The sequence below is a fragment of the Mus caroli genome, unplaced genomic scaffold (genome assembly GCF_978045245.1).
Source record: "Mus caroli unplaced genomic scaffold, Mus_caroli_1 scaffold_7, whole genome shotgun sequence".
Classification (NCBI taxonomy): domain Eukaryota; kingdom Metazoa; phylum Chordata; class Mammalia; order Rodentia; family Muridae; genus Mus; species Mus caroli.
Window position 1 is genome coordinate 129,315,781 of NW_028227262.1, and position 72,089 is coordinate 129,387,869.

The window sequence follows — 72,089 nt, forward strand, 5'->3', positions numbered from 1 at the left end:
GTGCTCTTTTCTTGGTGGGTCAATATTTGGGACCCTCCAATGGTCCAGTTAGTTGATTCTGTTGATGGTCTTGTGGTGTCCCTAGCTCTTGTGGCATCTCTATCCCTTCAGGTCCCTCAATCTTCCCCCAACTCTTTTGCAAGACCCCAAAGCTCAGTCCAATTTCAGCTATGATTCTGCATCTGTTCATCAGCTGCTAGGTGGAGCTCTTAGAGGACAGTTATGCTAGGCTCCTGTCTGCAAGCATAACAGAGGATCATTAATACTGTCACATATTCACTCTTACGTATTTAATGGGTCTCAAATTTGGCCATTTCAGGATCCATATCCCCCACTGCTAGGAATTTCAGCTAGAGTCATCTGTAAACTCCCTGGACCCTCCCTCACCCCAGTTCTCTGACAAGTCACAGGAATACCCAACTCCACACCCTACAGAGCTCACAGCCAATTTTCATTATCTCTCCCTACAGCATTTCATTTTAGAGAATGTTGAGCGAGGAGAGAACATAACTGAACATGTTATAAAGTAACTGTCAATTGTGTGTTCAGCTTCTGTCATTAAGTAAGCATCAGATTCATATATTGAAGCTTCAAAACACTAATAAACTTTGATAAAGACATAATGTTTTACTTTTTAAATTAATAACTTCAGAATTGCATACTGTTGACATTTGAGTTCAATAGTGAAGACATCACAACAACTAAGTCTTTTGCTTTGACCTAGTGAAATGTACATAACCTTAGAATCTTATGGTGAAGATAAAATGAGTTATTTCACTGAAAACATATGGCTCAACATATGTGTTTACTCAAAACACATGGCTCAACATATGCATGGATATATGCTGAAGCTTTTATTTAAACAAATCAATAAAAACATGGAACCTTTTAAAGGTCTGTTTTCTTGGAAATAAAAATAACTTGTTTTCCATTATGTAGTTTTAAAGAAAAAAACTTAGTTCTAAAGTCATTGCTTACATCCTAACAGTACTTCAAATTAAGTATTGGATTGTTACAAATTTTTTTTTGTTTTTTGTTTTTCGAAACAGGGTTTCTCTGTATAGCCTTGGCTGTCCTGGAACTCACTTTTGTAGACCAGGGTGGCCTCAAACTCAGAAATCCGCCTGCTTCTGCCTCCCAAGTGCTGGGATTAAAGGCATGTGCCACCACGCCCGGCCACATTGTCACAATTTTTAAATTTCATGATTATATTTTGATGTGTGTGTGTGTGTGTGTGTGTGTGTGTGTGTGTGTGTGGAATGGCTTGAATGCTCTTGTCTCAAGGATTCCTTTTGGAGACTTTTTATATATTCTATCATATGTTTTTACCCATTTGTCGGTTTGAGTTTATGATTTTTCTGAATATGTGTATATGATTAATTATTTCCTTAATTCCATTAGTATGGTATATAAAATTCTTGGATTTTCATGTGTGGGGCAGTCCTTTCCGTTATTGGCATTAATCTCATGCCCATACCTAATTTTCAATGTCCTCTGGGAATTGTTTTATTAATATTTGACTTTTTTTTCAATTATGGTCATCAGAGATATGGAGCCTTACAATGGAATCTTACAATGTCTTTCATCAACTTTGAAAATATATTCATACTTTTGGTTACTAACATCAATTTTCATCTATTTATTCACAGTAAAAACCTTCTTCCCACCCTACGTCCAAAAAGTTGAAAACTGGACTGAGGCTCTTACCCGTGCTAGATTTTCATTCTCTTTGAACTCTATCACGTATCTTCATATTGGATCATCTATACATGTTTTCCAAAATCATTTATAAATCTATGCAGTCTCTGGTTTTCCTCTGGTAGGAAACTTTTTATTAAAGATTCAGTCTTTCACACTTTTGAGCAAAAGTGATTCAGCAATTTCCCTTAATCCTAGTTGAGAGAGGATACTTTGTCACCTTTCCTTAGAAAATCATTGTGTATATGCTTTTTTTGAGATACTATTAATGTGAATTTTTCTAGAGTAGCATTTAACATAATTACACTATTTATCTAATAAATAACACACATGAATATTTCAAGTGTTTTGAAGATATCTTATACTGAGTAGCAGGACCATGTTTGAGTTAGCCAATAATAAATGATGAGAATGACTTTGTGGGAAAGGTGATTACCATAGTTGGATGTCATTATTAGTTTCTGATTGCATATAGTTCACCAAAATGAGTTTCAATTGATAAATATAGTTTTATTGCTATTAACAGGATGATTGTTAATGTTTTGAATTCTGTATTATATGCATATATATGCATGTATATATTTAAATCATTGAATACATATGTATATATTCATATATATTCAAAATATTGTTCCTCTTGAAATGAAATTATGATATACTATAATATTTCTAAACACAAAAAATTTTGTATCAGATTAAACTTTGATGGTGTCTCACCATTAAAAAAATCATTTGCTCTAATAGATCATAGTCTATCACATCCAATTCAAGTATTGATGCTAACTTATTAATTTTAAACATATTTTATTAGCTTTTAAAAAGCTGTTGAATTTCTAATGAGAGATAGAGTATAGGTAAATCTAGATGGAAGAGAGTATAAGAATGAAATAGGAGTATTGAGGGGAGGATACATTGTATGAGAGAATAAAGGTACATTCAACAAAAGAAAATAAATAGAAAATTTAAACTTTTCACTGAGTAATTAGTATTTATGTTATCTTCAAAAAAATCTTCAACTATAAAGTCATGTTTAAGGATACTTCAAAGTGTGTAAGTTAGTTAGAATGTAAAATAGTAGATCACTATAGATTTCCTTTCTGTGAGAAAGTAAAGCAGTATTCATGGCTAAATTTATATTTCTCAGGCTTTTCTGTTGGTTTGCTTTTTTGAGACAGACTTTTGGCACTGATTTTGTCTGATTTGTCATTTGCCATATAACCCAACTGAGAATTGAAATCGTGGGAATCCTCTGGCTCATCCACTGAACGCTGCAGTTACAGGATTGTACTACCAGACCTGACAACATTTATAGCAGTACTGTAGATAACCCTTTCTTAACCCAATACTACTAGGAAGCTTTGTGAGATTCACAGAGGGTTCTGCATTAAAGATCCATCAGTTATGCAATAATGAATTGGTTATTTATATTAGCACATAATATTTCAACTAGAAGATAAAAAGTTGTAAAAATGTGCGAAATTTTAACCCAAAATACTTGGATATGACATAACCAAGCATGATAAAAGAAAATGTAATGGAATACAGTGCTTCTCCAGGCCCTGTGCTTTCTAGCTTACATTCATATATCACAGAACTCAGCGCTGGATTAAGTGAAGCTACAGCCTGTGTACTTTTTAAGTTCTGACTCAACAGCTAAATTTTAACATGGTTTCAACTGTAACATAAAATAAAATTAAATAAAATTAAATTAAATATGAATTTCTCCTTACATATACCCTATCTTGAATACTACAAGAATAAAAAAATTTTTAAAGTTATTCCATTTGAACCATGGGACCAAGGATTAAAAAAAAAGACTGCATGCCATTTTTAAAATCTTTATGTTCCCCATAAATGTACCAAATATTTTCAAACCTATCGTTATATAGGTTTGAATCTTTAAATACAGTTACTCTTAGAATAAATTTATTATATTAATTAAAAATTGAACTAAAATGAGAAGGAATGTGAATTTGAATGTTATGTAATAGATTAAGAAGCTAAAAGTCTGTCATGTATTTGGATAAAAGGCTGTTCTTGTGTCACATAGTGGCAGCACTACCAGGACTAAGTGGGTTAAAAAAATAAAACAAAACAAACAAACAAACAACCCCCCCACATTCAGTTGGTGGGAGGAATGAGAAGTATATAGCCAAAATACACTCGACCTTGAAGTCTTTTTTTTTTTTTTATATTTTTATTACATATTTTCCTCAATTACATTTCCAATACTATCCCCAAAGTCCCCCATAGCGCCCCCCACTTCCCTACCCACCCATTCCCATTCTTTTGGCCCTGGCATTCCCCTATATTGGGGCATATAAAGTTTGCAAGTCCAATGGGCCTCTCTTTCCATTGATGGCCGACTAGGCCATCTTTCGATACATATGCAGCTAGAGACAAGAGCTCCAGGGTTCTGGTTAGTACATCATGTTGTTCCAACAATAGGGTTGCAGATCCCTTTAGCTCCTTGGGTACTTTCTCTAGCTTCTCCATTGGGAGCCCTGTGATACATCCAATAGCTGACTGTGAACATCCACTCCTGTGTTTGCTAGGCCCCGGCATCGTCTCACAAGAGACAGCTATATTTGGGTCCTTTCAGCAAGATCTTACTAGTGTATGCAATGGTGTCAGCGTTTAGAAGCTGATTATGGGACGAATCCCTGGATACAGCAGTCTCTAAATCGTCCATCCTTTCATCACAGCTACGAACTTTGTCTCTGTAACTCCTTCCCTGGGTGTTTTGTTCCCAATTCTAAGAAGGTGCACAATGTCCACACTTTGGTCTTCATTCTTCTTGAGTTTCATGCGTTTATCAAATTGTATCTATTCAACATTGTACTTGAAGTCCTAGCCAGAGCAATTCGACAACAAAAGGAGATCAAAGGGATACAAATTGGAAAAGATGAAGTCAAAATATCACTTTTTGCAGATGATATGATAGTATATATAAGTGACCCTAAAAATTCCACCAGAGAACTCCTAAGCCTGATAAACAGCTTCGGTGAAGTAGCTGGATATAAAATTAACTCAAACAAATCAATGGCCTTTCTCTACACAAAGAATAAACAGGCTGAGAAAGAAATTAGGGAAACAACACCCTTCTCAATAGTCACAAATAATATTAAATATCTTGGCGTGACTCTAACTAAGGAAGTGAAAGATCTGTATAATAAAAACTTCAAGTCTCTGAAGAAAGAAATTATAGAAGATCTCAGAAGATGGAAAGATCTCCCATGCTCATGGATTGGCAGGATCAACATTGTAAAAATGGCTATCTTGCCAAAAGCAATCTACAGATTCAATGCAATCCCCATCAAAATTCCAAATCAATTCTTCAACGAATTAGAAAGTGCAATCTGCAAATTCATCTGGAATAACAAAAAACCTAGGATAGCAAAAACTCTCCTCAAGGATAAAAGAACCTCTGGTGGAATCACCATGCCAGACCTAAAGCTCTACTACAGAGCAATTGTGATAAAAACTGCATGGTACTGGTATAGTGACAGACAAATAGACCAATGGAATAGAATTGAAGACCCAGAAATGAATCCACAGACCTTGAAGTCTTTATGCAACTGTTGCTCAATATCACTGCTCAAACAAGCACAACACTACTATTGGACTCTAAAGGTAAAGAGCCCAATAGAATTCAATTCAAGCAAGCCCATGATTTGATATAGTAGAGTAAAAGAAACATTTTACATAGTTATGGGATTTCAACAAGTAATATCAAGGTTCTCAGCATTCTGTTAGGAAACAGGCTGGGAAAAATTACTGAAAGTACTAAGACAGCATTTTCTAAGGTTCATACTGAGTATATATTTTTATTTCTATCAAGTAGTGGCCTTTATTTTAAATAGTTGCTTGGCAACATTGTATGTTCTCATGAAAATGTGTGTATTTACAAAGTAATGACAGCTATAACAATATCTCTTGGGTTCTTAAATGGTTTCTCATTTCAAGCTTGTGTTTACAATCCAATGTAATAGTAATTTATCTGACATTTAAAAGAAAAGACGTTTGAGGAATTCATAGCTTTGGGAAGTGATGCATTTCATAAGCTTCAGTCTAACATTTAAACTTGTAAAAATTGAGTACAATGGTAATTTTAGGGTGCCATTGACTTTGCAATGATATAGTCTTTGTTGATCACTCATGTGTTTGTGTGCCTGTGCGTGTATGTGTGCGTGTACATGTGTGTGTGTGTGTGTGTGTGTGTGTGTGTGTGTGTGTGTAAACATAGAGACAAAGATATCAAAAAAAAGTATAATGTCCTGATGAGGGCATAGACTTTGAAGTTTTTTAGTCTCAGCCTTTGACATTGACACATATTAGTCTTACTTCTGATAGATCTGATAAATTACTCTTGGAGAGCTTTTTGTTTGTTTGTTTCTTTGTTGTTTGGTTTTGTTTTTTTTTTTTTTTTTTTTTTTTTGAGACAGGGTTTCTCTGTATATTCCTGGCTGTACTGGAACTCACTCTGTAGACCAGGCTGGCCTCAAACTCAAAAATCCACCTGCCTCTGCTTCCCAAGTGCTGGGATTAAAGGCATTCACCATCACTGCCCAGCTTGGAGATCTTTCAATGCCAGAACTTAATCAAAGCCAACTGCAAAATAAATAACATAATTCTTGGTATAGGAGATGTTTCATTTTTGTATTTGAATTATGCAATTAGGTAACATTGAATATATATTTATAAAAATGGGAAACATTCAGAGTATACAATGCTACACAGTCTATAAAATAACCTACCATAAAATTCATCTTAAAAACAGTGATATATATTTCTTTTTTATTTCAAATGTGACCTGTAATATTACTTGTTGACGGCAATCATCCTTTTTTTTTTTTTTTTTTCTTTTTTGGTTTTTTGAGATAGGGTTTCTCTGTATAGCCCTGGCTGTCCTGGAACTCACTCTGTAGACCAGGCTGTCCTCGAACTCAGAAATCCACCTGTCCCTGCCTCCCAAGTGCTGGGATTAAGGCATGAGCCCCCACTGCCCAGCGACAGCAATCATTCTTACTAGGTTTTTATTCACTGGCTATTACAGTTTACCTTGCCTAATATCAATTTTCAACCCTGAAAGGATAGACATACAGGCAGAATTTTGGGGATTGAGAAGGTTGTATTTACATATTTAGAAATGTATACTTGGATCTATAGACACAGATATGCATGTAACAACAATTGAAAAAAACAAAGCATTAAATTTTAAAGACAGAAAGCACTGGGAAATTAGATTGAAGTGTTTAGAGAGAGGAAAGGGTGTGTGTGTGTGTGTGTGTGTGTGTGTGTGTGTGTGCATTTGGAAATAGATTCTTCTCTCATACAATAAGCACCAAACAGAATTACTCCATCTCTCTTCTCCCACAGTTGCAATCCCAATTGATATATCCTTTCACAAAGATCAAGCCTCTAAGAATTAACACCTAAAAAAGCGTTCATATCAAGGCTGGACAATCATCCCAAGAGAAGCAAAATAGTCCCATGAGCAGGCAAAGATGCAGAGATACAGAGCTCCCACTCTTAGGAGTCTCATAAATACATAAAAGTAAAGATATAACCTGGTGTAGACCCATGCAGGCAGTGTGCTTGTCATTTCAGTCTCTCTGGGACAATGTATGCTCTGCTTATTTGATTCAATGGGCCATGTTCTCCTGATTTCCTCCATCACCTTTGACTCTTCTTAATCCTCTGACTCCTCTGAATTGTTCCTCCCACTCTTCCATGGTGGTCTCCAATCCCCAAAAGGAGGGACTTGATGGAGACCTTTAATTTAGATGGTCTGCATAATATTTGTCTGTGAGTCTCAGTACCTGCTTCCACCTGCTGTTGGAGAAAGTCTCTCTGAAGACTATTGGAAAAGGCAAGGATCTATGAGTATAGCAGAATATCATTAGAAATCACTTTGATATCTATTAATATACCACAACATCATTGGGAATCATTATGTTTAATTTTAGGAGTGATATTTGTTTCTTGGTAATAATCTATGAAGTTAGCATTGTAACATACTGGTTACACAAGGGATCTAAGCCAGAGTTATGGACAGGAATTCTGGCTGGCTGTGTGGGCTCTGACCCAGCAAGAATTCTCTACCTGAGTTGGATGCTGGAGTACTGGTGGCCATTGTGGCCTCAGGTCCAGCACGGAGTGTCCACCTGAGTTTAGGATTGGGATATGGTAAAATGGAGGGAGAACTATTGGGGATAGAGTGCGTGACTTGCATGATCTCGGAAGGCACAGCCTGTGCTTGGAAAAATGTGGTTTCAGGAGTAGGGAATGCTCTAGTCTTCTATCAGGTGTGGCATTTGGTTGGGGAGATGGTGTTTCAGGAGTAGGGAATGCTCTAGTCTTCTATCAGGTGTGGCATTTGGTTGGGGAGAGGAAAAGAATGTGTGTATATGGGGCATCCACAGGTGATGTGGCTACCAGTTCTTCTTGCGGTCATGTCCAGTAGTTGTATATTTGTTTTTGCTGGAGAAAACCTAGTGAATGATCAATGTCCACAAGCAGACAGCCTGCCTGTATTTTAGCAGGCATCACATTCTTTTTTTTTTAATTAGGTATTTTCTTCATTTACATTTCCAGTACTATCCCAAAAGACCCCCATACCCTCCTCCCACCCACTGCCCTACTCGCCCCCACTCCAACTTCTTGGCCCTGGCATTCCCCTGTACTGGGGCATATAAAGTTTGCACAACCAATGGGCCTCTCTTTCCACTGATGGCCGACTAGGCCAGCTTCTGATACATATGCATCTAGAGACATGAGCTCCGCGGGGACTGGTTAGTTCATATTATAGTTCCACCTATAGGGTTGCAGATCCCTTTAGCTCCTTGGGTACTTTCTCTAGCTCCTCCATTGGGGGCCCTCTATCCATCCAATAACTAACTGTGAGCATCCACTCTGTGTTTGCTAGGCCCCGGCATAGTATCACAAGGGACAGCTATATCAGGGTCCTTTCAGCAAAATCTTGCTAGTATATGCAATGGAGTCAGTGTTTGGAGACTGATTATGGGATGGATCCCCGGATATGGCAGTCTCTAGATGGTCCATCCTTTCATCTCAGCTCCAAACTTTGTCTCTGTAACTCCTTCCATGGGTGTTTTGTACCCAATCCTAAAATGGGGCAAAGTGTTCACACTTTGGTCTTCATTCTTCTTGAGTTTAATGAGTTTCACAAATTATATCTTATATCTTGGGTATTCTAAGTATATGGGCTAATATCCACTCATCAGTGAGTATATATTGTGTGGGTTCTTTTGTGATTGGGTTACCTCACTCAAGATGATGCCCTCCAGGTCCATCCATTTGCCTAGGAATTTCATAAATTCATTCTTTTTAATAGCTGAGTAGTACTCCATTGTGTAAATGTACCACATTTTTTGTATCCATTCCTCTGCTGAGGGACATCTGGGTTCTTTCCAGCTTCTGGCTATTATAAATAAGGCTGCTATGAACATAGTGGAGCATGTGTCCTTCTTACCGGTTGGAACGTCTTCTGGATATAAGCCCAGGAGAGGTATTGTGGAATCCTCCTGTAGTACTATGTCCAATTTTCTGAGGAACCACCAGACTGATTTCCAGCATTGTACAAGCTTGCAATCCCACCAACAATGGAGGAGTGTTCTTCTTTCTCCACATACTTGCCAGCATCTGCTGTCACCTGAATTTTTGATCTTAGCCATTTTGACTGGTGTGAGGTGGAATCTCAGGGTTGTTTTGATTTGCCTTTCCCTGATGATTAAGGATGTTGAACATTTTTTCAGGTGCTTCTCAGCCATTCGGTATTCCTCAGGTGAGAATTCTTTGTTTAGCTCTGCACCCCATTTTTAATGGGTTTATTTGATTTTTTGGAGTCCACCTTCTTGAGTTCTTTATATATTGGATATTATTCCCCTATCTGATTTAGGATAGGTAAAGATCCTTTCCCAATTTTTTGGTGGACTTTTTGTCTTATTGACAGTGTCTTTTACCTTACAGAAGCTTTGCAATTTTATGAGGTCCCATTTGTCGATTCTCGATCTTACAGCAGAAGCCATTGCTGTTCTATTCAGGAATTTTTCCCCTGTGCCCATATCTTTGAGGCTTTTCCCTACTCTCTCCTCTATAAGTTTCACTATCTCTGGTTTTATGTGGAGTTCCTTGATCCACTTAGATTTCACTTTAGTACAAGGAGATAGGATTGGATCAATTCTTATTCTTCTACATGATAACTGCCAGCTGTGCTGTCACCATTTGTTGAAAATGCTGTCTTTTTTCCACTGGATGGTTTTAGCTCCCTTGTCAAAGATCAAGTGACCATAGGTGTGTGGTTTCATTTCTGGGTGTTCTGTTCCAGGTGTCACATTCTTATTTTCTAAATTTAATAATGCATCTGGATTATAGATATTAGATTTCAGGACTACATGTTTTCAGGATGTATGTATATCAAATAATAGCTGTAGTGTTTTTATCTGAAGCAATTCACAAATCTTAGTGACATGGTGAGTATTGAATTGCATCATCCTCCAAACCAGAGAATTACTGCAGTGCAGGATCTCAGTACAGAAGAACTCAGGCCTTGATGTACAGCAGAGGAGAAAACTTTGTTCTTTCTTGCAAAGCTTCCTGGAACATTAATAGAAAAGATCATGAGTTACTACTCTAAAACTTTAGAAAACAAATAAATTTTCTCACATAATAAACTAGGTTTATTCCTTCAGTTTCAAAACCTAGGAAAGTCCCTATGGTCACTGGCTTCATTCCCTCTTAGGACATACACATGAAAGAGTCATTTAGTGAACCAAGAGAGGAGCCTCTGGGGTTTCCCAGTATAAAACCAGTCATAAATAACTCTCCAAGGCAGCTTATATCCCAGGTCTCAGTAGAATAGTTAAATCTCAATAGAATTGTTAAGAAAGCCTAACTGTATAGAAATACAGAATTTCTTTAAAAATTTGCTTTGTAGTATATTCTTTGTGAAATATTAATAGTTTTAGCACTTTATTTGTTTCTATTATTGAATTGTAGTAACAAAACTTGCACATACTTTTTCTACTTTATATTTGTAGATGCCATGATTTGCAAAGTATTTCAAGCTTATTTATAAAGTAAGGCATAGAAAATTTAACTATTTTCTTATATGAATCATGATTTTTTGTACTATATTTGTGATTTTTTAATGTGGGCCTTAAAGAATTATTGCTAAAGTTCTCCTATTTTTTGTTTTCAATAGTTCATGTACACCAATGAAATAATTTAACTTTTCTCTATGATGTGACATAATATTGCGTAATATTCTTGTTTGTGGACCCATAATTGTTTCAATTTTATATAACAGAAGACAATCCTTTTTTATGTTTTTTTTTTTACTTTTTTTTAGTAGATATTTTCTTCATTTACATTTCAAATCCTATCCCGAAAGTCCTCTATGCCACTCCCCTGTCCTACTCCCCAACCCACTCACTCTAGCTTCCTGGTCCTGACATTCCCCTGTAGTGGGGCATATGATCTTTGCAAGACCAAGGGCCTCTCCCACCATTGATGGCCAACTAGGCCATTCTCTGCTACATATGCAATTAGAGACACAGCTCTGCGGATATTATTAGTTCATATTGTTGATCCTCTTATAGGGTTGAGTCTTTTCTACTTTGTATGTTGAACACTTCTAGTTTTCTGACGTACAAATTATATGTATTATGACCTTATGTATTATGATTTCTTTAAATGTTTTTTTTTCTGTCTATCTTCTAGAAAACTACATTATGTTGGTTAATGTAGCTTTGTAACAAGATTTAAAAAGGAAAATTTTATGACTCTTTTTTGATGTTTTCTATAGTGTTGCGGGCTGTTTGCTTTTTGCATATGCACCATAACCTGTTAGCAAGTGAGATTAGGTGTGGATTGTGCTAACTCTGTAAATCAATTAGAAGAAATTTGTCACTGCAATGTTTGGTATTCTAAACCCCACACAAGTAGGACATTGTTTCTGCCAATATTGTTTTGCTGTTTTCAGTCTATAGTTCTTTTAGTTCCAATGTTAAGTTTATCCATGTACTCTTGTTTGTTTGGTGCTATTGTGAATTAATTACATTTTCAAATGGTCCACTGTTGCTAAAAAGAAATGTAATTGTTTTATGTTTATATTTCAATCTTTCATAATGTAAACACAATGAAGCCAGCTTATTAGCTCTAGGAGCTGTGTGCGTGTTTGTGTCTTTCTTAGCAATATTTATGTATGAAATCATATCCACTGTGCGCTTAATCAGGTTTTTCTTTCTTTTCCTTTGAATGTAATTTGTTTTTCTCTTTTTTTCATTAACTTGAACATTCAGTGCATAATAAGGGTATCATGCATTTAGTGGACACATGTTTTTAATCATGGAAAACATAGTGCTTTTTACTTTTGTAAATATTCTCATGCTTTTCTTAAATGTGTTTTTTTTAAACATTTGATTTGATTTTGTACTTTCTAGTTTTCTTTTCAGGTTATTTTGCCACTACTGTACCCTGTAATCTGTTTGCATTTTAAAAGTTACATTGTGTTTTATCTTTCATCTGATCTAGAAATAATAAATATGGAATTATCTTACATTGTAACACAGTATTTCCATAGTATAATTTCTTCTGGTACATGATATAAATTCTTTCTTCATGTATCATTTTATTTTGTTAGTTCATATTTTCTAGAAAGGTATTTTATCACAAGTAGAAACGTATACCAATATCTGTTACTGAGCAATAAAGTTTTTTTGTTTTTGTTTTTGTTTCTTTTTTTTGTCTGTTTGTTTGTTTTTTACACTATCTTACTAATGATGTACACTTTAGGTCCTGGAATATTGGAGGAATGTGTGCTAATTTAGAGCTATGTGTTGTAGAGGTACTAGTGATATAATCAAAGTTTAATGAACAAATCTGCAGAGTGTATGGAAGACCAGAGGATGGTAGAAATGTGGTCAGTAAAAACTATGCTCAGAATGAAACCTTTGGAAAGCAATTAGGGATTCTTGTAACTGAATGCCAGGCCATTTCTATCTTCAATGGAATTTGCTGCATTCTGTTTGTATCCTGAAAATTTGAAAAAGGCCAAATTCAAATGTAATATTTATAAACATTTTTGTGATATAAATCTCAGTGTAAGACACAATACTGTCTGTGGTCTGCTTATTGAACATTGATTTCAGGGAAGCTTATAGGGAGAACACAAACAAGAAAGAAGAGCACAATAAATGGAAACAGCAGATTTGTGAGGAAAACAGTGAATGAATTAGAGAAGAAAAGAAGGGAAAGGCTGGCTTGCATACAATATGAACTAACCAGTACTCCCCCACCCCCAGAGTTTGTGTTTCTAGTTGCATGTGTAGCAGAGGATGGCCTAGTTGGCCATCAATAGGCGGAGAGGCCCTTGGTATTTTGAAGATTATATGTCCCACTACAGGGGAATGCCAGGGCCAGAAAGCAGGAGTGGGTGGGTTGGGGAGCAGGGTAAAAGAAAAAAAAAGTAACTATATAATTCCTATTGGTATTCTCTATAATCATAAATTGAGTCAACATAAGAGAGGCTTCCTCTGGAAACAAATGGGGCAACTGCACAGACCCACAGCCAGACATTTTATGGAGAGAAGGTCTAAATTAGATGACTCTATCAGGGAAGGAGGACTGGAGAAGTCAGAGGGGATAGATGGAGAGGAGAACATGGCTCACTTAATCAACTGCAATGGGCTCATAGAGATTCACATGGCAAGCACAGGGCCTGAATGTGTCTGCACCACCATGTCCTCTGCACATATATTATGACCTTAGCTTGTTTTTTGTGGCCCTTCTAAGAATGGGAGCAGGTGTGTCTCAGACACTTTTGCCTGCTCTTGGGACACATTTTCTTCTCTCTAGTAGCCTTGTCCAGCCTCAACATGACAGATTTTTGTCTGGTCTTTTTGTTTCTTGTTTTGTTGCATTGTATCTTAGAAGACTACTCTTTTCTGACAGGGAATGTAGGGCAGTAAATCTCAGGGTAAGGGAAGGTGGGGAGTGCTGAGAAGATTAGAAGGAGGAGAGGCTGTGCATGGGGTGGATTGTGTGAGAGAAGAATCGATTTTCAATTAAAAGAAAGAAGAAACTGGATTTTCTCTCACATATCTCAATTATAGTTTCTTCTATCCAAATTCCTAACAGTTTCTTCCTCACTTCCCATTTATCCAGATCCACCCCTTACTGTTTCTCATTAGAAAATAGTCTTCTCAAGGGTAATAGGAAAATAAGTTTAAACCACTAAACTGGAATCCATAATACATAATGAAAAGGCTGGTGGAGAATAAAGAAATAAAAAAAACAGATAAATAAAAGTACAAATGAAAATAAAAATAAAAGTAGATAAAATTCAAAATGAGAAAAATATATGAATAAAAAGGAAAATACCTATTACAGCATTATGAGACAAAGGACCTCAAAAGCTGCCATTGAACTTATTTTTCTATTGGCATCTACTGCAGTCTAAACTGCATGGAGTTTGTTCCCCCTAGTAAGACTCCTTTGAGTGAACTAAACTTTCATTTTCAATTGGCTTTCAATTAGAGATTGAATCTTTGTTAGGTATGGGGGCATGCATCTATTTCTTTCATCTCCAGGATTCTAACTATTAAAGGTATGTGCAAGCACTATGCATGCACTATACAGTCTCTGCACCATACTTTGTGTCCATATGTCCTCCCATGAGTATTGTGTTCCCCTTCCTAAGAAGTACCAAAGGACCCAAACTTTGGTCTTCCTTCTTCTTACGCTTCATGTAGTCTGTGGGTTGTATTTTTGGTATTCCAAGCTTTTGGGCCAAGGCATTTTATATTATTTGTGACTATTTAGAAGGGTGTTGTTTCCCTATTTCTTTCTCAGCCTGTTTATCCTTTGTGTAGAGTAAGGCCATTGACCTGTTTAAGTTAATTTTATATCCAGGTACTTCACTGAAGCTGTTTATCAGGTTTAGGAGTTCTCTGCTAGAATTTTTAGGGGCACTTATATATACTATCTTATCATCTGCAAAAAGTGATATTTTGACTTCTTCTTTTCTAATTTGTAACACCTTGATTTCCTTTTGTTGTCAAAGTGCCCTTTCTAGGACTTCAAGTACAATGTTGAATAGGTAAGGAGAAAGTGGGCAGCCTTTTCTAGTCCCTGACTTTAGTGGGATTGTTTCCGGCTTCTCACCATTTATTTGATGTTGGCTACTAGTTTGCTGTAGATTCTTTTTATCATGTTTAGGTATGGGCCTTGAATTCTTGATCTTTCCAAGACTTTTATCATGAATGGGTGTTAGATTTTGTCAAATGCTTTCTCTGCTTCTAACGAGATGATCATGTGTTTTTTTTTTTTTGTCTTTGAGTTTGTTTATATAATGGATTACATTGATAGATTATCATATATTAAACCATTCCTGCATCCCTGGAATGAAACCTACTTGGTCAGGATGGATGATTGTTTTGATGTGTTCTTGGATTCGGTTAGCGAGAATTTTATTGAGTATTTCTGCACTGATATTCATAAGTGAAATTTGTCTGAATTTCTCCATCTTTGTAGTGTCTTTCTGTGCTTTAGGTATCAGAGTAATTGTGGCTTTATAGAATGAATTGGGTAGGGTACCTTCTGTTTCTATTTCGTGGAATAGTTTGTGAAGAACTGGAATTAGATCGTCTTTGAAGGTCTGATAGAACTCTGCACTAAACTCATCTGGTCCTGGGCTTTTTTTGGTTGGGAGACTATTAATGACTGCTTCTATTTCTTTAGGGGATATAGGCCTGTTTAGATCATTAACCTGATACTGATTTAACTTTGGTACCTGTTATCTGTGTAGAAATTTGTCCATTTCATCCAGGTTCTCCAGTTTTGTTGAGTATAGCCTTTTATAGAAGGATCTGATGGTGTTTTGGATTTCTTCAGGTTCTGTTGTTATGTCTCCCTTTTCTTTTCTGATTTTGTTCATTAGGATGCTGTCCCTGTGCCCTCTAGTGAGTCTGGCTAAGGGTTTATCTATCTTGCTGATTTTCTCAAAGAACTGGCTCCTCCTTTGGTTGATTCTTTGAATAGCTCTTCTTGTTTCCACTTGGTTGATTTCGCCCCTGAGTTTCATTACTTCCTGCTGTGTACTCCTTTTGGGTGAATTTGCTTCTTTTTGTTCTAGAGCTTTTATGTGTATTGTCAAGCTGCCAGTGTGTGCTCTCTCTAGTTCCTTTTGGAGGCACTCAGAGCTATGAGTTTTCCTCTTAGAAATGCTTTCATTGTGTCCCTTAAGTTTGTGTATGTTGTGCTGTCATTTTCATTAAACTCTAAAAAGACTTTAATTTCTTTCTTTATTCCTTCCTTGACCAAAGTATCTTTTTTATCCTAGCCATTCTGACTGGTGTGAGGTGGAATCTCAGTGTTGTTTTGATTTGCATTTCCCTGATGACTAAAGATATTGAACATTTATTTAGGTGCTTCTTTGCCATTTAGTATTCCTCAGTTGTGAATTCTTTGTTTAGGTCTGTACTCCGATTTAATAGGGTTATTTGATTCTCTGGAATCTAACTTGTTGAGTTCTTTGTATAAGAATTGAAACCCAGAAATTAACTTAAGCACCTAAGGTCGTTTGATCTTTGACAATGGAGCTAAAACCATCCAGTGGAAAAAAAGACATTATTTTCAAGAAATGGTTGTAAATCAACCCATTTTTATCTCATAGTACAAAGCTCAAATCCAAGTGGATTAAGGATCTCCACATAAAACCAGATACACTGAAACTAATAAAGGAGATAGTGGGGAAGAGCCTCAAACATATGGGCACAGGGATAATTTTACTGAACAGAACACCTAATGGCTTATGTTCTGAGTTCAAGAATCGACAAATGGTACCTCAAAAAAATGCAAACTTTCTGTAAGATAAAGGACATTGTTATCCAGTATATATGAAGAGTATTTCTTATATCAACAACCATAGCACACAGAATGAAGACTCTATCTAGGCACCGATTCTACTTCCTTTCAATGGGTTCTTTTCAATGAGTTCTGTAGGCCTTTTTCTCCAGCAATGAGTTCTTACTGTCAGTTCATAGACATCAATCTATAGATGTGGCACAGCCTGTGTTGTTTCAGGATTCACATGTGAATCCTTTGGCCAAAAGCTCCATTAGATTTAACCCATTCCTTGAACTGGAAGTTCCATTGGGTGTCAAGAGATGGTCAGTTGTATCTTTGTCTCCCCTATGTTTGATGATTTTATTTAGATCAACTTCATATATGTATGCATTTTAGAAAGCTTCTCTTATATTAAGTTTCCATACAACCTCTCAAATGGCCCTTGATTTTAGGTATGGTTCTCTGTATTCTTCCTCTCATTCCGATTTTCCATCCCCTTGTCTACTTGATCCTCCCATTTTAGTCTCTCATTTATCTAAGCATAACTATAATTTCTTTTTAAAGAAAAGTTTTAAGGAAATCAGGTCAATACTTACAGACTCTTCCATTCGACAACATGACATATAAAACTCTAAGAAGACTCCAGTTTTAAGCCATGTCCTTTCAGTTTTAGAGTGTTTCTCTCTGTGACAGGGTCTATTCTTTCCACAGAGTTCTACGTTTCAGTACTGCCACTTCTGCCCATCTTCTCCTTAGCTTGTCAGGTTCTCTTTTGCTAAATTTAAAACTGAATAATGAGGTCATCCATGGGCCCCGTTGCTATTGGAGCTTTTGATAGCTGTGTCTTTTTAAAATGTTCCAGCTGTGCCTCAAACTCAATTCTTATAAAGACACTGACACTAAATAAAAAATTAGATTTTTTTTCTGCAATTTCTTATTGAGTATTAAAATGTATATTTCATTATATTTTTACCTGTGATTGATAAAATTGCTATTAAATAGGAAGTATTATTTTTCTTCTTTAATGATATTCCTGAGTATGTCTCTTTGAATAGACAACAGAATATATCACAGAAAACTGGATTTTTATATTTGTTTTCATGTTCACATAACATGAATAATTACACCAATCTCTAAATGATGGATGCCTCTTTCTTAGAATTTTCTTTGAAATGTCCCATGCTTGGAAAATGTTGTGATTTTACATTAAAGCAAATCTTACAGTGCTTTCTGGTACTATTTCAAGTTTTTTTTCTCTGTAATGAAATGACAAGTTTTTAATTGGTGACTTTGCCTGAACGTTTGAGGCTAGTTAAACCAATTCAAGGCAAAGCTTTTTTTTTTTTCCCCAACATACATAGACATAACACCTGATTTTTTTTTCAGAATTAATTATATGTGTCTTAGTTTTATTGCTGTGATTAAAGACCATGAACAACAACAACAACAGCAATAACATCAACAAAAAAAAAACAAGTTGGAGAAGAAAGTGTTTATTTGGCTTACAATTACAGACTGCAATCCATCATTGGAAGAAGATTTAAAGAATTCAAACAAGACTGGAACCTGGAGGCAGGAGCCAGGTCATGGAGGATGCTGTTTACTGTCTTGTTTTTCATGGTTTTCTCAGACTTCTTTCTTATAGAACCCAAGACCAACAGCTTAGGAATGGCACCACCCATCACTGCCTGGACCCTCCTCCATTGATTACTGATTGAAAAAAGCTTTATAGCTGGATTGCATGGAGGTATTTTCTTAATGCAGTTTCTTTTGTGATTACTCTAACTTTTTTCAAGTTCATACATAAAACCAGCTAGTACAATACATTAAAATTATCTTTTGCTTGGTTCTATTTTATAACCATCTTACATAATCTTAATGTTTCATAAACACTAGAAGAGAACTCTAATAGAATTTTGCTTTAAACTTTGTGCATGACTTCAAGAAAATAAAACTTCAAGTCCTGTTGAGGTTTAGTTTTATGAAATACTGCTTTATGCAAGGAATAACATTTGGCACAGAAAGGGTAAGATAGATATATTTTATTCTGTACTCCTTTGAATGCCTTCTACATCACCCCAACTTTCAAGTTGATGTACCATGTTGTATAAAAGGACTGATAAGATCTAATATAGCTAAGAGTATGTCAGAAGCAAGAAAGCAGTCTTCTCATAGAAGAACAGGTCAAATTTCCCCATGTTTTCTGAATAAATAAGTGACCTTCTAGACTTAAGAGTGGTAAACTACATTCAATCTCCTGTGCTCAATTTTCCTGCTTAGGAATCTGCCTATTTATCCAGAGGCTCACTAGCACCGAGGACATCAGGTAAGAACCTGTCCCAAGTCCATGACCTCCAAACTCCCTTAAAGCAAAATATCAGGTGTTATGGCTATGTATGTTGGAAAAAAAAAAAAAAAAGCTTTGCCTTGAATTGGTTTAACTAGCTTCAAACATTCAGGCAAAGTCACCAATTAAAAACTTGTCATTTCAAACAGTCATAAGATATGACTCATCCCCTTGACCCCATTTTCTAACAGAGAACACCATATGCTTTCCTAGAGGCAATGCAAGTACAAGGGACTAGAGACCACACTGATACTTGGCACTCAAGAGGCAATGATAGTTCCCAAAACCCCAGAGGCCTCATAAATCACAAAACAAACAAACAAAAAAGAACAACAAGCACAACAAAACAACCATCAAAACAAAACAAAACAAACAAACAAACAAACAAAAAACCCTACTTGATTTCCTACTTGACCTGAAGACTCACAGGTCATTCCCCATCCACTCAGTTGAGAAGACTAAGAACATACCAAATCAAAAGGGAAAAACATCCACAAAATGCCCATCTAACAAATATAAATTCAGAAATCCACACTTAAACCTATAATATAAACAAAGCCAAGATGGCCAGCATAAGAACAAAATCAACAACATTCAAAGGAATAGGGAACCACCAGACTCTAGCTATCCTATTACAGTAACATCTGGATATCCTAACACAGGTGAAGAACAATAAATAAATAAATAAATAAATAAATAAATAAATCCTATCATATTAGGATGATAGAAGCCTTTAAAGAGAAAGTGAATAAATCCATTGATGAAATGAAGAAATACCATCAAACAAATGATGGATATGAGTAAAAGTGTTCAAAGCCTGAAAATGGAATAGAAGCAATAAAGAAAACACAAACTTAGGAAATACTGTAGATGGGAAACCTAGGTAACAGAACAAAATTATAAATGCATGTATCACCACTTGAATACAAGAGATGGAAGATAGACTCTCAGGTGTAGAAGATACAATAGAAGAAATTGATACATTGATCAAAGAAAATTTTACATCTAAAATGTTGCTGACACAAAGCATCCAACAAATCTGAGACACTATGAAAAGACCATTTGTAGGAATAATAGGAATAGAAAGAGAAGATTTTCAACTTCTAGAATTGTTTTCAAAAATATTAGAGGAAAACTTTCATAACGTAGAAAGATACCTATAAACATTCAAAAAAAAATACAAAATGCTAAATATATTGTACCAGAAAAAAATCTTTCTCCCACTTAATAATGAAAATACTAACTGTACAGAACAAAGAAAGAATAATAAAGTTCCATTTAAAAACAAAGTAACATATAAAGGCAGACCTATTATAATCATACTTGAAATCTTAACACAGGTTATAACAGCCAGAAGGACCTTGGAAGATGCCTCGCAGTCTGTAAGAGATAACAGGTACTAGCACAGACTACTATACCCAGTATAATGTTCTATCACCATAGATGGAGAAAACAAAATATACTATAAAAAATCAAATATTATCTATCTACATCCTCCTCCCTGCAGATAATCAAATACTAGAAAAACTCCAACGAAAAGAATATGTGCACATAAGAAACCCTGTGAACAAATTATTTCATAGCATCAAAACCAAAGGAAGAGAAAAATGTACACACACACACACACATACACACACACACACACACACACACACACACTACTATAGCCTATATCAAAATAACAGGAGTTCACAGTAACTGGTAAGATCAACTCATACCTAGAAAATCCAAAGAATCACTAAGTCTTAATTTAAAAACCTGTGCTACACAGTTTTGGAAATTCTACATAAGATGGTGAATATTCTCAATAGATTACATTTATCAAATTTAAATAAAGATCATGTAAACAATCTAAACAGTACTGTATCACCCAAGAAAATAGAAGTACTCATAAAAGACTCTTAACAACAACAAAAAGTATGAGTGTCAGATTGTTTCATTGGAGAATTTTACCAGATTTTCAAATATGAGATAATACAAATACTACTCAAATTATTCCCTCAAATAGAAACAAAAATAGCATTGACATATTTATTTTATGAGGACACATTTACCTTGTTACCTAAACCACAACAAGACTAAACAGAAAAATTGAATTTCAGAACAACTTCCCTTGAACATCAATGTAAAAATAATCAGTGAAATTCTCTGAAACAAAGACATTAAAAACATCACCCACCATGATCAAGTAGGCTTCATCCCAGGAATAAAGGATGGTTCAACACATGAGAATTCATTAATGTAATCTATCAAATAAACAAACAGAAAGAAAAAAACATATAACCATCTCATTAAAAGCTTTAAAATAGTTTGACAAAATCCAACACTTCCTTATGACAAAAGTCTTGCCAATATCAGGCATATGAGAGACATACCTAAACACAGTACAGGAAATTTATAGCAAGCTGATAGTAAACATCATTTTAAATAGAGAGAAATTTAAAGAAAGTTCAGTAAAATCAGGGACAAGACAAAGATGTCTACTCTTTCCATATGTATTCAATATAACATGTAAAGTTTTATCTTGAGAAATAAAACAAGTAAAGGTTCTCAAAGAAATACAAATGAGAACGAAAGAGTCAAGGAATAGCGGTACAAAGATGATATGATGTTATATATAAGTGACTCCAAACATGCTACCTGGGAACTCCTACAACTGTTAAACACCTTCAGCGAAATAAATGAACCCAAGTTTAACTAAAAAGTTAGTAGTCCTCCTATGTACAAGCAAAAACTGGCTAAAATAGAAATTAGGGCAACGACATCCTTCTCAATAGTAAAAATTAATGTAAAAATTCTTGGTGTGCCAAGCAAAAGAAAGATCTATAGGACAAGAACTTCAAGTCCCTGAAGAAATAAATTGAAGGAGATATTGGAAGACTGAAAGATCTTTCCTGCTCTTGGATCAGTAGGATTAACATAGCAAAAGTGATCATATTACCAAAAGCAATCAACAGATTCAATGAAATTCATATCCTGTATCAAAATTCCTATACAGTACTTACAGACCTTGAGGAAAAAATCTCTAACATCCTATGGCAAAAACAAAACAAAACAAAACATACAAAACAAAACAAAAACTAAACTAAAACCAGAAACAAACAAACAAGGATGTTTAAACCATTTCTGTATAATAAAAACACTTCTGGAGGTATCAGCTTCCCTGACTTCATGCTGAACTCCAGAACAATATTTATTAAAATGACAAATCACATAGTATTGGCATAAACAAAGACAAGTTGATATAACTGGAATAGAATCAAACACCCAGATGTGAACCTACAAATGTATGGACACTAAATTTTTGACAAAGGAGCCAGAACTATACAGTGAAAAAAATGAAAGCATATTCAACAAGTGCTGCTGATAATCCTGCATGTAGAAGAATGCACATACATCTATATCTACCACCCTGCACAAACCTCAAGTCCAAGTGGATCAAGACCTCAGGGTAAATCTAGATCCACTAAACCTGATAAAAGAGAAAGTGAGAAATAGCCATGAATACATTGGCAGAGGAGATGACTTACTGAACAAAAAATCAAATAGCTCAGACACTATGATAAACAATTAATAAATGGGACCTCATGAAACTAAAATTTTTCTGCAGGGAAGGGAAACTTTCAAAAGGACAAACTGGTCATCTCTACAAAGGGAAAAAATCTTCACCAACCCTATATCTGACAGAAGGCTGGTATCCAAAATATATAAATAATACAAGAAACTAGACATCAATAAATCAAATATCCCAGTTTAATATCAAGTACATATCTAAACAGAGAATTCTCAACAGAGGAATATTTAATTTCCGAGAAACACTTGAAGACATGTTCAACATCTTTAGTCAAGAGGGAAATACAAATCAAAAAAGGTTCTGAGATTTCATCTGTCAGAATATCCAAGATCAAAATTTCAAGATACAAGCAGATGCTGGAATGGATGGGGAGTAATGTGAAGACTCTTCCATTGTGAGTGTGAATGCAAACTTGTACAACTATTTTTTGCCAAGGTACTCCGGTGGAGCCAGCTTGAGGCAGTAATGCCAAAAAAGCTGCTCATGAGAAATGAATTCCTAGAACTTTGTGCTGGAGGTCTGATGAAAGTCTAACCCTCCAGCTTGGATCAGTTTGGCAGGTGTAAAGCCTGGAAGCTGTTCTTGACGATCAGAGTTCCATGGTGATTCTTCTCCCAGAGGTTGGCATTCTCTCCTGAACCCAAAAAATTATCAAATTCCCACCGCATTAGTTTAATGCATAGATTCACGTGCACTCTATTAAGCATTACCTTATAGTAAATGCCTTTTAAGATTGAATTCTAACATAGCTAAAGCCTTTCCCAGTGTTCTAAGATCCCAGATAACAGCAAGGAGCTTAACCTATTCAGTAACTAATTTAGCTCTACCATAAAACAATAAAACACTAGTCATTAGCTCAGTTATCTGCAAATAGAGACTAAAAGTCTCACTGAGATAGAAATATTTACTACAAACTACATTCCACATCAGAGAAAGTTGATATACTATCCTGATAATGGAAATTCTCCAAATTAGATAAAATTTAACAAGGCCTAGAGAATTTCGGGGTCAGTGACACTACATTACTTTTGAAGCCTGTCAAGAGTTAAACCCCCTGGAGCAATTAACAAAGTGTAAAACTTTTGCCTGGTCAGGGTTAAAGCAGGCGTTTATCTCTAAGTAAACATAGTCTTTTTAAAGTCACTCTTCTTGCACCTGGGAAACTTCAATGTACCGTATCTGTTATGTTTTACAATTTATGATATTCGCTGTAATATAATAGTCTCATGTTTTACCAAGAGATTACATTCAGATTCGACACCTCTCTTGTGTGTGTCTCTGTCTGTCCCATCCGACTCTTTGCCCATCTGCTCAAGAGAACTCTTTCCTACGCAGGTACGGGACCCAGAGGGTCTGCGGCAAGAATATCCAAGATCAAAATTTCAAGATACAAGCAGATGCTGGAATGGATGGGGAGTAATGTGAAGACTCTTCCATTGTGAGTGTGAATGCAAACTTGTACAACTATTTTTGAAATTGATTTGGCAGTTTTTCAGAAAATTGGGAATAGCTTTACCTCAAGATCTAGCTATACCATATCATCAGGTCACATGCTCAAATATATTCATGGAAGATTTATTCTTAATAGCCAGAAACTGGAAAAAAACCTAGATATCTCTCAACTGAATAATGAATAAAGTAAATTTGGTATATTGACACAATAGAATATTATTCAGCTATTAAAAACAATGGCATCATGAAATTTTCAGGACAAATAGACAGAACTCAAAAAGAGTAAGTTATTGTAGACTAAGAAAGACAAATGGCTTAATATCCACTTATAAGTAGATATTAGCCATAAAATACTCTTTTATAATTCAGAGACTCATAGGAGCTAAGTTACAAGAATTACCCCAGAAGTTATGCCATATCTCAATGAAAAGGCTAATTAGAATAGACACATGGGGTCAACTGGAGGAGGTTACTGACTGGAGTTGAGGGTGGAGATGAGAAGAGATGTGATCAAGTTTTGGAGAGGGCAGAGTGAAAGAGTAATGGGACAGACAACTGGACTGTTGGAGGGCATCTCACGGATAAGCTAGAAACTAGGGCAATTAAAACCCCAATGAATCTATGATAATTACTCTAGGTAAGACCTGAACAAAAGGAGATATTACCACCTCCTGTAAACCAGGCAATATTTCCAATGGAGTGATAGCGACAGGAACCCATCCACAAAACCACAATTTTTACTCCCTTACAAGATGTGCAGTTCTAAAGATGGAGCAGAAATTGAGGAAATGACCAACCAGTGACTGCCCCAGCTTGAATCCATCAAAGTTATCTCACCCATGAATTTGTTAATGATATTCTACTATACTTGAAGTAAGGAGACTAGCAGAACTGTCTTCACAGGGGTGTATCCAGTATCTGATGGAAATAAATGCAGAGAGCCGTAGCAAAATGTTAGACAGAGATTTGGGAATCCTGTAGGAGAGTGGAAGGAAGGATTATAGGAGCCAGAGCAGCCAATCACACTCATCAGAAAAATCTTCAGAAACAAATAATCTGGGTCTATAAGGGCTCACAGAGACTGAACATCCAGCCAGAGAGTCAGCACGATTACAGACTTAGGTCCTTGCATGTTGGAAACAGCTGTGCTGTTTCACGTGGGTTTGCTAACATCGTGAGCAGGAGATTTCTTTAACTGCATTGCCAGGCTTTAGATCCCTTTCTCCCAACTAGGCTCAGGAGACTGGAGGGTTCCATGAAGGGAGTGAGAAGGATGGACTGAAAGACGATGATGCAGTGAAAGCTGGGATTGGGATGCAAAGTAAAGAAACTATTTAACAATAATAATGTTTAAAAGGGGACTCTAATTATCTGCCATAAATATAAAAGTTTACTTTATGTTCAAGCATTTCCTCATTTTTCATGCTGTTTTGTTTATTTGTTCTTGGTTTCTCTAGGGGCTGCTATTTAGGATAGTGGATATGTTTCTTGGATTAGGATAATGTGCTGCTTTGTGTATTGAATCTCTTGTCTTTTATACAGAGACCATTTTATGTCCCCATTGAACTTCTGCATATCCTGCATATTATACAGGAACATGAGGATTCTTATGACAATGGGTACTCAAATAGTCACATTTGTCTCCCTGGACAATTAAAAAAAAAACTGTTCTGAGAGACTAAAAGTGAAAATTAAACAGATCAGAAACATATTTCAATTAAGGGACTGAAAGTTTATAAAACTGAAACAAAACAAAACCCCTGAAAGTTTGAAAGCCAAAATGTTTTCAAAGTAAACAAACAAAATGGATATTTTGAAAAAGGTTTTTTGAAAGCTAACCCTAAAAAGTATCAAATAAGCATTATAGCCACAATTAACAAAATGGATGACAAACCAAAATAAAGAGAGGAGGCAGCTGAAAAGACTTACAAACTCACCAATGTCATCTCTGAATTCAACACCAGATAGCTAGAATACAAAGACCTATGATACTAAGTCTTGTTTCTAATCCAAGGGGAAGTTGGATAATTATTATGGTTTACACTTGGGTTCACCATGAAAAGGAGATACATTATTCTTAAGCCAAATATCAGTAGACATGCCCCAAGATTGTTGTGGGATATAATAAAAATTATATATTCTTATCCTGTTCTTATCTTGTGGTGACTCTGACTCAGAACTCCACAATCTCTACACCCAACTTGCTAGGATTCTACTGGCAGGTTGCTACCATGCTCCAAATCCCCCATGGCCTTTGTGGTACACCTCAGGCAAACCCACACTTTGCCATTGTACCTTTCTCTCTTGAACCCAGGGTAGCCTCCAAGTGAAGGAAAACACAACACACTTATTTCAGAAATTGATGGTAACTCAATCGTTGGGCACAGCAACTAAAATCCTAATCTTGTAAGCCTTATTAAATCTAAATCTTCTGGTGGCAAATATTGATGGATCTGCCATTGAAACCAGGAGACACTCATAGCTACATCTTGTCCTCTTGCTATCCCTTTCCTAAAGAACCTAACTCTCTCCTGCTTCCTCTCTTCCTTTTTCCAACCTGGAAGTCCCTCCTACTCACCCAGTGATTGGTTCCTTTATTCATTAGGGTATTGGTTCACAAGTATTCACCTGAGTACGAGATTCAATCCTTGTTTGAAACCCCTTCCAGAAGAATGGAATTAGCATCAATATACAAACAGCACCAGGCCCATCCACAACAAAAGATCAGTGATTTACTTGGTAAGTTTAATGAAGTTTTTATAGAAACACTAATTGTGCTATTTATCAAGACAGTTCTCATGTACTTCTGTGCAAATATCGGGTTGACTGATCACAACAACATAAGAAGCACTCTGTGATAAGATATCTATACTCTTTGTTGACATTGCTATATTTTTGGTTGGTGAAATGTAATTGTTTATTCATACTTTATAGAGGATCATTTTTAGTAGCCTCAAGGATGCCAGACCATGTACACAGGAGGCTAATAAATGTCTGTTAAGAAGGCAAAATTCTTACCAAAATCACTTCCCACTGGACTAGTGGCATTCCAACTTATCCACATCATGCAATCTGGTTTGTATTGAACATGGATATTAGAAACAATTTTAAAAGGACTTTAATAGATAAATGTAGCCTAACTCTTGCATTATTAATACTGTTACTGTTATTTTGGTGTCTTGGCTCTTACAATAATATTTAACGATAAAGATAACATCTCAAATAATAACATTCAGGTTTAAAATAAAACATGTCACCATTAGTGTCAATTTTCAATGTTCATAAATATAGATTCTTTATGTCCAAGAAAGCAAGCTCTAAAATATTCTTAATTAATATGGTCAGAATTTCCTAGACACATAGAAGCTTTAATGCTTATTAATTATTAGCATTATCTTCAACTAGAGTATGATGAATGCTAATATGAAGCATTGATAGTTTTTAAATATATTTATAACTTGTTAAACACAACACATGTTTTAATTTTCACAGGATTTTAATTATAAGCTATTACAAATGGAGGAGACATCAAAGTTTACCATATCCTTCATATGTTATATGTGTATATTTATAACTAAAAACACAGAGATAGGTGGATATTTAATTTAGTTTAGTTAAATTAGTAAGTGCCAGTTTCAAAACTATAAACAGAGTATATAATTGTAATTTTTAATCACTTTTTGTTTCTAGGATTTTATCATTTTAGATTCTAGTGCCAAAAATATCATTACTGAATCTTTACATAGAAAATAACATGAATTGGACATTTACGTTAATTATGGGATTAATTAAAACTTTTGGGTTTCCTAACAATAATTTGCTGTTCATATTTACATGGTATTTGAAGAAAGATACCCAAATTGATTAAACATATATCATTATATCTATTCCTTATTAGATTAAGTTACAGTCCTAATGAGAGTCTCATAAATAATTTTCAAGAATAGAAATGGTAATTCTTACATTTTAGTGTCTACTTCTGTTTAGTAATATGGCATAAAGGTAACAAATGGAGAGCCTATGATCAGTACTTCTTAAGTATATGATTCATTCATTTCACACATATGCTTGCCAAGCCTCTGAAATGGTTATATTGGCTGAAGTTGCTACTTGAACATAGCTAAAAGGATTATTGATATAACCAGCTCATAGCACTTATCTTGTAATTTTGGGAATTTTGAGTGTCTGCCTTTCTCTTGCAGATGGGATTTAAAATAAAAGCAACACACATTGGTCAATAGTGTAGTGATGATTATTAGATTTTAACTGAAGTATGTCATGTGCATATCAAGACATACAGTGGGCAGGTTGGGGATTAGCAGAAGGACTGAGTCAGTGAAGAAAGATAAATTCACAGAAAATGTGGAACGCCATTCTCATGCATTGTATAAAAAAAATCATAGAAATCTGAAGAAAATTTTCACCTAAGAAATAATATTTTCATTTTTTCCATCTTATTCTCTCCCTTCATACTGATCCTTGATAAAACAGGATGTTTGAAGAACAGAAGTTACTATTAAGGGTACTGAGATAAACAAGGAGGTAAAGGGTCAGGAAATTTGCTGCTCTTGGGAATGACTAGAGTGAGTCTCCTAGCACCTACATGAGATGTCATGAAAACACCAATAGCTCCATCGACCTGGGACCTGACATCCTCCCTGGTCTCTGGAAACACCCAAAAACAACACTTATATTCACAAAAATACATACACATAAATAAAAAAATAAATCGTAAAGAATTAGGATGAAAAAACAAAATTTTCTTTCCTCTCTGAGTATTTGAAGGCAAAAGAAAATTACAAGAGCAATTGCTTCTTTTATAACACTCTCTCTAGACAGAAAAAAATGAAATCTACTGGCACCAATTTTCAACTTTGTTGAACACTGTTTGAAATGACTTGAACTTCCCAGTTACTCTGACAAAGGAAACTATTAACCTCCCACATAAAAACAAAAGCATGAAACCCATACACATATCTGTGCCTCTGAAAATGGACACAATTTAAATCCCATATAAAACAAGAATGGGGAATATTGTCTAGGAATTCTATAAAGTTTAAAATAGGATCACCATTTGTTTCATTTTCACAGGGAATGAGTGGAGTTTGCTCTGGAGGAAGCAAATGAAGAACAGAGTTAACCCCATGCATCCTTTTCTTGTCTTGTCTACAGAATGGACTAGTGTGGAATTTAAATAAGTATGGAATAGTATACACTGTTTTTAACAAATGTACTATTTGAAATGAATCTTTTTTCTGCTAAGACAAGGTACTGAATTGATGTAAAACAAAAATAGATATGTTTAATTGATGTCCAATTGGACCTAAGTGACTTTTTTCCTGTTTTATTCTATAAAGGCAGTTTTTTCTTCCAGAAATTGTACACACACACACACACACACACACACACAATCCTAGGATATTAATGTAATAGTTATGTATCATTGAGAAAGGATAAAAATATTAAATAGTTACTTTAATAAGTTGATAAATGTTTTTATAAGTATAGTAAATCTAAATATTTTAGTGTGATATTTATAATAAAATAAAAAGGATAAACTAAGGAAGAAAAGAGAAAATAAGGAATATCATGTACTCATTTTACAGGAAGTATAGTTTAAATAAATTTAAAATGTGAACATTATATACAAGTATTCTAAATTGTTTTCAGTATTTGATCTTGTGACCAAAATGTTAATGAACTAAATATCCAACTTGCTTTAAACAAATTGTTTGCAATCATTCAGCATAGTTACCTTATGGTTGCTCTTTAGACATCATGGACAGTGAGTCATCTCTGCTATCTGACGACAGACAAATTAGTATAGACACCAAATGCCTCTCTCTCTCTCTGTATGAGAGAGAGAGAGAGGCAAAAGTGAGATATATATATATATGTGTGTGTGTGTGTGTGTACATGATATATGTATTGATGTTTATGTATATGATGTATACGTATATGCATATGTTGTATATGATGTATATGTATATTTTGCTTCCATTATATATTTGTGGCAGTTTTCTTCATTATATCATCCTTTATTTTGCACTGAATTTTGTGTGTGTGTGTGTGTGTGTGTGTGTGTGTGTGTGTGTGTGTGTGTGTGAATTTTACCTTATGGTCCAATGTGAAATTTTAAGTGACTTAATCATTCCATTTGTGCTATGTATACAAAGTTCAAGTTTGCTTTTCATTAAGTAGTTCTACTTCCAGGATTCCTCTTGTATCAGTAATCCATTGGAATATGTAAGGAATGTAAGATGCAGAATGTTTTTACTATTTGTTTATCAACTTGTTCATTCAGATATGTAAGCCAAATAAATCATCCCTTTGTAAGTTGCTACACATCATGGTTTTTACCACAGCAAAAGGAAACAAACAAGAAATGATATGATCAACATTAAAATTTACCGTTCAAATTCTGGTAGGGAAACAAGTTCATTGGCAACAACATGTATTCTTTTTGTACCAAAATTTCCCAAGGGGCAAATTATTTCTGGGCCTGGACTTTTTAATTTGTTAGTCCATAGCTGTCAATCTGGCTGTTATAAGGTGACGTTTTCATATACATTCACACATATATGAGACAACCCAGAGCCAAAAAGTCAAATACATTTTATTTCATTTCTAAATTGGGCTTTATTTCTTCAGATATGTGTTTCATTTGACATACTGTTCTCATTCCGGTCAAGATCTTAGTTAATAATACCTAACTGATATTTTAAGAGACATCTACAGTATTAAGTTTCTACATGCCCATTTTTGAAAATTCTTTAGTGTTAGTTGTCGATTGCTGTATTACCACTTACTCGATTCAGATTCTTTCTTTGATAGAGACCCAGACCCACATAGAGCACAGTGACTGATGAAAACTGCAGGAATGAGTCTAGGAGGAATAAGCTTTGGAAAAAATTACCCAGAGACAAGAGACGTATAGCAGGAAGAGCTCAGATAAAGGATTGAAGAGAACTGTTTGCCAGGAAGTGCTAAATGAAAGATTCAGACAATAGATTAAAGCCAATGTTTGATCAAACTCCTCTTGCAGTTCGATTTCTAGAAGCTAGGGAAACAATATACAAGGAACTTTGGGGAAATTAATGTATTTATTCTTGAAGTGAATCCAGAGTTTTGTTTCTTTTTCTTTATTCTTCTCTGCAACAATACATCCCTATCATAGCTCAGCACACTAAACCTCTTCCCAGTGCCCCCCTTCTCTGCCAAAATCACTGCTCTCCTCAATTTCCATTAAGAAAGTCATAGACTTGTTGTCCAATGATGCCAAAAGAACATGGCACAACACGATGTAATAAGCCCTCAAATCAAGGTTGGATGAGACAAACCCATAGGGGAAAAACAGCCTCAAGAGGAGGCAAAAGAGCCATAAACACCCCTACACTCACTATTAGTAGTCCCACTAAAAGAATCCATTGCTGTGAAGAGACACTATGACCAGGGCAACTTTTTCTTTTTTTTTTTTTTGATTTTTAATATTTTTATTACATATTTTCCTCAATTACATTTCCAATGCTATCCCAAAAGTCCCCCATAGCGCCCCCCACTTCCCTACCCACCCATTCCCATTCTTTTGGCCCTGGCATTCCCCTATATTGGGGCATATAAAGTTTGCAAGTCCAATGGGCCTCTCTTTCCATTGATGGCCGACTAGGCCATCTTTCGATACATATGAAGCTAGAGACAAGAGCTCCTGGGTTCTGGTTAGTACATCATGTTGTTCCAACAATAGGGTTGCAGATCCCTTTAGCTCCTTGGGTACTTTCTCTAGCTTCTCCATTGGGAGCCCTGTGATACATCCAATAGCTGACTGTGAACATCCACTCCTGTGTTTGCTAGGCCCCGGCATCTTCTCACAAGAGACAGCGATATTTGGGTCCTTTCAGCAAAATCTTGCTAGTGTATGCAATGGTGTCAGTGTTTAGAAGCTGATTATGGGATGGATCCCTGGATACGGCAGTCTCTAAATGGTCCATCCTTTCATCACAGCTACGAACTTTGTCTCTGTAACTCCTTCCCTGTGTGTTTTGTTCCCAATTCTAAGAAGGTGCACAGTGTCCACACTTTGGTCTTCATTCTTCTTGAGTTTCATGCGTTTATCAAATTGTATCTTATATCTTGGGTATCCTAAGTTTTGGGCTAATATCCACTTATCAGTGAATACATATTGTGTGAGTTCTTTTGTGATTGTGTTACTTCACTCAAGATGATGCCCTCCAGGTCCATCCATTTGGCTAGGAATTTCATAAATTCATTCTTTTTAATAGCTGAGTAGTACTCCATTGTGTAAATGTACCATAATTTCTGTATCCATTCCTCTGTTGAGGGACATCTGGGTTCTTTCCAGCTTCTGGCTATTATAAATAGGGCTGCTATGAACATAGTGGAGCATGTGTCCTTTTTACCGGTTGGGACATCTTCTGGATATATGCCCAGGAGAGGTATTGCTGGATCCTCCGGTAGTACTATGTCCAATTTTCTGAGGAACCGCCAGACTGATTTCCAGAGTGGTTGTACAAGCTTGCAATCCCACCAACAATGGAGGAGTGTTCCACTTTCTCCACATCCTCGCCAGCATCTGCTGTCACCTGAATTTTTGATCTTAGCCATTCTGACTGGTGTGAGGTGGAATCTCAGGGTTGTTTTGATTTGCATTTCCCTGATGATTAAGGATGTTGAACATTTTTTCAGGTGTTTCTCTGCCATTCGGTATTCCTCAGGTGAGAATTCTTTGTTCAGTTCTGAGCCCCATTTTTTAATGGGGTTATTTGACTTTCTGGAGTCCACCTTCTTGAGTTCTTTATATATATTGGATATTAGTCCCTTATCTGATTTAGGATAGGTAAAGATCCTTTCCCAATCTGTTGGTGGTTTTTTTGTCTTATTGATGGTGTCTTTTGCCTTGCAGAAGCTTTGTAGTTTCATGAGGTCCCACTTGTCAATTCTCGATCTTACAGCACAAGCCATTACTGTTCTATTCAGGAATTTTTCCCCTGTGCCCATATCTTCAAGGCTTTTCCCCACTTTCTCCTCTATATCTTTCAGTGTCTCTGGTTTTATGTGAAGTTCCTTGATCCACTTAGACTTGACCTTAGTACAAGGAGATAGGAATGGATCGATTCGCATTCTTCTACATGTTAACAACCAGTTGTGCCAGCACCATTTGTTGAAAATGCTGTCTTTCTTCCACTGGTTGTTTTTAGCTCCCTTGTCGAAGATCAAGTGACCATAGGTGTGTGGGTTCATTTCTGGGTCTTCAATTCTATTCCATTGGTCTATTTGTCTGTCACTATACCAGTACCATGCAGTTTTTATCACAATTGCTCTGTAGTAGAGCTTTAGGTCCGGCATGGTGATTCCACCAGAGGTTCTTTTATCCTTGAGAAGAGTTTTTGCTATCCTAGGTTTTTTGTTATTCCAGATGAATTTGCAGATTGCACTTTCTAATTCGTTGAAGAATTGTGTTGGAATTTTGATGGGGATTGCATTGAATCTGTAGATTGCTTTTGGCAAGATAGCCATTTTTACAATGTTGATCCTGCCAATCCATGAGCATGGGAGATCTTTCCATCTTCTGAGATCTTCTAGAATTTCTTTCTTCAGAGACTTGAAGTTTTTATTGTACAGATCTTTCACTTCCTTAGTTAGAGTCACACCAAGATATTTTATATTATTTGTGACTATTGAGAAGGGTGTTGTTTCCCTAATTTCTTTCTCAGCCTGTTTATTCTTTGTGTAGAGAAAGGCCATTGATTTGTTTGAGTTAATTTTATATCCAGCTACTTCACCGAAGCTGTTTATCAGGCTTAGGAGTTCTCTGGTGGAATTTTTAGGGTCACTTATATATACTATCATATCATCTGCAAAGAGTGATATTTTGACTTCATCTTTTCCAATTTGTATCCCTTTGATCTCCTTTTGTTGTTGAATTGCTCTGGCTAGGACTTCAAGTACAATGTTGAATAGGTATGGAGAAAGTGGACAGTCCCTGATTTTAGAGGGATTGCTTCAAGCTTCTCACCATTTACTTTGATGTTGGCTACTGGTTTGCTGTAGATTGCTTTTATCATGTTTAGGTATGGGCCTTGAATTCCTGATCTTTCCAAGACTTTTATCATGAATGGGTGTTGGATCTTGTCAAATGCTTTTTCCGCATCTAACGAGATGACCATGTGGTTTTTGTCTTTGAGTTTGTTTATATACTGGATTACGTTGATGGATTTCCGTATATTGAACCATCCCTGCATCCCTGGGATGAAACCTACTTGGTCAGGATGGATGATTGTTTTGATGTGTTCTTGGATTCGGTTAGCAAGAACTTTATTGAGGATTTTTGCATCAATATTCATAAGGGATATTGGTCTGAAGTTTTCTATCTTTGTTGGGTCTTTTTGTGGTTTAGGTATCAGAGTAATTGTGGCTTCATAGAATGAGTTGGGTAGAGTACCTTCAGTTTCTATTTTGTGGAATAGTTTGTGAAGAACTGGGATTAGATCTTCTTTGAAGGTCTGATAGAACTCTGCACTAAACCCATCTGGTCCTGGGCTTTTTTTAGTTGGGAGACTATTAATGACTGCTTCTATTTCTTTGGGGGATATAGGGCTGTTTAGATCATTAACCTGATCTTGATTCAACTTTGGTACCTGGTATCTGTCTAGGAACTTCTCCATTTCATCCAGGTTCTCCAGTTTTGTTGAGTATAGCCTTTGGTAGAAGGATCTGATGGTGTTTTGGATGTCTTCAGGATCTGTTGTTATGTCTCCTTTTTCATTTCTGATTTTGTTAATTAGGATGCTTTCCCTGTGCCCTCTAGTGAGTCTGGCTAAGGGTTTATCTATCTTGTTGATTTTCTCAAAGAACCAGCTCCTTGATTGGTTGATTCTTTGAATAGTTTTTCTTGTTTCCACTTGGTTGATTTCACCCCTGAGTTTGATTATTTCCTGCTGTCTACTCCTCTTGGGTGAATTTGCTTCCTTTTGTTCTAGTGCTTTTAGGTGTGTTGTCAAGCTGCTAATGTGTGCTCTCTCTAGTTTCCTTTTGGAGGCACTCAGAGCTATGAGTTTTCCTCTTAGAAATGCTTTCATTGCGTCCCATAAGTTTGGGTATGTTGTGGCTTCATTTTCATTGAACTCTAAAAAGTCCTTAATTTCTTTCTTTATTCCTTCCTTGACCAAGGTATCATTGAGAAGAGTGTTGTTCAGTTTCCACGTGAAGGTTGGCTTTCTATTATTTATTTTGTTATTGAAGATCAGCCTTAGTCCATGGTGATCTGATAGGATGCATGGGACAATTTCAATATTTTTGTATCTGTTGAGGCCTGCTTTGTGACCAATTATGTGATCAATTTTGGAGAAGGTACCATGAGGTGCTGAGAAGAAGGTATATCCTTTTGTTTTAGGATAGAATGTTCTGTAGATATCTGCCAGATCCATTTGATTCATAATTTCTGTTAGTTTCACTGTGTCCCTGTTTAGTTTCTGTTTCCATGATCTGTCCATTGGTGAAAGTGGTGTGTTGAAGTCCCCCACTATTATTGTATGAGGTGCAATGTGTGCCATGAGATTTACTAAAGTTTCTTTAATGAATGTGGCTGCCTTTGTATTTGGAGCATAGATATTCAGGATTGATAGTTCCTCTTGGAGGATTTTACCTTTGATGAGTATGAAGTGTCCCTCCGTGTCTTCTTTAATGACTTTGGGTTGGTAGTCAATCTTATCAGATATTAGAATGGCTACTCCAGCTTGTTTCTTCATGCCATTTGCTTGGAAAATTGTTTTCCAGCCTTTCATTCTGAGGTAGTGTCTATCCTTTTCTCTGAGATGAGTTTCCTGTAAGCAGCAAAATGTTGGGTCTTGTTTGTGTAGCCAGTTTGTTAGTCTATGTCTTTTTATCGGGGAGTTGAGTCCATTGATATTAAGAGATATTAAGGAAAAGTAATTGTTGTTTCCTGTTATTATTGTTGTTAAAGTTGGCATTTTGTTCTTGTGGCTGTCTTCTTTTAGGTTTGTTGAGGGATTACCTTCTTGTTGTTTCTAGGGCGTGGTTCCTGTCCTTGTATTGGTTTTTTTCTGTTATTATCCTTTGAAGGGCTGGATTCATGGAGAGATAATGTGTGAATTTGCTTTTGTCGTGGAATACTTTGGTTTCTCCATCTATGTTAATTGAGAGTTTGGCTGGGTATAGTAGCCTGGGCTGGAATTTGTGTTCTTTTAGTGTCTGTATAACATCCGTCCAGGATCTTCTGGCCTTCATAGTCTCTGGTGAAAAATCTGGTGTAATTCTGATAGGCTTGCCTTTATATGTTACTTGGCCTTTTTCTCTTACTGCTTTTAGTATTCTATCTTTATTTAGAGCATTTGTTGTTCTGATTATAATGTGTCGGGAGGTATTTCTTTTCTGGTCCAGTCTATTTGGAGTTCTGTAGGCTTCTTGTGTGTTCATGGGCATCTCTTTCTTTAGATTTGGGAAGTTTTCTTCTATAATTTTGTTGAAGATGTTTGCTGGTCCTTTGAGTTGAAAATCTTCATTCTCATCCACTCCTATTATCCGTAGGTTTGGTCTTCTCATTGCGTCCTGTATTTCTTGGATGTTTTAAGTTAGGATCTTTTTGCATTTTACATTTTCCTTGATTGTTGTGCTGATGTTCTCTATGGAATCTTCTGCACCTGAGATTCTCTCTTCCATCTCTTGTATTCTGTTGCTGATGCTCGTATCTATGGTTCCAGATTTCTTTCCTAGGGTTTCTATCTCCAGTGTTGCCTCATTTTGGGTTTTCTTTATTGTGTCTACTTCCCTTTTTAGGTCTAGTATGGTTTTGTTCATTTCCATCATCTGTTTGGATGTGTTTTCCTGTTTTTCTGTAAGGACTTCTACCTGTTTGATTATGTTATCCTGTTTTTCTTTAAGGATTTGTAACTCTTTAGCAGTGTTCTCCTGCAATTCTTTAAGGGATTTTTGTGCTTCCTCTTTATTGTCTTCTGCCTGTTTAGCAGTGTTCTCCTGCATTTCTTTAAGTGTGTTATTAAAGTCCTTCTTGAAGTCCTCTATCATCATCAGGAGATATGCTTTTAAATCCGTGTCTAGCTTTTCCGGTGTGTTGGGGTGCCCTGGACTGGGCGAAGTGGGGGTGCTGGGTTCTGATGATGGTGAGTGGTCTTGGTTTCTGTTAGTAAGATTATTACGTTTACCTTTCGCCATCTGGTAATCTCTGGGGTTAGTTGTTATCGTTGTCACTGTTTAAAGATTGGAGCAGAAGCTGTGTTCCACTCACCAGCAGTCCCAAAATCCTGCGGCGGGGGTCGTGGGTAGCTGGCGGGTGTCAGGCAACCCTGCGCTCCTGCTACCCCGGCGCTGATCCGGCAGGATGAGGCCTGTGGCCCTACTCAGGCTGGTTTCTGCTTCCCTAACTAATGCAGTCTCAGGTCCCGAGCACTTGGATTGGAGCAGAAGCTGTGCTCCACTCACCAGAAGTCTTAAGCTCCTGTGGTGGGTGTTGTGGGTAGCTGGTGAGTGTCAGCGGACCCTGCGCCCCAGCTGCCCAGGTGCTTTTCTGACCGGAAGAGGGTTGTGGCCCTATGTAGGCCGGATTTCTCTCTCCCCAACCAGAGCAGTCTCAGGTCCTGCGTGATTGGACTGGAGCAGAAGCTGTGTTCCACTCACCAGCAGTCCCAAAATCCTGCGGCGGGGGTCATGGGTAGCTGGCGGGTGTCAGGCAATCCTGCGCTCCGCTACCCCGGAGCTGATCTGGCCGGATGAGGCCTGTGGCCCTACTCAGGCCGGTTTCTGCTTCCCTAACTAATGCAGTCTCAGGTCCCGTGCAATTGGATTGGAGCAGAAGCTGTGCTCCACTCACCAGAAGTCTTAAGATCCTGTGGCGGGTGTTGTGGGTAGCTGGCGAGTGTCAGCGGACCCTGCGCCCCAGCTGCCCTGGTGCTTTTCTGACCGGAAGAGCCAGGGCAACTTTTTCAAGGACAATATTTAATTTGTATTAGCTTACAGGTTCTGATGTTCAGAGTTTCAGCCCATCATCATCAAGGGAGGAACATGTCAGCATTGAGGGAGGCATGGCACTGAAGTAGGAGATGAGAATTCTTCAACTTGTTTAGAAGATGTGGTGGTTTGAATATGCTTGGCCCACAGAGTGATTATTTGGAGGCATGGCCTTGTTGGAATAGATGTGGTCTTGTTGGATGATATGTATTACTGTGGGCATGGGTTTTAAGACCCTTATCCTAGCTGCCTAGAAGCCAGTATTCTCCTATAGGCCTTCAGATTAATATATAGAATGCTGCATATACCATGCCTGCTTTGATGCTAATGTACTCTTGCCTTGATGATGATGGACTGAACCTCTGAACTAGTAATTCAGCCCCAATTACATGTATTCCTTTATAAGAGTTGCCTTGGTCATGGTATCTTTTCACTGCAATGAAAATGTAAGTAAGACAGAGAGGAACCAGGAGAAGACTGAATTTTTTTCCACCATTGGGCAGAGCTTGAGTTCAGGAGCCTCAAAGCTCACCCTCACCATAACACACTTACTCTAACAAGGCTTCAGTTACTCCATTAAGGTTACCCTTCTAATAGTGCCACTTCTCATAGATAAAGCATATTCAAATCACTACACACGCCAAACTAAACAACCTCAGATTTGGTACAGATATCTACCATGGATCCATACATGCTCCCCGATTGTCTGTTTAGTCTCTGTGAGACCCTGTGAGCTCTACTCAGTTATTTCTATAAAATGTGTTATGGTGTCCATGTTTCTTCTTTCCTACAATCCTTCCTCACACTTTTTTGCCAGTACCCAAGGTCCACTTAATATTTGGCTGCTAGAGGAAGCCTTTTTGAGGATGAGTACACAAGGAAACCAATCTATGAGTTTAACAGAATATCTTTATGAATTATTTTATAGATTTTTTTGTTTTAAAGTTTTTCATGTTTGGTCCTATCTTACATCTCTGAGCCATCCAGCTTCCAGATCCTGGTCATGAAGGAGTGAGTATATATTGTTTATATACTGTCATCCTAAGGAGTGAGTATATATTGTTTATATACTGTCATTCAAAGGAGTGAGTATATTGTTTATATACTGTCATCCTTGTGTCCACATCCCTGCGATGTCCCTAGCTGTGTAGCCCAGGTACTGTACCCAACCCCACCTCCCCTGTCCCAATTTAACTCTTCTTGTTTGTTATTCTCCTTTAACCCTTTTTATCACTGTGTTCTATATTCTCTCCTTTGAAAGATATGCTTCCCACATACACACACATATAAACATATGCAGGTCTTGTGTGGAAATCAAGTAACTTCAAAATAGTGGGTAAAACTTCTACCACTACTACTACAATGTAGTTTTGAGAGCTGAACATGTACCATATAATAGCTAATCCATTGGACAATTTTTACACAAATGAAAATCCAGTCCATTGCCCTGTTACATTATTTTCTTACAATGAACAAATACATGATAAGAAGCAACCTAAAAAAAAGATTTATTGTTGTAAAGTTTGAGGTCAAGACCATCACAGAGTGGAAAGCATTGTGGCAGGGTCATGAGGTAGCTTATTGTATTAGGCAGAGTAAGGAAAGAGAATAAAATGAGAGGACATAGAGTAAATATATACGATGCCAAGGTGTGTACATAGTGGATTACTGTTTCCAGAGACTTTCTACTTCCTATAATGTCTAATATATTATAAGCCAGCACTATCAATCCAGGAGTAAATGTTTTAACCAATGAGCACATGGGAAATATTCTATATTGTATACAACTAGATGAGGGGTTCTTTCCCAGCCCCACTATACAGAGGTAAGAGAAAGTCAAAGGAATAGAGAGATAAAGATAGATAGGTAGATACATTATGTAGAACAAACAAGAATGTTATTTGAGAGAGATAGTTCTGTCCTTAAAGACTCATGAACTTTAAGATTTGATTCATTCTTCATTGAAATGTTATATACTATTACAATTGAATATTAAGTTAAAACTGAGCATTAAGAAAATTATTAACAAGTCTTTGTCTCTTCACTGTGGTTTGGAGACTGTGAGTCATTGCTCATGGAACACTATTAATTATATATAACTATGTGACTCTCAGGAGGTCTTTAAGGTAGAGGACAGGCAGAGTTATTTGCAGTGTAGGCAAATTGTCTAGGTTGTTTTCTGAAATGCCTGTAGTATTATTTATGGCAAGTAGAAATTCTCTAGTTATTTCTCTGACACTAATAAGAGCTCATCACAAAAGGTCACCCTAGGAAAATGCTAGTTGGACAAAATCCATTATCATTAAACAAGCAAGGTAAATAGTAATTAAAACAAATGTTTCCTTAGGAACGAGCACATTCTAAGGATTTATGAGGTACTAAAATGATATCAGACACATGTGGTCCTAGTAAAAATCTATAGTACCTAGTCCCTTCTTGTCTAAATGGATACACACTTTTCTAGGCACATGGGAATTGTGATTACACATGCAGAGGTCAGTCTTCTGAAAAACATAACATGTTAGTCGTCATCTATTACCATCTTGATTATTTTATTGCCTCCAATATATCACATAAGCAACAAATTCATGACGACTTTTGATCATTTGTCATTCCTCCTGTATATGTTTCATTTATTACTATACTCACTCACATATCCAGTGGTTCAGAAAACTGCTCATTTACCATTGAGTTACCTACCCACAGTCACAAGTAGGCCACAGACATCAAATTCACTAGTACTAATAAAGTTTTTGCATAAGAGTTTTCAGAAGTTATGTTCTATAACTACTTAAGAGATTACATTTTAAAATGTTATTTATATATCTACTTTTGTTTTAATATATCCCAAATGCAGTATCCTCTCCCCTTCCACTACACGTCCTTGTCTTCATACACACTACTCCCAGTCTCCTACCACATGCCCTCTCAATCAGCTTCACTCCTCATATTTATTGAATGTTGAATTTTATTGGATGGTCATTGTACATATTATTATATGTACTTTTAAATTGTAACTTTTTAATATCACAAAACTGTAATCACTTTTCTACATACTATATATGCTAATAAACAAATAAGTGATATTGATTATTATTTCCCATCTTTTTTACTTTGTTTATAGTCATTCTCAGTGAGACTATTAGTTTTACTAGATCACTTCTCAAAAAACTAGAAGGGAAATAAATAAATAGATAGATAAATAAATAAATAAATAAATAAATAAATAAATAAATAAGAGGGCTAACATGGTAGCTTACTGGTAAGGTTGCTTGAACATGCATGAGTAAATAAATATATGTAAAAATATGAAATCAAATCTCCTGTTAAATTATTAAAATGTATTTAGCAACTACTGAACCTTTTACCTCCAACTAACATATTGAAGTTTCACAAAAATATTCTTTATTTTTCATTTTTTACTCTTATTTTCTTTATTTACATTTCAAATGTTATCCTCCTCTGTTTCCCCTCCACAAGCCCACTATCCCCTTCTCCCTGTCCTCTGCTTTTATGAGAGTGCTTCCCCACCTGCCCATCCACTTCTGTCTCAGCATCCTAGTGTTCCCCTATTCTGACTCATCAGGCTTCCATAGAACCAAGGGACTCCTTTCCCACTGATGCCAGATAAGGTAATACTCTGACCTATATCCACATGGAGCCATGGGTAACCCCTGTGTTCTCTTTGGTTCATGGTTTCATCCCTGGGAGCTTAGGGGGATCTGGTTGTTTGATATTGCTATTCTTTCTATGAGATTACAAACCCCTTTAGTTCCTACTTTCCTGGCCCTAACTTCCTTCCCATTGGGGTTCTCGTGTTCAGTCCAATGTTTGGCTGTATACATCCTCATCTATATTGGTCCGGCTCTGGCAGAGCCTCTCATGGAGAAAGCTATGCCGGGCTCCTGTCAATAAGCACTTCTTGGCGTCAGCAACAGAGTCTGAGTTTGGTGTGAGCAGATAGGAAGGATCCCTAGGTGTGGTAGTCTCTGGATTGTTGTTCCTTCAGTTTCTGATCTTTGGCCCTGCATTTCCTTTTGACAGGAGTAATTCTGGATTAATATTTTTGAGGTGGGTGGGTGGTTCCATCCCTCAACTGCAGGCATTACCTATCTACAGGATATGGTCTCTTCCGGTCCTATCTTCCCTCACTGGGTATTTCAGTTCAAAAGGATGTTCTTAATTAACATGAAGAGAAACAGAATCTCTTATTTGTATAAAATTTTAGTATTAGTCACAACAAAAATATGGATACTCACAGCATCCATATAACCGGGGAAAATATTTTTCTACCAAACTTTTACATACCCTTATAATAGTGTTATAAGTCACAGTTTCATTTGAAGCTTTACATTTTATAATATTTCTATATTTACCATGATATTTTATGACCCTAAACCAATTAATTTTAATTTCATGAAGCAATTATCTTGCTGATTAGTGTATAACTAAATGTGGATGTTTTCATTTTTCAATCTTTTCTTGTGGGGAAACAATGAAGTTATGTATCAAACTATCCAATCTCATTTTTCCGATTATATTCAACTTCTTTATTGATTTTTAACTTTGGTTTTGAAATCTAATTATCACATGTAACATTTTAATAGCTACCCATAGTTTTTATTGATTCTTCTGCATATACCATACAGTTACTAAAAATTTGCAGTCATCATCAAAGAAAAAACATCAAGAATAAGGGAAAATACAAAGAAATTTTATTTTTAAAATCTGGGGATTTTGAAATTTTAATACTTAGTGTTGATTTCTACCCTAATGTGACTCATTCATCCTCCTATCTTATTTTATGTCACAATAAGTATCACCAATGTAGAAAGAACATGGGGAATTTAAAAAAATACTTAGAGAAGAGGCATAAGAAGGAGAAAGATGAAAGTTATGTAAATATATTACTCGTATATAAAATTAAAATAATATAGTTCAAAATTAAATATTCCAAATAAAAAATGTCAGTATATTTCATCTCTGTGATTGTATCAGTTAAATTGAAAATATTCTGCATTTTAAAAACATATCCAACTCCTTTATCATCAAAACCATCTTTCTTTACTCTGCATTTCCAATGAGTTACTGTATTAAATATCACATCAAAATACATTTGTATTATCTGTCTTTTGGGGACCTGCTTGGCTAAATGAGGGGATTGCTTCAGGCATCAATTCTCCACTGTTAGGTATCTCTTCTGTGGTCACCTGCATTGACTCTTGGAAGCATCCCTTATTCTAGGTCATTTGGACTTCCTACAGACTCCTCTAGCTTGACCACCCCTGGGAGCTGCAGATTTGCATTCATTCTCCTGACCCTCTGGGTCTATCTCTTGTCTCTCTCCACACTTGATCCTACTCCAACAGCCTTCTCCTCTCCCTCTACCCTCTGACCCAGTTTCCTCCCTCCCTCTGATTCCTATGACTATTTGGTTCTTCATTGTAAGTGTGATTTGAGTGCCTCAGCTGGACTTTCTTTTTTAACTTCATTGGGTATGTGGGGTGTATCACGGATATTTTGTACGTTCTGCCTAATATCCACTTATCATGAGTATTCTCTACTTTCTGCCTAGTGTACACTTATAATGGATATTCTGTGCCTTTTGCCTAATATTCTCTTATCAGTGAATACATGCTATACATGTCCTTTTGATTCTGGATTACCTCACTCAGGATGATATTTTCTATTTCCACACATTTGCCTGCGAAACTCATTATGTCCTTGATTTTAATATCTGAATAATGTCCTACTATTTAAATGAATCACATTTTTCTGTATTCATTCTTTGGTTGAGGAACATCTGGGTTGTTTCCAGTTTCTAGTTTCTACAAATATGATTGCTGTGAACATATTGGGGCACATGTCCTTGTGGTATGGTGGAGCATTTTTTGAATATATGCCTAGGAGCTGCATAGTTGGATCTTCAGGTAGAACTATTTCCAATTTTCTGAGAAACTACCAAACTGATTTCCAGAGTGGTTGTACAAGTTTATAATCCCACCAAAATTGAGAAGTATTCCTCTTTCTCCAAATCCTCATCAGCATGTGCTGTCACTAGAATTTTTTATCCAAGATATTCTGATTGGTGTAAGTTGGAATCTCAGAGTCATTTGAATTGCATTTTTCTGGATAGCTAAGGATGTTGAACATTTCTCTAAGTGTGTGTTGTCCATTCAAGATTTGTCTGTTGAGAATTCACTATTTAGCTCTATACCCCAGTTTTTATTTGGATTATTTTAGATGTTTGTGTCTACCTTCTTTAGTTCTTTATAAAATTTGGATGTTGAGCCTCTATCAGTTGTAGGGTTGGTGATGTTTCTTTTCAAATCTGTAGGCTGCTGTTTTGTACTATTGGCAGTGTCCTATGTCTTACAGAAGCTTTACAGTTTCATGAGGTCTTGTTTATTAATTATTGATCTTAGAGCATGAGCCATTTGACTCCTATTCAGGAAAATTTCTCCTGTAGCAACATGGTCCATTTTATGTTGAGGTCATTGATCCACTTGGACTTGAGTTTTATGCAGGATGATAAATATGAGTCTATTTGTGTTCTTTTACATGCAAGCATACAGTTAGACAATCATAATTTGTTGAAGATGCTTTCTTTATTCCATTGTATGGTTTTGTTTCTTGGTGACAAATCAAGTGTCCACAGGAGTGTGGATTTTTTACTGGTTTTCAACTCTACTCCATTTGATGAACCTTTTGGTTTCTATTTCAATCCAAACTTTGCTGTCTAAAAGAAATGTAGTGACAAAAATTGAGCAAAGACTAGAAAAAATGGAAGAGTTGGTAGAAGGATTGATGGTCACACCACAGGAAAGCTAACAATTTAACTAATCAGGATCCCTGGATGTTCTCAGAGAATAAACTACTAACCAAAAAACATACATGGGATGGAATAAGGCCCTAGCATATATGTATCAAATGTCTTGCTTAGTGTCCATGAGTACCTTGTCTGGCTTCAGTAGGAGAGGATGTGCCTAATTTGGCAGGAATTTGATGCTCCAGGAGTAGGAATACCCAGGGTATCAGAGGAGAAGGGGAATGGGGGTGGGGAGGCTCTGTGAGAGAATAAACCTGGAGGGGGCAGTGTTTGGGATATAAATAAATAAATAAATAAATAAATAAATAACATAGTTGCATTATCTAAAGGTTTTTGTTTTTGTTTAAATTTCTTATCTGTAAATGTAACTTTTATTACCTTAATGTAATTGTCATCTCAGAGAATTACTGCTTAATAGGCTTACCCTTTCTAGCTCTCTCTGTCTAGCTCAACTCAGCTGATCTGGCTTAAACACCCCTCCAAGCTGACTGATTCAATCTGGTTTCCTCTCAGCTTCTCATTGAATTGTTCCACTTGGCATCAAACTAACTCTTGCAATTTGTTATAACATTCCTGCTCCTTATTCTCTCACTTCAATGCCTCTGGTGACCTGCACTGACTTTCATGAACTCATGAAAGAACTTCACTCCACTCCACTGAATTGCACTGCATTGATTCCCAACTAAGTTCACCACCTCAACTCCACTCAACTAACCTGATTGAACTGCCCTCTCTTTACTTTGTTTTATTTTGACAGTTGTGTGTATACTGTTTTTGACTAATTTTATGCCTTTCTCTGATTTCCACTTTGTCTGACTTCCAGTTGGATGTCACTTTCAAATATTGCTGCCTCCTGCTACAAACAAAATACACATTCATTGTTTGGGATTAAAGTTGTGTACTAAGGGAATGTCTGTATTTTAATATAGACTTAGAAGATTCTTGGATGTGACCCTTGCCATAGTAGCCATATTGGTGTATTATAATTCCTCTATATATACCAACATTTGGGTCCTCAATTTCCATGACAACTTTTTTCTGCTGCCAGAACATTTGATTATGGATGAAAATATCAGCTGATTTCTGGTAACTATATTTAGTGGTCATTGTAACTAGACTCTTTGCAGCACTCCAGATTCATCATTGACATATTCTTCAAGAAATTCTAAGCACCCACAGTATTTTCTTTTTACCTATCTTATGTCTTTAATTTTTTCCTGATTTATACTTAAAGAATTCATTTCATCCACATTCATAACATATATGGGAATCTGTCAAAAATTGTGGTCATAGCAGTTTATTTACTTAAAATCCTGTATATCAGCTCTGGTTAACTGAAATGTTACTTTAGCACCATTATGTTTAACTTATAGAATTCTGTCTTCTTCCAAATCACATATTTATATATTGCTCTATATCTTATCCTTTGGAAAATGTTTAATATGTACCTGAGTTGTTCTCCTTAACAAAATTTTTAACCCCTCTGCAAAACCCAGTACCATATTGCAAATCATTCTTGGCCTTAGAAACCAAGATAAAACACTGAAGTTGACATCTTGGATCCGGGACTCCGCTGCAAGTAGTCTGCACAGGTGAGAGAGTGGACTACAGAAGCTAACAGCTTCTGGGACAGGCGGGAGCCACAGAGCTTCTGAGGCAGCACCCCTTTTGGGCTCCAGACATCCGGGGACCTTCCCGGCCAAGGATAGGTGTCCACCCGGGCCAGGAGGGCTTTGCAGGAGCACCTGGGGGAGCCATCTTTGTTCCCGGATCCCTCCAAGACTAGTCTGTGCAGGTGAGAGTGTGGACTACAGATGACAGGCAGAAGCAACACAGCTTCTGGGACAGGTCCTGTTTGGGGCCTTAATCTTTGGCCAGGAGGGAGGTACAAACACCAGATATCTGTGCACATTCCCTGTAAGAGGAGAACTTGCCTGCAGAGAGTGCTCTGACCACTGAAACTCAAAGGAGAGCGCTAGTCTCCCAGGTCTGCTGATAGAGGCTAACAGAATCATGAGAGGAAAAATCTCTAACCAGAGACAACTATAACAACTAACTCCAGAGATTACCAGATGGCAAAAGGTAAACGTAAGAAGCTTACTAACAGAAACCAAGACAACTCACCATCATCAGAACCCAGCACTCCCACTTCCCCCAGTCCAGGGCACCCCAACACACCCGAAAAGCTAGACCCGGATTTAAAAGCATATCTCATGATGATGGTAGAGGACATCAAGAAGGACTTTAATAACTCACTTAAAGACATACAGGAGAACACTGCTAAACAGATAGAAGACCTTAAAGAGGAAGCACAAAAATCTCTTAAAGAATTGCAGGAAAACATGACCAAACAGGTGATGGAATTGAATAAAACCATCCAAGACCTAAAAAGGGAAGTAGACACAATAAAGAAAACCCAAAGTGAGGCAACACTGAAGAGAGAAACCCTAGGAAAGAAATCTGGAACAATAGATGTAAACATCAGCAACAGAATACAAGAGCCGGAAGAGAGAATCTCACGTGCACAAGATTCCATAGAGAACATCGGCACAACAATCAAAGAAAATACAAAATGCAAAAATATCCTAACTCAAAACACCCAGGAAATACAGGACACAATGAGAAGACCAAACCCACGAATAATAGTAGATGAGAATGAAGATTTTCAACTTAAAGGGCCAGCAAATATCTTCAACAAAATTATAGAAGAAAACTTCCCAAACCAAAAGAAATAGATGCCCATGAACATACAAGAAGCCTGCAGAACTCCAAATAGACTGGACCAGAAAAGAAATTCCTCCTGACACATAATCAGAACAACAAATGCACTAAATAAAGATAGAATATTAAAGGTAGTAAGAGAAAAAGGTCAAGTTACATACAAAGGCAAGCCTATCAGAATTACACCAGATTTTTCACCAGAGACTATAAAAGCCAAAAGAGGCTGGAGAGATGTTATACAGACACTAAGAAAACACAAATGGTTGGGAGACCATTAATGACTGCTTCTATTTCTTTAGGGGATATGGGTTTTTTTTTCCAGCGATGCAGGGATGGTTTAATGTACAGAAATCCATCAATCTAATCCATTATATAAACAAAGTCAAAGACAAAAACCACATGATCATCTCATTAGATGTGGAGAAAGCATTTGATAAAATCCAACACCCATTCATGATAAAAGTCTTAGAAAGATCAGGAATTCAAGACACATACCTAAACATGATAAAAGCAACCTACAGCAAACCAGTAGCCAACATCAAAGTAAATGGTGAGAAGCTGGAAGCAATCCCACTAAAATCAGGGACTAGACAAGGCTGTCCACTCTCGCCCTACCTATTCAACATTTTAATTGAAGTCCTAGGCAGAGCAATTAGACAACAAAAGGAGATCAAGGCGATACAAATTGGAAAGGAAGAAGTCAAAATGTCACTTTTTGCAGATGATATGATAGTATATATAAGTGACCCTAAAAATTCCACCAGAGAACTCCTAAGCCTGATAAACAGCTTCAATGAAGTAGCTGGATATAAAATTAACTCAAACAAATCAATGGCCTTTCGCTATACAAAGGATAAACAGGTTGAGAAAGAAATTAGGGAAAGAATACCCTTCTCAATAGTCACACATAATATAAAATACCTTGGCGTGACTCTAACTAAGGAAGTGAAAGATCTGTACGATAAGAACTTCAAGTCTCTGAAGAGAGAAATTAAAGAAGATCTCAGAAGATGGAAAGATCTCCCATGCTCATGGATTCGCAGGATCAACATTGTAAAAATGGCTATCTTGCCAAAAGCAATCTACAGATTCAATGCAATCCCCATCAAAATTCCAACTCAATTCTTCAACGAATTAGAAAGGGCAATCAGCAGATTCATCTGGAATAACAAAAAACCTAGGATAGCAAAAACTCTCCTCAAGGATAAAAGAACCTCTGGTGGAATCACCATGCCTGACCTAAAGTTTACTACAGAGCAATTGTGATAAAAACTGCATGGTATTGGTATAGTGACAGACAAGTAGACCAATGGAACAAAATTGAAGACCCAGAGATGAACCCACACACATATGGTCACTTGATCTTTGACAATGGAGCTAAAACAATCCAGTGGAAAAAAGACAGAATTTTCATCAAATGGTGATGGCACAAGTGGCGGTTATCATGTAGAAAAATGCGAATTGATCCATTTCTATCTCCTTGTACTAAGTTCAAATCTAAGTGGATTAAGGAACTCCACATAAAACCAGAGACACTGAAACTTATAGAGGAGAAAGTAGGGAAAAGCCTCAAAGATATGGGTACAGGGAAAAAATTCCTGAATAGAACAGCAATGACTTGTGCTGTAAGATCGAGAATTGATAAATGGGACCTCATAAAATTGCAAAGCTTCTGCAAGGCAAAAGACACCGTCAATAAGACAAAAAGGCCACCAACAGATTGTGAAAGGATCTTTACCTATTCCAAATCGGATAGGGGACTAATATCCAATATATATAAAGAACTCAAGAAGGTGGACTCCAGAAAATCAAATAACCCCATTAAAATATGGGGCTCAGTGCTGAACAAAGAATTCTCACCTGAGGAGTACCGAATGGCTGAGAAGCACCTGAAAAAATGTTCAACATCCTTAATCATCAGGGAAATGCAAATCAAAACAACCCTGAGATTCCACTTCACTCATGTCAGAATGGCTAAGAGCAAAAATGCAGGTGACAGCAGATGGAGATGTGGAGAAAGAGGAACACTCCTCCATTGTTGGTGGGATTGCAAGATTGTACAACCACTCTGGAAATCAGTCTGGCGGTTCCTCAGAAAAATTGACATATTACTACGGGAGGATCCCTTAATACCTCTCCTGGGCATATATCCAGAAGATGTCCCAACCGGTAAGAAAGACACATGCTCCACTATGTTCATAGCAGCCTTATTTATAATAGCCAGAAGCTGGAAAGAACCCAGATGCCCCTCAACAGAGGAATGGATACAGAAAATGCGGTACAATTACACAATGAAGTACTACTCTGCTATTAAAAAGCATGAATTTATGAAATTCCTAGGCAAATGGTTGGACGTGGAGGGCATCATCCTGAGTGTCGTTACCCATTCACAAAGGAACTCACACAATATGTACGCAGTGATAAGTGGATATTAGCCCAGAAACTTAGGATACCCAAGATATAAGATACAATTTGCTAAACGAATGAAACTCAAGACGAAAGAAGACCAAAGTGTGGACACTTTGCCCCTTCTTAGAATTGGGAACAAAACACCCATGGAAGGAGTTACAGAAACAAAGTTTGGAGCTGAGACGAAAACATGGACCCTCTAGAGACTGCCATACCTGTGGATCTATCCCATAATCAGCTTCCAGATGCTGACACCATTGCATACACTAGCAAGATTTTGCTGAAAGGACCCAGATAGAGCTGTCTCTTGTGAGACTATTCTGGGGCCTAGAAAACACAGAAGTGGATGCTCACAGTCAGCTATTGGATAGATCACAGCGCCCCCAATGGAGGAGTTAGAGAAAGTACCTAAGGAGCTAAAGGGATCTGCAATCCTATAGGTGGAACAACAATATTAACTAACCAGTACCCTCCGGAGCTCGTGTCTCTAGCTGCATATGTAGCACAAGATGGCCTAGTTGGTCATCAGTGGAAAGAGGGGCCCATTGGTCGTGCAAACTTTATATGCCTCTGTACAGAGGAACGACAGGGCCAAGAAATGGGAGTGGGTGGGTCGGGGAGTGGGTGGCGGAACATGTGGGGGACTTTTGGGATAGCATTGGCAATGTAAATGAAATAAATACCCAATTAAAAAAAAGAAAAAAAAAACTGAACTCACCATCACCAACAACATACAATGTCTTTCTACATGTTTTTGTTTTAGCAATTTTTAAGCCATATATTGATCTTTTATAATGAATTAGACAAACCAAGTTCTAATTTTAATATTTGGATTCATTAATTTTTTTCAGATAGTAGGTGCTATCCTATTGGGTCTCAAAAGTTTTAAATACAGAATAGTCTGGTGAGGGGGCAGATGTAGACCACTGGAATTTGAGAAGCGATGATGTATCAGAAGTCACATAATCAACACTTTGACAGAACTTAGGAAGAAGGATCATTTCAAGGAGAGGTGGGTGACCACTGCTGCTGTATCACGATTATACCCTTCACTAACACAAAGTCTTTCATGATTCTTTCCTGACATGAAGAAAATTAAAAACAGCACCCCCCTCCCCCCAGTAAAAATACAAAATCATCTGTGTGAGACTAGATGGCAGTACCACAGTGAGGTCCTACCCCCAGCAAGCCTCAGGCTCTCCACTCCAGCTCCAATGCTACCCATGACAGAGGAGGTTTGTACACTGAAGCAATATGGATTCAAATAGTACAAACTATTTATCATGTGTACTAAAGGAGAATCACCTGAACCCTGTTAATGTTCTTAGTTATTCTCTGTACAATATCAACAAGAATGAAAAGTATTTTCTTTTGTAAATGATAAATCTTTGGTGCTCAACTAATTAATCAAATAAATAAACAAAAATTAACCCTTCAATGAAAAGTATATCTGCCTCTCCAACAGATATTTTTGCTTTTATGTATTTGTGTTGCTAGATGTTACATAACTATATTATATAATAGTTAAAGAAATGGGTCTTTGCTTGTGTTCCCTTTATTGTATTGGGCAAAGTCTTGGTTTGGGCCATGAACCTCTCTTTTAATATTTCAAAATAATATTCACTAGATACCTAATAAAACATATTGAATAAGTCAGTTTGTGCAGTGGAGTATTTTGGGTCACAAAATGGTCAAAAGACAAATTAAAGATGGAGAAAACATATTTAACAATAATGTTTTGGTTTTGCCCTGTTAAAGCTAGGCATTCTGTTACGTTTGTATCTTCTTCATAAACAGAAATGGCATAGACACTTCTTTGGGAAAAAATTGCTGTATAGGGATGTCCGATTAAGATATTGTTCTCTCAATTGAGAGTAAAAGTTATTTTAAAGGGTTTATGGAGCAAGGAGTAGAGAAAAAAAATGAATCTCCTACTAATCAAAGAGGAAAAGGTGATCTTTCTAGTCCTTAGGATATAATATGAATATCAGAACACATGAAATTAATATAATGATTCAATAAATTTCTAATTACCAATATTTTGTCATATACTTGGGATTTTAATTAGTTATAAATATTTAACTACTGTGCATGAGAACCTGAGTTTAATCACCAGTATGAAAAACTAGATTTGGATGGATCTGGAGGATATCATCCTGAGTGAGGTAACCAAATAACAAAAGAACACACATGATATTCACTCACTGATAAGTGGATATTAGCCCAGAAACTTAGAATACCCAAGATACAATTTGCAAAACACATGAAACTCAAGAAGAAGGAAGACCAAAGTGTGGATATTTTGTTCCTTCTTAGAATGGGGAAAAAAATACCCAAGAGACAAAGTTCAGATGGAGCTGAGACTGAAAGAAGGATGATCCAGAGACTGCCCTACCCGGGAATCCATCTCATAAACAACTACCAAACCCAGACACTACGCAGTTGCCAATAAGAGACTACTGCTGACAGGAGCCTGATATAGCTGTCTCTTGTGAGGCTTTGCCAGTGCCTGGAAAATACACAAGTGGATGCTCACAGTCATCCATTGGATAGAGCACAATGTCCCCAATGAAGGAGCCAGAGAAATACCCAGGGACCTGAAGGGGACTGAAGCCCCATAGGAGGAACATCAATATGAACTAACCAGTACCCCCAGAGCTCCTTGGAACTATACAACCAATCAAAGAAAACACATGCTGGAACTTTTTGCTCTAGTTATTGTATGTAGCTGAGGAAGGCCTAGTCGGTCATCAATGGGAGGAGAGGCCCTTGGTCCTGTGAAGTTTCTATGCCCCTGTATAGGGGAATGCCAGGGCCAGGAATGGGAGTGGGTGGGTTGGGGGGCGGAGGTGGCAGATAGGGGATTTTCAGAGGGAAAACTAAGAAAGGGGATAATATTTGAAATGTAAATAAAGAAAATATCTAATTTTTAAAAAGAGAAAAAAGAAAGAAAAAAAAGAAAAACTAGATTAAGCATTTAAAATATGACATAGTTAATACAAATTGCTAAAGTACATATGAAAAGATATTGGGGCTTTGATATTTCAGAAAATTTAAGAAATTGTTTGTTTTCATGAATTTTCACAAAAATGATGATAGTTCTTTCTTACCTAATCCCTGCAATATTAATCTGTAATTTTATGCTAGAAATATTTTTATGAATCATGCTTAATATTAATCAAATATTGTTTAGGTTGTATTGTTAAACCAGTAGGAGCTGAGACATATCAAATTAAACATGAACGATTTACTAAATTTAGCATAATGCAAAATTTATTAGTGCTATATTTACTACATTTTATTACTTAAATATTTTTCATTTTATTGTTCTTAGAAACATTAGTGTATATTGATGCCATTCACATCTGACTCACTTTGAAAGTGTGCATTTTTAATTATTTATCTGCTCCCTTTAATTTATTATTCCACTATTTTAATAAAAACTATTCAGGCATTGCAATGAGTAAGTGTCACTGTGTTTCTTTTAATTTTTTACATGGGAAACAAAGCCAAACAAAACAAAATTCTACCTTTTGGCAACAACATTGTCAAAAATAATGACTTTATGAGTGAATTCTTAAATACTAACCTCAGAGTATTTGTCATCAGATAGCCACAGGCATCATTTCATGGTTATCTGAAATCACAAGTCAGATGAGAGGAAAGCTTCAGTGTCTGTGAAATAAATTCTCAGCAGTGGTGACTCAGCTGTCAACAGCCGAAGGGGTCACTTGTTGGTTGGCTGATCTGGAATGTAGAAATTGAGCAATGAGCAGCTGAGTTGAAAATGAAAGCCTGGTGCTTTCTGAGAGACAGAGAGGCAACTGTGACATTTTGTAGGCTCAGGAAATGGGAATAGAGGAAGTTTGAATTGGTGCCTGGTGCAACTGTGCTTCATTCAGTTCTTGACATGGAGTCATTATTAAAAACAAGAACTTCATACTACAAAATAAATCAAAGCTCCTGAGACTCTTTGGGAATCATCACTAGATGAAAACATTGGCCAGGGGACCAAATGCAGGTCATAATGCAGAGAGAAATTTTAAAAGATGGATGTGTATAAAGACACAAGGGGTTTCTACTGATTACATAGTCAGACTATGAGAATTCAAACAGCAGAATATGCCAGCACTTAAGAATGACACCAAGTTTGTTATACCTTATTGTTTATTATGTTTGTCTCTACCTAAGATACTTAAAATATCCATTACGGTCTTTGAAATGTCATTTCTAACTTAACTGTATTTTTCACAAGCTATTAGTTTAATAATAATTTGTCTAAAATATTATTAACAATTTTACAACAGAGAATTAATTTATTACACTAAATTAAATTATCTGTCATAAGTTCTCTGTTAAGATATCCTGAATCTGTTTTGAATTCCCTTATACGTGGAACACCTAATAAATCATACTTAACGTTGGTAAAGAATTGAAGTGTATAGGAGCTCGCTATAATATTTGCTAAACAGCAATGTTGAGTCAATTTGAATAATAATACTTTTTATAACATTAGCAATCATGATGTATTGATCTCATTTGCTGAGTCTTTTTTTTTTTTTTTTTTTTTGAGACAGGGTTTCTCTGTATAGTCCTGGCTCTCCTGGAACTCACTCTGTAGACCAGGTTGGCCTCGAACTCAGAGATCCACCTGCCTCCGCCTCCTGAGTGCTGGGATTAAAGGCGTGTGTCGCCACGCCCAGCTTCATTTGCTGAGTCTTAATGGTTTGAACATGAACTAAATATAAAACTACATAACTAAATATAAGATATTTGAATATAATTATAAATGAACACAGTTTTATACTTCCTTTTGAATATTAAAATAACTATATACAAAAAGTAAATAACATATTAGTGTTGTTAGTCAATACAATTGATTGATGATCATGTTCACACATCTAATTAATTAATGTTTCTTTTAATACCTTATTTTAAATATTTTAATCTTTTCCTTAAAACATAGGAGTACTTTTTCTATTTAAAAATATTAATCATGAATTAGAAGGACACATAAATATCATGGGTGTAGGACACCAGCAATCAAGGCAATTAGAAGAATGGATTATTTTATAATGTAAAATGTTAGATTTGCAGTAGCATTCTAGACAATAATCCAAACTATGGTCTTGCTATTGGATATCAATTGCACACATGCATAGACAGTAGAAACGTCAGGTCTGTAATTTTCATCAGGGAGTGGGGGAAGTCACTATATTTGAGAGACATTCCTGTACGATCTATTTACCACAAAAAGTCACAGATAGTGTGTGTAGAATAGGCATTCTGAGGAACCTGAATAGTAACTAGGGACAGAAAATTTGAGCAAAGACATAAGGGTAGAAGTTAGAAATGAACTTTCTGTGCCTGTTTTAATTTCCCTTCAGATATGATCTGGCTTGGATTCAAAGGCAGCACAATTCCCTGAATTCACTCAGTTATGCATGAAAAGAGCATCAGGCTGAGTTTCATTTTTTCTAGAATGTCAAAAAGTTGAGACTCCTCAGTTGAGCTACCTCACATGTCTACAGTCTGATGGTTCATGGTATTATTTTCCTGAAGCCTTTGTTTTTATAGTTCATGTTATCTTACAGATTCATAATCAGTTTTAATACTTCGTAAAATGTCCTTTTTATTGAAAATATTGAGTGTTTGGACATATACATATAACTGTCAATACAAGAAGTAGGTTGCTTTTATACATTTGAGAGTATAAATATAACACACACACACACACACACTCACACACACACACAGAGAAGGTTGGAAAAATGGATTAGTGGTTAAGAAAACTGGCTACTTTTCAAGAGGATCTGAGTTCATTTCTCAACACTCAATTGGTAGCTCACAACTGTCTATGACCTCAGTTCCTGGGGTTCAATAGCCTCAAATAGACATACATAAGGTAAAAATTAATAATATATTTTCAATAATTTATTCATTTATCACTTTACATCCAGACAGCAGTCTCCTTCCCTCTTCCCCCAGTACCTCCATGACAAACATCCCCCCATGTATTACCCACTGGCCTACTCCTCATAGAAAGGGAAGTACCACTTGGATATCACCCTGCTCTGGGACCTCTCATTCCTGTAAGACTACACAACACTCTCCCAGTAAATTCCAACCAGGTAGTCCTGTTTTGGGAATGGGAATTCAATGGCAGGCAACAGAGTCTGAGACAGCCACTCTTCCAATTGTTAGAAGACCTACATGAAGAACATTTTGAACATCTGGTACAAATGTGTAGGAGTCCAGCCACCATACACTTTTTGGTTCATAGTTCAGTCTCTGTGAGCCCCCATGGGCCCAGGTCAATTGATTCTGTAGGTCTGAGTCTCCTTATTGTATTCTTGAACCCTCTGAATAAAAGTGACCCAGCTGGATCACATCTATCTTGAACTCTTCTACAAGAATCCCCAAGCTCTGCTTGGTATTTAGCTGTGGGTCTCTGCATATGTTTCCATCTGCTGGTGGATGAAGTCACTCAGGAGACTGTTATACTATGTTTATGTCTACAAACATAGCAGACTGTCATTAATAGTGTCAGGGGTTAGTTCTTTCACATGGGATGGGGTTCAAGTTGGGCAAGTCATTGGTTGGCTGTTCCCTCAATCTCTGCTATATTTTATCTCTGTACCTCTTGTAGGCAGGATGAGTTTTGGGTTTAAGGTTGATGTCCCTGTCCATCCACTGGCAAAGACCACTTCAGATTTCATATCTTCTTTTGATAGATATGTCAGCTAGAGTCACCACTAGACTCCCCAGAGCCTCCTTCATCCCAGGTCTTCAACTAGTCAGTGGGGATGTGCCACCCCCAATTTCTATCCTTACTGACAGCCCTCTTGCCTGCCATCTCCCCGCATCTGATCCTCATCCTCTTTCCTCTCCTCCCCATCTCTCCCACACATTTCCCTCTTTCCACTGACCTCTGATGACCATTTTTCCCTTTTGCATGAGATCTAGGCATCCTTTCTTGGGCCCTCCTTATTACCCAGTTTCTTTGTGTATGTGGAAACTGTACATTATGGCTAATATCTACTTATGAGTACATATGATGTTTGCCTTTCTGGGTCTGTGTTGCCTCACCCAGGATATTTTCTACTTTTATCTGTTTTCTGGCAATTCCGAAGTATCCTTGTTTTTAATAGCTGAATAGTATTCCATTGTGTAGATGTTCCACATTTTCTTTATCCATTCTTTGATTGAGGGACATCTAGGTTGTTTCAAGTTTCTGGCTATTACAAATAAAGCTGCTATGAACACAATTGAGCAGGAGACCCTGTGGTACAGTGAGGTAGGAGAGATGGCTCAACAATTAAAGACTAGGTTTACAGCCACAATTATAACAATTAATAAACTATTTATAAAAGAAAGAAAAAGTGAGTATATGGCTAGGTTTGGAGGGAGAAATGATAGGTGGGAAATAATGTAATTGTATATTACATTACACATTACACAAAAAATATAACTATACTTTTATATTTAAAAATAAAAATAAAATGCATTTCCATAGCCAAAGAAAATATTTGCTGCTATGTGCTCTAAAAATTGCATCAAATATGTGTGGTATTAACATGTAAATTGAAAGCAGAAAAAGAAATTAAAATTAATTGCTTTAATTATGAATGCCACTGTGATTGCTTTCTTATAGTTTGCTTTCACATAGTTTTGTAATTTATATTTCATAGAGTTTTATATATTTACAATACAGCTTTCATATATGATGAAAATTGTTATGTTAAAGTATTATTTATAATATTGCTGAATATCTGTCTCTATACCCCTGCTTTTTTGGCTTTTATTTCAATGCATTCAAAATGTTCTAGAACTCTGTCAGTAATTATTAAGGGAAAGCTCAACATCATGATGAAGCCAAAATAAACAAACAGAAAACAAATAGGATATCTTCTTGATAATTGTCTGGCTGAATAAAAAGGTTATTAGAACTGACATAAAACTATGAGCTGTGACACAACTTGAATATGAATAAATGAGTTCAAATTAGTGTAGTTATATACTATGGTACTTAAAATTACATGAATATAGCTATAATTAGATACACATAATTACAAGATCATTTGATCTTCTTGTATATCAATAACATGCAATCATGTCAACCATGAAATATTAATTTTTCCTGTTGCAATAGTTCTACATTTTCTACTAATATACAATTTACATTATTTAGATAATTACTAGTAATCATAATACTAGAAATTTGTTCTTTATAATTTAAAATATAAATATTTTTACTAATTAAAATATTAGATTACAATGTCTTTGCATTATAATCTTACTTTAGGATATTATTATAACCTAATATTGAACATAACCAAATCAATTGAACTTATAAGAAGTATCATCAGTAAGTAGTGAGTGTATTTTGAATGACAGATAATTTCTTTAAAAAAATCAAATATTTAGCTGTTCACAAATTGGAGTTTCATGGGAAATTCATTAATTTCTCTTCTAGTATTGTTGGAAACCGGCCAGCAGCCCGCAACGTGAACTTCAACTGAGATGGCAGCTCTGAGCTGAAAAGAGAGGAAGCTAGACGGGGAGGAAGAAGAAACGAGGCCAAGACAGGTTCATCCTGTTCAAAGCCCAATTTTATTACTACGGACATCCAGTTATAAAGGAAGGGGGAGGGAACCCGATTTCCCGCCAAATAACTCAGGGTCCAGTAGCAGGGTGAACACGTGTGTGGCTCGGAGCAGCAAAGTGACAGGGTCCAGCAGTGGGCATGGCAGAACGAATGAGCAGGAAACTCCACCCTTGAGCAAGCAGGTTCCAGGCTGGAGGAAGGGAGACTACATCTCCTCCCATTTGTTAACAAAAAAGAAAAAAAAGAAATGGCTGGCCTGAGGCAAAAAAAGAAAAAAAATATCTATGCTCAATCATTCTGCCTGAGTTCTTAGGGCTAAAGAAAAGACCTGTTTCCGTGGGATTCCCTAACTTTTCATATGGTAAACTGTATCTGGTAAAGACTGTCCTTATTATCCTAGTAAACCACTAACAGAATAGCGCTGAGCTATAGGCTCTGACTTTATAATGCTAATTAGTGCTGAATAGGTAACTTCCTGGTTGCATTTTAATTAGGGCGTTGGAACCCTGGCTAAGTTTGACTGAACAAATTTGAAATACACTTTATTAAGAATAACACTGAGTTGAATTTCCTCCACATTTTTGGATGACAGACGGGGAAACAGGGAGAAGGGGTATGACGACCGGCTCTGTAGTACAAGGCCAATTGGCTTTTTTATTTTGGGTGGGAGGCTATGAAGGGCTTGCCCTTTCAACAGTATGGTCTCCAACCTCTCTCCCCCCTATTAATTAAGTTTAATAAGGCAACGCTTAACTGAGGTGATCAAATGATTTTCTCATCCGTAGATGAGTGGGCTTTTAATCTTGGCTTGGGTGGACATTGACCCGATTCCTCCCATATATTTATATACCATATATTTATATATATATATATACCAACCTCCATTTTAAACTGAGTATATCGCACAGGGAACTCAGAAACAGCCAAGCTGGACCTTCCCCTGCAGTGGTTCTCTGCACCAAGCGGTACCCATACTGTATTCGTATGGTCACGAACCAGTATTCACAATTCTGAGTACTGTGCAGCTCCTAAAGGAGAATTGTCAACCTCAGATTTAGTAATGCCTAGGCAAGAATTATATCATTAGTAACACCACGATTGGTGGCTAAAATAGGAGCTGGAAGTCTTTCCTCCTCATCCCTGTTATTCCCATAGCCTGAGGAACTAAGGACACCTTGCAGTAACAGCATGGGTGAAAAGCCAGAGGCCAGCTAAGGGATTAAGCCCGTCTCTATCAAAATAAAACCCAATCTATATTAATATTTGAAATTTCTACTTCCCTAGCCTTCTTGGTAAGCCAATTTCTAACTCATACTGAAAGCCACGTGCCAGAATGTCCTTGGAAAGAAGATAGTAGTTGCCACCTGTGTGCTCTTGGGGGAAGGGAAAGTATGCCTGCTGGTCCGGCTGGAGAATGTAGATTGGCCTGCTTGAAAAAAGAGAGATCTAGACAATGAGAAAGTAGCAATGCAAATTTTCTTTTTGGAGAAGTCCAGGTACTTTATTCAGTTGCAAATTGTAAAGCTATGGCTAGTCTCCAGCCTCCTATAGGGGAGTTGACTCAGAGGAAAACAGCTTTTCTGGGAGCTTCCTTTCCCAGCTGAATTCTAAGCACAAGAGGAATTTTAGTCTTCAGAATGATACTTACGAGAAGAGTTAAGATCTGTGTTCAACTGACGAATTAATCTCTCTGACAGCCACCACGCTCCATCTTCCTCTCGTGAAAAGACACAAACCGAGCCTCTTCCCCAGATTAGAACCGGATCTGGACCCTTCCATTCATTAGTCAGGGGGTTCTTCCATTTTACCAATGCATAAGAATTAGAAGTAACTGGATGCCAATGGCAATCTGCTGCAGACTGACATTTAATATCAGTTTGTAAAAAGTTTAGAACAAATAAGGTAAAGGCGAGATGAGCCTTTGGTGACCTTGGGGGATATAGCTGCCCCTCTTTTGTTTTAAAAAGCCAATTCTTTAAGGTGCGATGAGCACGTTTAACTATTCTTTGTCCCGTGGGGTTGTAAGGAATTTCAGTTTTATGTTTGATACCGAATTCTTTACAGAATGAAATAAAGTTTTTACTAGAATAAGATGGCCCGTTATCTGTCTTAATAAGTTTAGGCAACCCTATGTCATTAACCCCATGTAGGCAATGATCAATTATGTTTTTTGAAGCCTCCCCTGTATGCAGAGAAGCAAAGAGAAATCCTGAACAGGTATCAATGCAAACATGGATATATTTTAGTTTTCCAAATTCTGCATAATGGGTTATATCCATTTGCCAAATATGATTAGGCATAAGGCCTCTAGGATTGACTCCTAGATGTGGCACTAGAGATAATGTAATACATTTAGGACATTGTTTTACAATCATTCTTGCTTGCTCTTTAGTGATCTTATGTCGGAGCCTTAGGGTATGGCTATAGAGACGTAACCTTTCATGGTCACCTTGGGCCAAAGCAACAGGATCTGAAACTAAAGCTTCTCCTATTAGAGCTCTGTCAATGTGATCATTACCCTCGGCCAGAGGCCCAGGAAGACCAGAGTGAGACCTTATATGGCCAATATAAAACGGATTTTTCCGGGCAAGAATGATGTTTTGTAATTCTGAAAATAAAGATCCTGACAGCGTATTGAAGTTAAATGTACCACAGGTTTCCAATAAGGGTACTGACTGAGCAACATATAAACAGTCAGTAAAGATATTAAAAGCCTCATGTATAGACTGAAAGACCTTTAGTACTGCTGTTAATTCGGCTAGCTGAGCCGAGAGACCAGGAGTCTCTACGATAACCTGTTGATTATTAATAAGATATCCAGCTCGCCCTTTTGAGGAGCCATCAGTAAAAATCAATAGAGCATTATTTAAAGGCTGTAAAGAAGTCATCTTAGGAAATATCATATCATGTACATTTAAAAATTTTATCAATCTGTCTTGGGGGTAGTGGTTGTCTATAGTTCCGTTAAACCCTATTTGTGCAAGCAACCAATCTGTACTATGCTGTTTCAGCCAAGTGTCCTGACTTACGCTGTAAGGCTGAACAATGATATCTGGCTCTTTTCCGAAATAAGTCAATGCCTGCCTTCTTTCAGTGATAATCATCTGAGCCACTGCTTCGTGATATGGCAAGATATTATGTTTGGGAGAAATCCTCGAATGTATCCACATTATAGGAAATTTTTGCCATAGCAGTCCCGTAGGCACATGAGTCGTATTAAAAATTAACAGGTGCAGCGGCAAGGAGTAATCTATATAAGTGACGAATTGCTCTTCAATAGCCTTTTCCACTAGCTGTAAGGCCAGCAATCTTTCTGAGGTTAGGGATCTAGGGGAAGTGGAATCAGAACTCCCTTTAAGAATATCAAATAAATGTTTCAACTCCCCTGTAGTAAGCTTTAAATAGGGGTGAAGCCAATTAATATCACCTAATAATTTTTGAAAATCATTTAAGGTCCTTAAGTTATCTCTACGAATAACGATCTTCTGGGGAAAAACAGCTTGATCGGTGAGTCTAAAACCCAAATAATTATAAGGATCCTGAGTTTGTACATTTTCAGAAACAATTTGCAATCCCTTATCAGCTAGGGCTTTTTGTAAACCTTTATAACACAAAAGCAATTCTTGGGGGTTCTTTCCCGCCATCAAGACATCCTCTGTGAAATGAATGATGTAAATATTTGGCCATTGTTGTCTAACAGGCTGAATTGCTTTCGCCACAAACCTTTGACATAATGTGGGACTATTAGCCATCCCTGGCGGGAGAAATGTCCAATGATATCTTTTCATGGGTTCCTTGAAATTTACAGAAGGAACACTAAAAGCAAATCTTTCACAATCCTTTGGATGTGAAAGGTAAAGAAACAATCTTTCAAATCTATAACAATCTTATAATATCCCTTAGGAATGGCTACTGGGGAGGGGAGCCCCAGTACCATGGTTTCATTAACCTTTCTTAAATCTTGTAATAGTCTCCATTTTCCAGATTTCTTCCTGATAATGAAAATGGGTGTATTCCAGGGAGAATGAGACTCCACCAAATGTCCTGCTTCTAACTGCTCCTGCACTAGCAAAGAAGCAGCCTCTATTTTCTCTTTAGGTAAAGACCAATGATCTACCCACACCGGAATATCATTACGCCATTGAATTTGGGATGCAGGCAAGATAGTGGTTGCTACTGAAAATACTTTAAACCTCTTATGTTAGAGTAGGGTTTAAGATCCTCAAAGGTCTTAATTCCCTGTCCCTTTTTTACTAGTCCACGACCAGGCAGGGGTCTCTGCCTGAATGTCTGCTCAGTCACCATCTCCTTAGAACTACACAGAATAACACCCATCTGTGACAACAAATCTCTTCCCCACAGGGTCACAGGCAAATTTGACATAACATAAGGCTGAACCTTTCCTAATTTCCCATCCTCATCTCTCCAGGTTAGCAATTTGGAACTACGTTTTGGGTTACTGGCGTACCCAATTCCTTGAAGGTGAGTCAAGGAAACAGTCAAGGGCCAGTTTGAGGGCCAGTCCTGCCCTCTTATAATCATTACATTGGCCCTGGTATCTATTAATCCTTTAAAGCCTTTTCCATCAAGAGTCAATTTAAGGTTAGGTCTCTGATTAGTGATAGATTTCACCCAATTTACACCAGAGGAGTCAAAGTTATTTTGTCCTTCCTCATTTTCAAAGAATTTATACAGTGACTGGTGTAAAGGGATCAAAGTAAGTTGAGCAATTTTTTGATTAGCGGGTATAGTTATAACACCACGAGAGCAAGCGGCTATGATTTTAATTTCTCCCTCATAATCATTATTTATAACACCTGGATAAATCTGCAGGCCTTCTACAATAGAACTGCTTCGTCCTAAGAGAAAGCCACAGGTTTCTACAGGCAGTGGTCCAAAGACTCCGGTAGGCAGAGTTTGGACTCCCACTTCTGGGGTTAATACAGTGTGGACAGTGGAACAGAGGTCCAGTCTTGCATTTCCTGGGTTTGACCTGACAAGCTCAAGAACTGATCTTGTTGGATGGGCAGCAGATTTATAGCCCCATAAGCTGTCTTCTTTGAGTAACTCGGGGCCTGGGGCTGACCCCTTTCCTTGTTTCCCGGCACTGGGCAGCTTAAAACCCCTGGTTTATGTTTACAATCTTTTGCCCAGTGGTGGCCCTTCCCACACAGGGGACATATTTCTGGGGCACGGCCTGTTTGTCTACCCTCGGCACCCTTGTTCTTAGGACAATTACTTCTAAAATGATCCAAACTTCCACATTTAAAGCATGCATTATTCCCTCGTTTCCTCGAGAACATTGCTTAGGCGTGGGTTCCCTGTGAGAACTTGCAGGAAGGCCCGATGTCTGTGCAAAGACGGACATATACCGCCAAATCTGTCTGTTCCTTATGCGGTTGAATCACAGCTCCGCAAATTGCGTTAGCATTCTCATAAACCAATTGCATAACGAAAGGACTACCTGTGTCTGGACTTCCAAGGATTCTACTAGCTGAAATCAATAACCTGTCCACAAAGTCCTGATATGGTTCATCAGAACCCTGCTGAATGCTAGCTAAACTTCTACCAATATCTCCTTTAACTGGCAACCTTCCCCAAGCACGGCATGCGGCTGTCGCAATTTGTGCGTACACTGCAATGGGAAAATCAATCTGATTTGTCTGTTCCTCATATGGACCCTCTCCTAAAAGCATGTTGCTATCCCAGTCTGAGTTACCAGCCTGAGCATTAGAAGCAGCAGTTTTCTTACTGGCGTCTCGCCATTCAGAATCCCAAAGCAAAAAATCTCCTCCTGACAGGGTAGCCTTAGAAAGAGTCTTCCAATCTAAGGGGGTTAAGTGTGACTCCACAACTGTGTCCAGTAATGCTTGAGTGAATGTGGCTGAAGGGCCATATTGCACAACAGCTGCCTTTAACTCTTTTATTAACTTGAAATCCAAGTTCTGGTAATGTCTGGCCCTAGTATCTTGCTGATCAACTACCTCGACCACAGGAAAGGGTAACATATTAGACATATTCTGTCCTTTCCCACAAGCCTGACTCACAACTCTTTCTAGCTGCACCTGGTGAACTACAGAAGAGTTACTCTTCTCTGCTTCTGACATCTTTTTTATTTCCTGAAGCTCATTAGTCAGCCTCTGAAGCTTAATCTCAAACTCTAACTCACTTAGCCATGTGTCCCTATGAGTAGCACCTCCCGAAGTGGGGACTATAGGTGAAGCTGGAGATTCACAAGAGGGCCAATTCTCATTAAAGTAATAGGCAACTCCTCTATCTGAGTGATTTTTGTTAAAATTCAGTTCATCATCTGAGTTTCCACATTTATCAAATTTTGAGTTAAGAAGATCTTTTTCTGAGGAGGCCCTCTCTGATAGGCACTCCTCCTGAGATACCACAAGCTCCGCCTGGGGGCAATTTAGCCCTGGAGAAGTTGCATCTTTTATAGCATCATTTATGAGCGCCCAGAGGCCTAGGGTAAAATTATCTGTCTGAGCGATTTTCAAGGCCTCACCAACTTTCTCCCAGGTTCCACAATCTACTGTTTTTTCTTCCTTGAACCATGGGCAACAGCTATCTATCTTATCTAAAAAATTTCTTACTAATTGTACTTCAAGCCTTACTCCTCTGGCCTGAAACAACTCCTGAAAACTAAGGGCAACCACCTGATCCATAACTTTAAACCCTTTCTTCTTCCACCTAAGCAGCTTCCTAAAAAGCTGCGGCACACCACCTGTTTCCATATCTAGTTCCAATTAACACACTGCTGACCCAAGCAGAACCAGCGTTGGGTTAGCACTGATTCAAGCTTAATTCGTATCCTACCACATCCTCAGCAACATTTTACAAAACTGAAATTTTAAGCTAGGCCTAGCATGTGTACCTGTTCATTGCTCCAGTGCCCGATATGAAGATCCTTTCCTGTGGAGCTCCACACCAGCAGCATTTCTCTTAGCATCCCTCTGCCATTCTTCAGGTCCCTGTTTGGGCTCCAAACTGTTGGGGACCGGCCAGCAGCCTGCAACGTGAACTTCAACTGAGATGGCAGCTCTGAGCTGAAAAGAGAGGAAGCTAGACGGGGAGGAAGAAGAAACGAGGCCAAGACAAGTTCATCCTGTTCAAAGCCCAATTTTACTAGTACCAACATCCAGTTATAAAGGAAGGGGGAGAGAACCCGATTTCCCGCCAAATAACTCGGGGTCCAGTAGCAGGGTGAACACGTGTGTTGCTTGGAGCAGCAAAGCGACAGGGTACAGCAGTGGGCGTGGCAGAACGAATGAGCAGGAAACTCCACCCTTGAGCAAGCAGGTTCCAGGCTGGAGGAAGGGAGACTACATAGTATTGTTTGCAAAACTTTATATGTTAATAACACATTTGATACTAGTGAGGTCAAAGTGCAATGAAATATCTGCAATAAAATATTAGTAAACCTTTTAAATCCATAGTAATATTTCAGGCATACTACATTTGGACATTAGTTCCCATGCAGTATTACATTAAATTAACTTTGGTCTAAACAAACATTTTCCTTTACATTAAGGCAGATAATTTATAACACAGGCAATTCTTAGAGTTTAGAACAATGCTATGGGCAGTTTTCTATTTTAATGAATTAATTCAAACACACATTTTTATTTATAATAATGCAAGTGCTTTTATTACAAGAGTCTTTCTTATGTTTTAAAACTGGTACTTGGCTAAAGAATAAGTTTCCCTAAAACCTATAGTGAAAGTAATTCTAAGACATGCTTCAAAAATAAAAAGTATATATATTTAATGAAGACAATGTAATACAGAATTATGTTTGTAGTGTACTTGACATTCTGTAGAATCTGAGGTTCACATAGCAATTAGCACTTAAAACAGTACTTATTGGGAATATTAATTATTTATTTAACTTGAAATTTTGAGTGATACTTTTCATTCTGTTCAGTAGAAACAAAATCTTGTTGCCTAGAGAAATTAAAACGTTTTAATTATTTTTTCTACATCTTTAAGGATAGTAATGCACCACACAGAGCTACTTCAGTCCCCAGTATCTCACTTCATGGTCCATTCAGACTGCAGGGACATTGTCACTCTTGCAGTCCCTGAACACAGGCATTCTTCATGTCTTGTTATGTTGACAAAAACAAACAATGGAGCTACAGATTGAGTAAAAGCAAGCTACATAAACATTATACACAATGGATGTAATGGTGATATTAAGCTGTTGCTAATATGTATATATGTATGTAAATATATATGTATACATGTATATCTATATCCCAACAAATATATGTGTGTATATATGAATATATGCACTATATATGTATGTTTGTTTGTGAATACACGCATATATTTGCATCCATAAATGCATATTTAAACCATGCTTGTTAATATGTTGATACTTTTCCTTTTTTAAAAATTCTGTATATATTCATTTCTCTGTAATATATTTATATTTCTTTACTATGTGTTCGTAGTATATATATATTTATTTATATATATTACAGTGTTTGAGCTAACTATGATTTTATAACACGCAATGGCTGAAGAAACCTTTTTAGGAAGCTTACAATGGATACCTAGTCTGTAGTTTTATTGGAAAGTTCATTTTACTGTCCAGCAATTACTTAAAAGAGTTCATTTTATACAGTGAAGAATTTATGGAACAGCTTCATTTGTTTTTGAGCAATTCTGGCTGGCCATGGCAAATGGAATGAAAGGAAAGATTGATACTTGCTCTAAATGATGGAAGATTTCATACCAGATATAAATTTATTTTCTTTTCCAGAAACAGCAATTTAAGCTAAAGACACAGAATATGTAATTTTAGGTTCTCATAAAGTTATACCACACAGAAATGTGCGATTAAACTAAATTTTGAGATATATCAGTTATAGAGCAGCAGTCTAAGTTACCCTATGAAGGAAACATCTAACAATGTAGTGACTTTGAGTGACATGATTGTAATTTAAATTTCTAAAATAAAGGATGTTAAAATAATAAATTACCATATATATTTTTTGTTTACCAGAATTATATGTGTGCATAATCTAACATATCTTGAGACATATAGGTCTTACACAGATATTTTCTCAGATACTGTGATTCTTTTCATTTGTATTTACTATTTTAGAATGTATACAGTTTTAATTAGTTAAAACACTTGACATCCAATTTATGCATACCAAACCATTCTGAGTGCTAGTCAAAAGTAGGCATTAAAAGGTGTCGAATTATATGAACATTACAAGGAAGTGTACATCACAGAAAGTAACAAGGGTCCTATCATAAAATAGCATGATTATGAAAAAAAATAAGCAAGAGTGGGCCCGCAGCTGTCTGTTTGACTGCAATTTCTGTGAGAAAAGTTCATTAACTTAGAGCTTAGTACTCTTCCCTGTGGTCTGACATGAGTTTTATAGAGCATTAGACAACGGGTGATGAATCATTGACAGTGATAGAAAAGAAAATATGGGAAGAAAACGTTACAGTCTACTAAACACTTCATTAGCACATGGGCTCTGAGGCCAGAATGGAAGGAACAGAGGAGAGGAAATGATTGCTTATTTGAAAAACGCCCTCAGAAGCAATGAGGGTCACAGGCATAACTCCCCTTAATTTAAAAGATAAAATTATCTTGGGAGAAATATTGACGATAGTTTTAAATACTTCTCCTCAGTTTTATAATTTAGGTTTTTTTTAATAATAGCTTGTATAATTATTAAAATGTTCTCTAAACTAGTAATATATAACTCTTGATTATTTAATTTTCATATTAAAATATAGTGATACCAAGCAAAATAAATTTCTAATAGTTTTAGAATAATAGAAATGACACCAAAATTTTACCTTTTGTTAATATGGTAGTTAAAATATGGTATTTGTAAGTCAATTTTGCTTAAGACTTATTTACCCAATGCTGTGCAATCTGAGAAGGCTCAGATTATTCTCAACCATTATCAACTTACAATAGTATCATATATGATACAGTGTATGATCTGCCTTGCTTTCATTCAATAATATATATTATATATGAAAATATAAAAGTATATTTAAATTTTATACAATTTAAATATGAATTTGAAAAAAAATTCTTATCTTCTTTCCAGAATTTAGCAATATGCCTTAATTTGATATATTACCTATGCTAAATAGATATATGAATGACTATATCCAGGCTTTAGGATATATACTGCACATACACATACATACATACATACACACACATACACATATACATGCATACATACAAACATACATACATATAATACACACACACACACACACACACAATCCCATGGGCTGCCTCTAAGTTATCGGAGTCTACTGAGCAGAAAAGGATAGGTTATATTGTTATCAAAATTAGAATTGAAATGAGCACTTGGAAAGATTACTCTAATTAACTATTTTAGAGCAAAAGAACATTTGCACAATGAAAACAAATTGCCACCTGGAAGAATCTCATTTTATTCCAGATTTGTGGAAGTCTATACAATATATATGGTTTATATATTTATATAACATATATAAATATGCTTATATTTATAACTGCATTTTATAAAGTTATAGAGTGCATATGCATACATTAACAATCAATGTCCACAATAAAGATAATTGAGCTAGCCTTATTGTCCTTCCTTTTGTCAATACTTCCCTAGCATATTTCAGTTAATATTAAGCACATGTTTCACCCTCAACATAGCTCTCAGAGGCTAGTTTTAGTTACTGAAGCCCTTCTTTCCTTCTGTTTTCAGTCAGGATCTGCACTGAGTTTCTAAGTTAATAAAACTTAAATGTCTTCTTCCCCATAATTATTTTTCCTTCCTCCTCTCTACCTCCCTCCTTCTATATATCTCTGTCTCTGTCTCTCTGTCTCTGGCTCTCTCTCTCTCTTCCTCTGAGACACTAATATGCCAGTTTAAAAGGAACTTTTATTTTCTCTGAAGAGATGATGAAATGAGAGCCATGCCCAAGTTGTATAGATACAAGGCTTGGGTTGAGCCGAGAACATTCCTACCGATGTCCTAACCATCTATAGGCATAAGCCTAGAAACTTCTCGATTCTGTACAATCTAATCTAGACTTAGCATCTTTCAGCCTCCGAGACATACTGGTAAATAAGCTCACCCTTGCTAACTTTTTTTTTTTTTCTGATTTCTGGCTGATTGGTTCAACGCAGCTGTTCTACCTCAAACTCCTCTCCATATGACCGATTCAATCTGGTTTCTCTCAGCTTCTTAAAGAATTACTGTGCTTGGTCTCAAAATAACTCTGGAAATCTATTCTAATCTACCTCCTTTTTATTCTCTGGCTTCAACTGCCTCTACTGACATGCACTTTTGTTTGTGTTACATCTAGGTTGTTTTAGTTCCTGGTTATTATAAATAAATCTGCTATGAACAAAATTGAGCTAGTGACCTTGTGGTATGGTAGAACATCATCTGGGTATATGTCCATTTGGGTATATGTTATAGCTGTGTCTTAAGGTAGAACTATTCCCAACTTTTTGAGATACTATGAAATTTATTTCCAAAGTGGTTTTACAAGTTTGCCCACCCATCAGTAATGGAGGAGTGCCCCCTTGCTCTATATCCTAGCCAGCATGATCTGTCAATTGATTTGTTGATATTAGCTATTCTGACAAGTATAAGATAGATATCTCAGAGAATTCCTGATTTGCATTTTTCCTTATGAGTATGATGTTGGACATTTCTTTAAGTAGTTCTTAGCAGTTAGAAATTCCTCTGATGAGAACTTTGTTTACATTTGTACAACTTTTTTAAAAATTGGGTTATTTGGTTTGATGTTGTTTAGTTTCTTGAGTTCTTCATATATTTTGGAAATCAACCCTCTGTCAAACACAGGGATGGTGACGATATTTTCCATCCTGTAGCTTGTTGTTTTGCTATTGATGGTGCACTTTGCCTTCAAAAGCTTTTCAGTTTCATGAAGGCTGATTCATTGATCCTTGATCTTAGTGCTAGTTAGACCAGCAGAACTTGATGAAGGTGTCTTCTTGTTTCTACTGTGGAGTTTTGACTCTTTGTCAAAATTCAAGTGTCTGTCAGTGTGTAGGTTTATTCCTGAATCTTTCATTTAATTCCATTCATCAACCTGTGTGTTTTTGTATGAATACCATGAAGTTTTTTTTTTTTATATTATTATGATTTCTCTTTAGCGCATCTTTAAAGCGGGGATTGTGATTACTCCAGGAATGTCTTTTATTATAAATGATTGCTTAAGCTATCCTGGGTGTTCTGTTTTCCTTATGTATCTGATTATTGCTCAAAGTATACAAAAAATGTGTTGAATTTTGTTTGGAATTGCATTGAATCTATAGATTGCTTTAGGTAAGAGGACCATTTTTCTATGTTACTCCTATAGAACTATAACCTTGAAAGATATGTCATTCTTCTGTTTTCTTCTTAAGTTTATTTTTTCAAAGAGTTGAACTTCTTGTCATAGAGGTCCTTCACTTGCTTGGTTAGAACTACATCAAGATACTTTATATTATTTGTTACTATTATAAAGACAGTTGTTCATTTCTGGGTCTTCAATTCTATTCCATTGGTCTACTTGTCTTTCGCTATGCCAGTACCATGCAGTTTTTTTGTTTGTTTGTTTTTTGTTTGTTTTTTTTTTGTTTTTGTTTTTTTTTTTATCACAATTGCTCTGTAGTACAGCTTTAGGTCAGGTATGGTGATTCCACCAGAGGTTCTTTTATCCTTGAGAAGAGTTTTTGCTATCCTAGGTTTTCTGTTATTCCAGATGAATCTGCAGATTGCCCTTTCTATTTCGTTGAAGAATTGAGTTGGATCTTTGACAAGGGAGCTAAAATCATCCAGTGAAAAAAAGACAGCATTTTCAACAAATGGTGCTAGCACAACTGGTGGTTTCATGTAGACGAATGCGAATTGATCCATTCCTATGTCCTTGTACTAAGGTCAAATCTAAGTGGATTAAGGAACTCCACATAAAACCAGAGACACTGAAACTTATAGAGGAGAAAGTAGGGAAAAGCCTCAAAGATATGGGTACAGAGGAAAATTACTAAATAGAACAGCAATGGCTTGTGCTGTAAGATCAAAAATCGACAAATGGGACCTCATAAAGTTGCAAAGCTTCTGCAAGGCAAAAGACACCATCAATAAGACAAAAAGACCACCAACAGATTGGGAAAGAATCTTTACCTATCCTAAATCAGATAGGGGTCTAATATTCAATATTTATAAAGGACGCAAGAAGGTGGACTCCAGAAAATCAAATAACCCCATTAAAAAATGGGGCTCAGAGCTAAACAAAGAATTCTCACCTGAGGAATACGGGATGGCTGAGAAGCACCTGAAAAAATGTTCAACATCCTTAATCATCAGGAAAAGGCAAATCAAAACAACCCTGAGATTCCACCTCACAACAGTCAGAATGGCTAAGAGCAAAAATTTAGGTGATAGCAGATGCTGGCGCGGATGTGGAGAAAGAGGAAAACTCCTCCATTGTTGGTGGGATTTCAAGCTTGTACAACCACTCTGGAAATCAGTCTGGTGGTTCCTCTGAAAATTGGACATATTACTACCAGAGGATCCAGAAATAC